At 40.5% G+C, this 71,622-nt stretch overlaps 4 protein-coding genes across 5 annotated transcripts in view; 3 read left to right on the top strand and 1 right to left on the bottom strand.

Moving 5' to 3' along the window:
- The window catches only part of rtn4rl2a (reticulon 4 receptor-like 2 a), a 4,002-nt gene extending 166 nt beyond the window's left edge, over nucleotides 1–3,836 (top strand). The window contains exons 2-4 of the mRNA XM_030735171.1: nucleotides 584–810; nucleotides 940–1,173; nucleotides 1,346–3,836. Of these exons, the coding sequence (XP_030591031.1) occupies nucleotides 584–810; nucleotides 940–1,173; nucleotides 1,346–2,206 (1,322 nt within the window). The 3' untranslated portion in view covers nucleotides 2,207–3,836. The remainder of the gene's footprint in view (nucleotides 1–583; nucleotides 811–939; nucleotides 1,174–1,345) is intronic.
- A 15,133-nt stretch (nucleotides 3,837–18,969) lies between these two features.
- On the top strand, nucleotides 18,970–21,559 carry LOC115787513 (N-acetylaspartate synthetase-like). The gene is made up of 3 exons (XM_030740271.1): nucleotides 18,970–19,189; nucleotides 19,442–19,606; nucleotides 20,353–21,559. Exons 1-3 carry the CDS (start codon nucleotides 19,036–19,038, stop codon nucleotides 20,745–20,747), a joined length of 714 nt encoding a protein of 237 aa, XP_030596131.1. The 5' UTR covers nucleotides 18,970–19,035; the 3' UTR covers nucleotides 20,748–21,559.
- A 2,833-nt stretch (nucleotides 21,560–24,392) lies between these two features.
- Nucleotides 24,393–29,329, top strand: LOC115785255 (C-type lectin domain family 4 member G-like). The gene is made up of 7 exons (XM_030736829.1): nucleotides 24,393–24,485; nucleotides 24,737–24,867; nucleotides 26,799–26,897; nucleotides 27,001–27,795; nucleotides 27,961–28,103; nucleotides 28,527–28,636; nucleotides 28,734–29,329. The coding sequence occupies exons 2-7, from the start codon at nucleotides 24,771–24,773 to the stop codon at nucleotides 28,870–28,872; spliced, it is 1,383 nt and encodes a 460-aa protein (XP_030592689.1). The 5' UTR covers nucleotides 24,393–24,485; nucleotides 24,737–24,770; the 3' UTR covers nucleotides 28,873–29,329.
- A 7,417-nt stretch (nucleotides 29,330–36,746) lies between these two features.
- On the bottom strand, nucleotides 36,747–71,324 carry cabp2a (calcium binding protein 2a). Of its 2 annotated transcripts, none has more exons than XM_030723116.1 (7): nucleotides 71,170–71,324; nucleotides 70,762–70,944; nucleotides 43,995–44,025; nucleotides 41,858–41,992; nucleotides 38,710–38,819; nucleotides 37,938–38,085; nucleotides 36,747–37,812 (listed from the first exon to the last, which is right to left on the bottom strand). In XM_030723116.1, exons 1-7 carry the CDS (start codon nucleotides 71,227–71,229, stop codon nucleotides 37,787–37,789), a joined length of 693 nt encoding a protein of 230 aa, XP_030578976.1. In that variant the 5' UTR covers nucleotides 71,230–71,324; the 3' UTR covers nucleotides 36,747–37,786. The 2 variants fall into 2 exon arrangements, with proteins under 2 accessions (XP_030578976.1, XP_030578923.1); XM_030723063.1 differs by lacking the exons at nucleotides 70,762–70,944; nucleotides 71,170–71,324 and adding exons at nucleotides 47,863–48,084; nucleotides 48,306–48,834.
- Nucleotides 71,325–71,622: the final 298 nt, after the last annotated feature.

The following is a 71,622-nucleotide window of genomic DNA, read 5'->3' as shown; positions in this document are numbered from 1 at the left end:
TTTTGGATTCCCTTGGATTAAACTGACAGTAAATGCTGCTTTGCTTTAGAAGTCGAACAGTTAAGTTTTTCTTACTCTAAGAACGCTGAAGTACTTTGAGTTATATGAAACAGAACATCCAAAACTGATACATGGATGGATGATACAAAACTGAAATGGAAGTCTGTTAGCCAACTACTTGCTTTGTGATTTATTCAAGCCAAATTGGATATACAGTGTATTAGGTGGAATGTATCAAGAGCTTTTTCACTGGCTCTGAGAAATAAGATTTGAGTAAACTCCTTTCTGATTGCTGTGCGTAATGGTCGGCAGAAGTGCAGTGCCAAGGCGTAAATTTAATTTACTGCGACACACAAAGCTGTAAGACTTTCATCTTGTTTCTGGATATATATAAATAACTTCAGTGAAAAGATAAGCGCACACAAGCCATAATTGCAGAAACAGTCACACATTTTTGCTATCTATAAGTGAACGTAGATATTTACCGCTGTGGGCTCCTGCTGTTGCATTGAATGTAATGGATGATGATAGGACCATGGACAGCTCCGGCTCACTTCCCTCCCTCTGCCCTCTCTCTTTCTAGGCGGTCTCTCCCTCTGGTTGGTGGTGTGGCTAGTCCTTGGCAAGCCAAGTCCGGCATCGGCGTGTCCGCACCTGTGCGTGTGCTATCCGACGCCCATGACGGTGAGCTGTCAGGCGCAGAACTTTACCGCCGTTCCTGTCGGAGTGCCATATGAGTCGCAGCGCGTGTTCCTCCAGAACAACAGGATAACGGAGCTTAGAGTTGGCTCTTTTGGCTTCGGTACTCAGGTAAGAAGGAGAGTAGAAAGCAACATCTACAGTGCAGAGTTTTTTGTAAATATTTTTTCCACATTTAAAGTCTAAGAATAATCAAACATATAATAAAAATTTTATATTATGAATGCTTTCCTCCTTCAGGTTCTGTGGCTGTTCTCTAACAACATCACGTGGATTGAGGCCGGAGCCTTCAGTGAGCTGAGGGACTTGGAGGAGTTGGACCTGGGGGATAACCCTAACCTTCACAGATTGGAAGGGGGAGCCTTCCGTGGCCTTGAGAAGCTCCAGAGCCTCCACATGCATCGCTGTCGGCTCACTGCTCTGCCACATGACATCTTCCACAAGCTTTACAGTCTGCAGTTCCTGTACCTACAGGTAGGGGCGCTGAAAAGCCACGCACATGCATACAGTTAACTGACACACAGAACACATGCATCCACCCACACAAGTTCCTTCACATGCAGCATCACATGTTACAAATATTACAGATCACACTCATAGTGTCTGATCTTCTGAAATTAAACCCCATTTTTTTTTCAATTTGCAGGAGAATAATCTTCACTTCCTGCAGGATGACATCTTTTCTGACCTTATCAACCTGAGTCAACTGTTCTTGCACGGCAACCGAATCCGCACCCTTTCAGAGAATGTGTTCCGTGGACTGGTCAATCTCGACCGTCTTCTCCTCCATGACAACCGCATCAGGCAGGTGAACCGCCGCGCTTTCCGTGACCTTGGCCGCCTGACAATGCTCTTCCTCTTCAATAACACTCTGGCTGAGCTGCCCAGCCAGACTCTGAGGGACACCCAGGGCATCGAGTTCCTCCGCCTCAATGCCAACCCCTGGTCTTGTGGCTGTGAGGCCCGTGCCCTGTGGGAGTGGTTCCGTGAGGCCCGTGTCTCTTCATCTGAAGTGATCTGCGCATCCCCTTCCACCCGTCGTGGCCAGGACCTCCGCTTCCTTCGTGAAATGGACTTTGCCCTCTGCCCTCTGCCTGACCCCGGCTCCATTGCTGGCTCCACCACCACCACCTTCAGCACCAAGACGCGCTGGTGGTTCCACAAGAACAAGCCCCAGTCATCCACAAAAGGTGTCTTTGAAAAAGCCTCAGAGACTGTCAAGGCTGGTTTGTATGGGAAGGGCCCATCTACAACCACCTCAGTAGTCAAGTACGAGCTGGGAGAGGATGAGCTGGCGCTGCCCAAACTAGAACCAGAAGAGTACTGGGAAAACTATGGCAGTGAGGACTCCGGTGTCACCCTGCGGTGCATTGAGCTTGAATGTCCACCTGAGTTTGACCTGCCTCCATCTTCTTCCTCTCCCAGAGCCTCTTCACCCTCTTTCCTTTCACTACTAGCCCTTTCTGTTTTCACCCTCTGCCTCAACTTCCACCTGCTATTCGGCTGAATCTGACTCTTAGTACCACACCCTTACCCTTCCAGCCTGTTTTAAAGGCTGTGAGGATCCCTGTTAGACTTTCTGCACCCCCTTTGCCCACTTTGCTGTAAGCAAATCCTCAAGGCACAGCAAGGGAGATGGGGGGGATGGTTAGATTTGGAATCTACCAACCACAGGGCTTAACACTTTTCAGGGCTGCTAAGAGTTCTTCAGCTAAGGTATATATTTATCTACAATGCTCTGCAGGTATGACTTTCTCTGTCTTACCTGTATGATGTCATGATTCCCTGCAATCAGGGCTATGAGGGCTGAGTCCATCACTGATACAAACACAATTTGATAGCAGTTGTGAATGATGTTGTCAATTCTGTCACCTCAACTTAGTTAAAACTACTAGTGCTTTTAGTGCATCCAGTTAACTGGTTGCTACAAATGCTACAATTACTGTTAGAATCAGTGCACAGTAATGAATATACTGTAACCACTTAAAGTGTCATGTAAATAGTTATGTGTTCTGTGAGTATTCAAACTGTTATCTATGGTTCATCACAATCATGTTCATCTCGATCCAGAAAAACTGTGAAGGCTTGTGTTTCTACAGGACAGAGCAGCATGCACAGCGAAGCTGAGGGTTTACACTGAGAGTGAGAGCAGAGAAAGGGAAACAAACTGAAGCTGAGAGGGAGAGAAAGGAGAGAGAGAGAGAGAGAGAGAGAGGAAACAGATGTCATAGAAGCAGAAAGGGAGACAAAATGGCAGGGTAGGAGGGGTGGAAATTTAGAAAGAAGAAGCTGAGGGTGAGGGGAGGGGAGTGTTCACCCAGCAATAAGAGAAGAAGCAGATAACAGTGAGACAGAACAGAGGACAGTGCTAGACATAGAAGCAGCAATTTGCAGGAGATAAGTAATAAATCTACTCATCAGTAGTTGCTCCATCCATCATAGTCATCATTCACCGTTTTCTGTAAATATAGTGTTGTTTTGCGACAACCACGGGAATGAATGCTTCCTGTCAGGAAGCCAGAGATTTTGGTTTTGGATGTCTTTCTGTGACATATTGATATAATGTGTGATGATTGTTGACTTGGATGCAGATGAAGATCTTGATAAAAAACAGATATATTGAATATTTCTTGGATCATTCTTTTCTTTGGGACTCTAGTTGCAGAATACATTTTAACTGAAGAAATTTTGAGGTGCACTATACTGTCATGAAACAATTGTGGGACAAAATTAGTAACAAAACAAAAATGCACTGCGAGTCATCTCAGTGCAGCTAAAGCAGTGGACTGAAAGGACTGATCACTTGGCCACATGGAAAGCTCTGACTTAACGGGCATCTGTGTGTGTGCATAAATGGGGATGAATGGATTCACAAGTAGGCAACACTGCAAAAGACAAATACGTCAGTAGGTTTCTCACTTTTCTGATTCATCAACAAGCGATGCCAAATGGACAGACAAGGCGCAAACTGGCCGATTTGTAAATACACCAAGAGAGCAATGAGAGAATCTGGAGAGACAGAAATCAGGAGATAATTTAAGACTCGCAGACTGACATGCACTGATGGAGATGATTTGAAGTGAGACAGAAAAAAGTGGAAATTAGTATTGCTGAGGCAGCAATGGAGAAATGCTCAGAGGGAGCAACGGAAGTGGGGGGGAGGGGGGGAGGAGGAGGAGGAGGAAGTTACCTAATATAGGAAAAGGCTAGCAGTCCTTCAAGAGTGTTTATTAATCCCTTCTTCTTAGAAACAAGTTACTGTACTGAGATTTAAAAAAAAAATGTAGTGTAGGTGTGCTCATGTATACCTGCTCTTTTTCCCAGCGGTCCTTTGAATATCACAGTTATCGTAAAGCTCTCCTGATCTCATAAGGGCAAAGACAGGATGGAAGGAGGTGATCTCTGGCTCTGATGGTGGTGAGCAGGGCAAAGCAAACATGTAGTAGGAGTAAAGAGTAGGAGGTAGTGAGAGATATCCATGCATAGACTCTTTCACACAGGTGCAATCAGAAAACCAAATGCCCTTGCAGGAGTTACAGAAACTAGTTTCTCTTTGAGATTAAGAACGATTTTTAAAAATATTCAGTGTCATCTTCCTTTAGTCTCTTACTGAGTCTCGTGGGGGAGGTCAAACTGAGCCCGGGTGCTCTTCAGTGGCCATGACAGTGAGGTCACTGTCAGATGACCAAAGTGCCAGTTATACCATTTTCTCCTCTGTTTTGTTTCCTGTCTGCATGTTGTGTGTTTTGTAGCTGAAAAAGAAATTATTCTATCTGAAAAATCTGCTCATTTGTTATTTATTTTTACTGTAAAAGAAAAAAGATGTTCTTGAAAGATGCACTATAAAAAAGAATAAATTCATACTTGTTTAAACTAGTTATTTTTTTAAAGTGTGGGTGTTTCATTCTATGTCTTGGCAACTATCCAGTCAAACAACCAAAACAATCAAACTACACACACACACACACACACACACACACACACACACACACACACACACACACACACACACACACACACACACACACACACATGCACATGCACACAAAATCACGTGGACACACAGACACAGTTGCCATTGTGTAAGTCCTCCAGGCAGTAGTCCAGCTTTCTTAATGGTGCAACTATCCAGAGAAAGAACAGGAAATGTGGGGGTGAAAACTGTGTGAGGAGTGTACAGTGATCCTATAAGGTTCGAGCTGCCTCATACGGAACACCTGCTCTTGCAGTATGCTTACATAATCAAAAAGAGACACTGACAATGATAGCAATCAAAATATAATGATCGTAAACATTGTTAAGCATCAGTTTTGTGGCCACAGGGTTATCTCTTCCAAAAAAAGTAAGGAACTAATTTTTCCATCGACAGCAGTATTAAAGGAAACATTGCATATTTTTGAAAACTTTATTGCAGTACCTGCACATTTGCACCTGTTCTTAAGTTTAAGAAAATTCTCTATCCTTAATAATCTGAAGTCTTATAGCCTCAGAGAAGCCTCACAGAAGATTTTTCAGTCTGAAAGAAAACTTTGACTTAAGTCAGGTGCAGCTACACCGAATCATTTTGGACCAACTCAGATGAAAGATAACCAACACCATAATTTGGTCCTGGAATAGACATCCAGTGAGAAGTTCAAAGCTGGCTGATGTGACAATCTCATGAAATGATGATCTCAGTGTGACTGCCTACAACATATGTCTATGAATCAACCAAAAGGACTGCATCGTGAAATGATGCAACACTGACATTTGTGGAAAAAACAAAAGCAAAAATCATCTGCAAAACAAAATGAAGATAATCCAGCTGACATGTCGCAGCAAAATACACGATTTCTCCTCCAGTGGTGCGCCGACGATTCAGAAGCTGTTTTCATTTTTACACGCATCAAATCATGTCACACCACATTTATTAGATCTGAGTAGCACAGTGTTGTTTGCAATAAATGTTTGCAAAGATTGCCAACATTCATTTATCGGTGGCGTACGTAAGAGGATCAAAGTAATTTATGGTCACCAGAGGATGAATCTTAATGATCCATTTTATAGTTGCTGGAGCAAAGTGAACAGACCACACTGTTTTTCGTAGGTGCTGCCATAACGTTTCAGTAGAAAGCAGTCACACTGAAAACATCACATGTATCATATATGCAGGCTGACTCCATAGTCAATGGGACATTGTAGAAAACAACACACACCTACACACTTCCTTCTTTTGGGGTTTGAGCTGTAAATTACTTGTTTGGTAAGTTTTCGCCACACATCTCTGCTAAATTGTAATAAGCAATTATTAAGAAGAAAATCTGCCCCACAAAACACAGCAAGTAAATTATTTAACTGCTTAATGGGCAGAGGGAGCCACATAGTTCAGCTATGGATGATTTAACAGGGACTGTATCCATATTTAATAAACAAGAATGGTTTAAATTGTTTCATTGTTTTCATGCAAATATGGGCTCAAATGCTTTATTTTCACTTTGTCCAACAGTATGTGTGTGGCAGACTTCCATCTGTGCAAACAGAAAGCTGTTGCATTCAAAAGTCAGACTCCTACTGCACACACATCACACTCTGTGGCATGGAGCTCACTCGGTAGAATCAGAGCTTGTCATGCCTATATAAGGATGAAACAAGCACATCAGACAGCTCATCCTTCACATTCCTATTGGTCTCCAAGCTTTTGTTTGGCAGAAAAATTCTATGACGCACGTCTTCGTAGAGTCCATTTAAACTGTGTGGGTTTGATTGGATGATGTCCATGTCACTCAACCATCAAATCAGACAAAATCAAAACCACTGTGAGTAGTGTGGGGAGGCGTGGCATGCATGTATCTGTAGAGACTATAGTATATTGAACAGATGAATATTAATGACTACAAATTTATTCAAGAGAGGAGAGGGAGCAGAACAGAAACAGGGAGGAAGCTCATTTCTCTGCACTTGTTCAAGTGCGTCACTACTTTGTCACCCTTATTTCCACCTGCTGGGCCCCAGCCCTCTCTTTTTTTCCTCTCTCACACACACACGCAAGCACGCACGCATGCACACACACACGCACGCAAACTCTTTTACACCTTCTCATGTGCATACGCAATTTGCATGTCGTTCAACTTTGAGTCGGGCAGCCGAATTTTCGCCACGTCTCAGATTCATGTGCAACAAATCTAAGATCTTTTTCACTTCTGTACATGAGGTCTTTGCGTTCTTGCTTTCACACATCTTTCTATAAAGCACACTTAACGTCAGGTCCTTTGCTCTTCTCACATTTCTGTTCTCACGTTTGCCTCGTGCAAAAGTCAGATTCTCTCCATGGTGCTTTCTAAATTTCTTTACATGCATATTTTTTGCTTTCTTTTGATTATTCAAATTATTCTTCTCATTATTTCTTTTGTCCCTTTCTACAGGTGGTAGATACTTATTGCATATCAAAGAGGTGACAACTAAAGTTATGTGGTGTATTAAGCTTAAAGCTTTTGATTTGTTTTGCAGAAATGAAGCCTGGTTATGTTTATAGCTTCATACATATAAAACTTATGCAAGAAAGTGAAGTTATGCATGGAAATTTGCAGGTTACCTGATAAATATAGACACATAAATGAACAGAATATAAAAGTAGTACAGAACATCTTTTATACTTTATACAAATGATAGTATATGATGCCTAATGCTACTCATTTAAATTAAATAATGCCATCCATTACAGACAGACATGCATAATTATCTCAGACAATATAGACGACGCCTTCTGTGCAGATAAAAGTTAGCACACACTCTTACTCATTCCGTGTGTGCACTCTGGAAAAAGTGAAAAGTCACTGACGCCAATATGAGGTTAAAAAACACAGCCTGCTGTTAACAGAAAGAGATAAAAATTAGGATTTGTGTAAGAGAGGGAGACAGAAAGCTAGCAACAGAAGAGGTGTGACGTTTGAGTCATGTACTTGGATCCCTTTGCAGTGAGAACATTTGGAAAGCTTAAGTGTGCAGGCACACACACACACACACACACACACACACACACACACACACACACACACACACACACACACACACACACACACACACACACACACACACACAAACACACACACACACGTGCGAATGCACCCCCGTTGGCAGCATTTGGCGTTGCGAGTACGCCTTAAGAGAGACCCACTGGGAGACAGACGTTTCTCATCACATCACACAAGCGGGATCCACGCACATGCATGCCCACACATGCACATACATACTACACACTCACACCTACAGACAGACTCACCCTGTTTTCTCAACCAGGTGGCCCCAAAATAATCTTTCCAAGGCATAAACATTTGCATTTCTGTGTGTATTTTTGTGTTTCTGAGGTGACAAATACGTCATGAACGCTGCTGTCTTCTTGATTCCTCCTGCAAAAACAGAATTTATACAAAATTCTATCCTTCAACAAAAATATTTATGTACACATTAAAAAGAGTCCAGACAGAGGGCTGAGGATATAACAAATTAGCAAAGAAGAAGCAGAAAAAAACACACAGCAAGCAGATGGACACACTGACATGCAGATGTCTCAGATGGTTCTAACATCATCTGTCAGGTTGTCATTTAAAGTGAGATGAAAGAGAGAGACAAGGAGGTGGAAAAGAGAGGGAGAGAGAAAACAATGGACTAAAAATAAAAATATGACAGGGGGAACAAATGACACAGAGCGATGAGGGGGATAGAGGTGAAGCAGAAGGGAGATATACAGTGCTCAAAATAAAAAGAAACACTTTGGAAACATATTGGATCTCAATGGGAATAAATCATGCTGGATATCTATACTGATGGATGGAATGGGTAATGTATGTAATGTGTTAGGGATGAAAGGATGCCACATCTTTTGATGGAAATGAAAATGATCAACCTAGAGAGGTTGAATTCAAAGACACATGAAAATCAAAGTGAAAATATTTTGTTGCAGCCTAGTCCATTTTGCCAGAACTTCATTGCAGCAGTTCAGAATGGTACTCATAGTTTGTATGGATCTCATGTGGTTGTATACATGCCTGATAATGATGGGGTTCCTAATGAGATGACGGATGGTGTCCTAGAGGATCTCCTCCCAGATCTGGACCAGGGCATCACTGAGGTCCTCGACAGTCTGAGGTGCAACCTGGCAGCGCCGGATGGACATAATGTTCCAGAGATGTTCTGTTGGATTTAAGTCAGGCAAGCGTGGGGGGCAGTTAATGGTACCAATTCCTTCATCCTCCAGGAACTGTCTGCATACTCTCACCACATGAGGCCGGGCATCGTCATGCACCAGGAGGAACCCAGGACCCACTGCACCAGCGTAGTGTTTGATGATGGGTTCAAGGATTTCATCCTGATACCTGATGGAGTCAGGGTGCTGTTGCCTAGGCTGTAGAGGTCTGCATGTCTCTCCATGGATAGGCCTCCACAGACCATCACTGACCCACCACCAAACCACTCATGATGAGTGACGTTGCAGGCAGCATAACGTTCTCCACGGCTTCTCATGACCCTTTCATGGCTGTTGCATGCACAGGGCGCTAGTGGTGGACCTGCCAGCTCTGGTATTCTATGGCAAATGCCAGTCGTGCCACAAGACCGACAAGAAGATGTTGGGCCCTCAGGCCAAAAAACAGACAAAAAAGATGAAGAGGTTTCATATTGTTGCCCCTCTAGTGCACCTGTTGTTATTTTCATTAACACCAAAGCAGCAGAAACTGACCCCCCCCCGACCAGATCAATATCCCAGAAGTTTTATTGACTTGATGCTGAACTCTGATTAAAAAGTATTCCTCGATTAATTTTTTTTTTGAGCAGTCTGTGTATACTATATCATGTGCTCTAATATTATCTTATCATTCTTACCTTTACCTTCAGTAGATCAGATCAGGGCTTCTTCAGTTTTAAACTCTTTCTTCACATTCATAGTCAAAAAAGTCAGAAATTGTCACAAGCAAATTAGAAGTCTGCACCCAACCTTTCAGAAGGTCTACACGACTCCAACAAAACATCAGCGGAATATGAAAGATGTGCATTTATAATAGTTTAGAGCTTCCAAGAATGTAATCAAAAAAAAAAAAAAACAGGATATGAGAAGGTAAAACAAACTAGAGGTGAAGGTAAATTAAAAACTATTACTTTAAAGGTTGCTGTCATTGCCTGTTTGTCTTTAGCTGTATTTTCCTGTGGTCTGTGTGCAGTTATGTGTTTGCTTTTTCTCCCAAACAGGCCAAATGATAATTTAGTTCACAGGAAGTACTTCCACAGGTTATTTATTAAAATTGTATAAAGATGCTGGTTTGGCTTCTTTCCTGAAGATTTCTTTAAAAATCCACTTGTATAGCACATATTGATGTAATATAGGCAAACTACAGAACTACTACTCCTACTACTACTACTCCTACTACTACTACTACTACTACTACTACTGATGTGTTAACAGTAAATTACCTCTATTTCCAAAGATACATCTAAAATGTCACTTCATACAATATAACTAAAATTCAATGCACATTAAAACTAACTAAAGATGAAATTTATAATTTATAGCAAAGTAACAGTTTAACTCGTAATTTTGAAATATTTAATATCAATAATTAATACAAAGATTAAGATGGTTAATCTGTCATTTAAGCAGACAGGGATGATTTTTATAGATTGAATGAATAAGTTTAATATCACATCATGACCTAAACTATATGTTTTCATGTTTTCCTGTCTTAGGTACAATAGACTAACTCTGTTGTATCTCAGGGTCAATCCTCAGCGTCTCCACTCTGCATGTTGAAGTTTCATTAGTCACAATGTCGAACCCCAAAATTAACCCAGATGATGTGTTAACAGAAAATGTAGCCTGCAGGGTAATGTGCTCTGAGTGGCTGAAAAGACAGGAAAGAGCTTTATTAATGCAGCCCATTTACCAGTCACTCAGCTCTTGATAAAACTTGACTGATGCATGAAAGTTAAATGACTATGCCCCATTTTTAAACCACAGAGGAGAGCACAGATATAAAGACTACAAAAGCCTCTAATGTGAGACTTAATTTTTGCAAAATGTAGCAGGGTACTGGGAAAAGGATGAGCAGGCTGCTCGCTTATCAAATGAGATAAGGGACAACTTCTCTTTAGAAACGGTTAATTGATTCAACATTTTTTCCCAAAGTGGGTTTGCAACTATGCAAGTATTTTATAGCCGTGGTTTGGCCCACAGGAAATTCTTGTGGCCAATGTTAATAAAAGCCAGAAGCTCAAAAAGCTCAGAGAATATTTACAGAAAGCAGGGGGTGGGCATGTCTGATCCCTCTATCTCACAGAATCATGATACAGCACCAATAAATTAGTCCTCCTACCCACAGTTGCCACTTCTGTGTCCTAATTTTCCACTGTGCTTTGCTGATTATAACTGTCACAGAATAACAGCATCACATGTTTTAACCAACCCTTGCAGTGTGTTTTTCTTCCAGTCCACGTTTTCTGGACTCACATGGAGCTTCACTCTTGTATCCTGGAGCAGCAAATAAAACTTTGTGTTCATTTCAACATCTTCCCACCTCTTTGTCTTTCTCTTGCCAACTCCTCCCTCCTCACACTGTCCTCCCTCCTCTTTTCTTCTCCTCTGTCATCCTCCAGTACGTTCTGTTCTGCTCTACCGGTGATGACTTGCTGTGTCACTGAGGTGTTGCCTCAGTCAGCAGTCATTTGTAGTCATCTTTCTTGCACTGAGTTTGTCTTGGATAATAGACACTTTAAACTTTAAACTAAAGTGGGTTGTAAATCTGTCTTTCAGCCTGAATATTAGCAAGTTAAAGTCATCCAAATAATCCCTGCAAATATAATGCTACTATGCAAATTTGTAGGTGCTTTGCAAAAGCTGCTTTAGTGCACTCTCTGAAATATATCCAGGGTATCTGCAATTTGAGAAAAGTCATGGAAGTATTGATTAATGTTCCTAAAATCAGCCCATAGTTTAAATAAACATATGTTTAAATGTGGCATGACATTAACATATCGCAATGTAACACTTTTATTCTGTAGTCTGTGTTGGTTAAAACTTGTGTTGTTCATCACTAATTGAAGAAAACTGGTAGGACAGGTGGATTTAGAATAACATGTACTGGACTGCTGACCAGTAATCCACATAAAACTTCAAACTCAGACTCTTGAGTTGGCTTTCCTCAGTGACCTCTTAGTGTGTGGATTTCTTCATCTTTCTACCAATTTCTCAGTATCCACCACTTAGAGGCCTCCCCACAGCATGATGCTGCCGTCACCATGTTTCACCATTGGGACTGTATTAGTAGGTGATGAGCAATGCCTGGTTTTTGCCAAACAGTTACGGTGCCTGGAGTTCTGCCCAAAGAGATAATTTTTGTCTCAATACATGAAATAATCATTTCCCTTATGTTCTTAGTCCTTTGGAACTGGAAATCACCAAGTTGGCTGTCATAAGCCTTGCGGTGATTTCTGTCTAACTACTTTACCATAAAAGCCTGATTCATGAGCGCAGCTCAGATGGTCATCCATCTGGCAGGTTCCTTCATCTCTGCAGAGGACTTGCAAAGATCCTTTAGACAGTCTTTTTCACATCTTTTACCAGAGTCCCATTCACTCATTTACACAGTTTTGCTCAAAAGGCTAATGAGTAGTAGAATGTTGTACTCATGAATGTACATTGATTGTTATGTAATTACGTCTTCCAACAACTTGATGCATTCTCATAAACTTAGAATTAATCCATTAAAAATACTGCACATAGGAGTGGAAGTTGGCTTGTGGAAGCTTCCATGTTGTCATCTTGAATACAGCGGCCAAGATGGCCGTTGCGTTCCGCCTAATCGGAATGGCGATGGCCATCTTGGCCACATACATACATACTGTAGTACGCCTTATAAGTGACTTAATTTAAAGATTACAAATAGCTCTTTCAAACCGTATTACCCAGCATACTGACAGCTGAGGTAAACAGAGGACAGACAGCCTACTGATGAATGGCGGGCAGACTTTTTGGAGGTGACACAAGTAAAAATGTAAAATACAGCAAAATATTTAATTGCCACATATCCATTTTTAGTCCTGATTTATTGCTAAGTGTTGATATTATTCAAATATGCTAAAATATAGTGCATACAAAAATGCATTTATACACAAATATTAGTAGAAACATGCCAGCCGGCTACAGGCCTGGTCTAAAGTTAAGGTTTGAGCTCTTGGGTGACAAAAACATGTTTGTCCTACAGTGGCCACCGTAGCTACTGTAGGATCATGCACTTGAATTGTGAAGGGTAAGAAAACAGAATTCAGTTGACTGCAATCAACTGAATGACATGTAGCGGTGAGATTTTACACACTGCACCTTTAAGTCTGGTCCTTGTAGGCCTTTTTCTGATTTTTAAATTGTTACATAATGAAGAATTGTGAAATATTATCATATGAAGTGACCATAAACAGATGAGAGGACTTAAGTTTATAAGTTTACATAGGTACAAAAGGTAAAAAATAAAATAGCTTGGAAACAGTAGGCAATCAGCTATTTTAATGTTCATATTTGGATTTAGCACATCAAAATCCATAAGAAATAGCACACACTTTATCTCCAAAGCAGACAGCTTCTGAAAAAAATTGTTCAGTGTGTTTAGACAATTTTTTTGCCACAGGAGGAATCAGTCAAGGTTAAGTAAAGTAAACAGGATGAATCTGCTGTGATGAAGTGAATATTTTAAATGATAGTTCACTTTTTCATTGAATGCAGACTGATAAAAAAAATGTGCTTTTTTAAATCTAATTAAAATCAAATCTACAGCTTAGTAATATCATAGTTTGTTAACCTTTAAAGGATCTTAACACTTTCTGAAGAAACTACCTACCCTTTGCTTAAGAGAGCTTGTTGGATGGTCAGTTGACTTTGAAAACCTCCTCACTGCACTTTGTGATTTGTGGATTTAAACAATATGGGATTTGAATGCAACTAACCACCCAAACCCACAGATCCAAAGCTTAACTAAATCTGTCAACCATCACTGGGCCAGACAGCAGAGCTCTGCTCGTGGATTCAAACATCACGAGGTTAAAGATGACGTTGTGCTGTTTTACTGTAACTCAGTAGGCTAAATTTAAAAGAATGAAATAATTTCACAGGATTATTTTCTCACTGCTCCTTAGACTGATCGACGGTGACTAATGTTCTTCAGGAATCAGGAAAAGCTGTAGCAAACACAACCTGACTGCAGGCATTGTGGGGGAACAAGGAAAAAGACGGACCAGGACAGAGGTCTCCAGGCTGTAGCCCACACAGCATAAACTGAACAGCCTGATTTAACTCAGGGCACCACTCACCAACAAACAGAACAAGGACAGTTGTTTCCCTGCAGTGCAAGTGAGAAACCCGCCGCTCTTCTGAAGAAGCAGTGTCTCTGGCTCCGATCCAGTTCTCTTTTCATTTCCAGTCAGACAAGAGAAATTACAATAAATGAACAAAGCTCTGAACGGCTGCAGAGTTCATCACCATCTAAATAGCCTTGGGATAGAGGGTCATGTTAAATTTTGTACTGTACACATTTGGACAATGTTTTTTTTTTTTTTTCAGCATTTCTGTAGTTGTAAGGATCCTAAACATGATTCATTCTCATTAGAATGGCCTGGACTTTTATAACACTGGACCCATTTTTGGGTTTTTACACACTTTTCTGATTACTGTTCTCTTTCTCAGGTGTGGAGTGCTTATTCTGATTTTTTTTTTTTTTTTTTGCACAATCACATTAGGGAGTATTTACATCCTCTGTAGGATGTTTTTATGGCAGTGCTCAGTTGGCGAGGTCCAATGTTTTTCCAGCATAAACAAAATGTGTGTCCTATAATGACTTTAGCTGTGGGTGTCTTTTGATTTCACTGAGTCACAAGCTAAATTATCTTAAAAATAAGCTATCATATATACCACCACAACACTAGAATAAATAAACAAGAAAAAAAAATCCAAATGTGTCTGAGGAATTACCAGATATGGATGATCAAAGTGTGGCAAATCAGTCAAAGGGTTATATGACATTATAGCTGACAAGAAACTCCCTCAGCTCTGAGAAATCTTCAGCCAGTCTGACCTAGAAATCAATACACAGATGATCAAAAGCAACAAATATTCTTCTGGCAAGCACCAAAAGATGATGCATGACTAACTGACAGGAAACTCTCTGAATTCCAGATAGCTTAGCACTTATGTCAGTTAAGGTTCAGGCTGAAATATTATGGTTGCAACTTGAAACAACCCATTAGGAGAGAGGCTGAAATGACCTCACCTTTTAATAGGGTATGTTCCTGTTTCCAAGTGTAGAAGCATTGGAAATGGGAGTAATCATATAGTCCGCGTTACCCTTTGTCTTCCCCTGATTAGCAGCAATGAGGGATACAGTGGAGAGGCCATCTCTTAATTTTTGAGCAGGCTGCAAGCAATTTTTTTCTTTAGCTGCAAACCTGGTGGTGTTAAACGCTTACACACAATAAGAATGCATCTAGAAAGCAATAGGCAATAGGCAACTGTAATTACAGTCAGATAAGATCTATTCATTCATGGACATATTCATGGGCAGCACGGTGTTGTGGTGGTTAGCACTGCTGCCTCACAGCTAGAAGGACATCTAGAAGGTCTGGGTTTGAATCCACATACACACGACACTGAACAGGATAAGCAGAAGTGAATGGATGGGTTGATGATCTATTCATGCCTTAATGATTGCACTGAGCCTGATAGGTTTCAATGCCATCATTAACTCCCCCCCCCCCCCCCCCCCCCCCCCCCCCGCCTTCTCTCTCTCTCTCTCACACACACACACACACACACACACACACACACACACACACAACTGGATGTGTTTTAGTTAGCACGAGTTCAACAGATTGCACGCCGTCAGCGTTTTTCCCGATAGGCAAGATTCATCTGCTGAGAAGAGGGATGTCGAAATGGTGTCTCTCAGACTGTGGTCACATACAGTAATGCCCCTTGGTCAGTTTCCTTTGAATTGTTTCACAATGTACACCAGTCATAAAAAACATGCCAGCACAGAAACTGTTACCTATAAGAGTCTGACAGGAGATTTTATGTCTAGTCTCTTTCGAATAAGCTATTAACTTGTGTTTTCAAGCACAGGAAGTTGTCTATGTCAACATCTAAGTGACAGCTAAATTTTATTTTGAAATTTGTATGACCTAATCTCCTAATCTTTAGCTATTAATCTGATCAGCGATCACATACTTTCTTGTCCAAAGCTGCAGCAACTGTGGAAAAGGAGGGCTGATCTGTAGCTTAGTTTGTAGATTTGTAATCATATCAGCTTGGATTTTGTGGCCATCTTTCTCAAGCCCTAAAACTCACAACAAAGTACTGGGTTAAAGGTTGTTTTCAGCAGGAATCGAATTTTCTTTTATATTTTAAAGCTTTCTGAGGAAAGATAACGGGACTGATGCCTGTAAACCCTATAAATCCTGCAAAGCCTGAACCATTAAAGAATCGCCAGAAACTGAAGTGTTTATTGAACCTTCTGACAAATGAAATTAAAAATCAATTTGCATATATGAGTTAATTTGTATAATTTTTGCAGCATTTTTGTGCCATTTGTTGCTCACAGTATCACTGCATGTGTCTGACGGTATACATCAGGTTTTTCAGGGGGAAGAAAAAAAAAAATCACACTGATGTAGAGGTATCAAAAGCTCATATCTAAAATATGATACATTTGACAATTCTTTTGTTTTTCGACCTCAGTATGAAGCCTTGAAATTCACCAGTTCACAACAATCATCTCAAGGCATATGTAGCTGTTTTGAAACTGGATGCGATAAGTGTGGCGTCATGCCTCTTTCCTCCGTTTTAATTTTCCCATCTAAAATTACAATGTAAGAACATTTCAGCTATGAAACAGTTACTGCACAAAATAACTTTGTTACAAATAAAAGAACCGTGTTTAAATACCAAATGAGAGTTAATGTGTTCTGCATCAGTGGTACAGAATGTTTTAAAAGAAGGTTAAATAGAGACAAAGAGCTTAGTACTTATTACATAGAACAAAGTGAGTACTTGTGAGTGGGAGGTAACATGTGCTCAGAGGTATGTATGCTTAAAAAGCAAAGAGGACAAAAATGTAGTTCAGTAACATAGAATCATAAATACAAATACAACACCCCCCCCTTCCGTACTGTTTATCAGTGATGTCCTTTCCTTGATGGTGAAGCAGAGGTTATATTTCTTCTTCACCTGTGTATGAAAGATGTATGAAAGATGTGGTGAGGCGGTTTTCCCCGAGCTGATAGCACTGCTGCTCATTTGCATTTGAAAGAGACAGAAAAGTGTCTGCAAACTTGTCTGAAAGTTGGTCTCTAGCTGTGATCCAAGTTCTTCCATTTGCTTGCCTCCCTGCTCTTGTTGTGGCCTTCCAATATAGCCTACAAGCCAGGATTCGCATCAGTATCATTTCATATGCATCACAACTGTAGAGCGTCATCACTGTTAAATATAGAATCCAGCTTATCCAACCCTCATGTCACATTTGGCATGTTTGGTCCTCTCCGATGTACAATGATTTTTTTTAATCTCAACAGATCTTTCTAGAATTTGTGGACTAGTGAGTCATTCCCCACCAGCTTCCTTGCTTCCTCTCAGCCTCTTGCCTTCTGCTGCCTCATTCTATTTTAACTCAATGGAAAATTTCTTAAAGTGATTACATTCCATTAGCTGCATCCTTTGTAGTGCTCATGAATAAGCAGTGTATTATGTGGCTCATATTTAAACCTTAAGCCAACATGGAAACAGTTGGTGATTGTGTATGCTCTTTATTGTGCTGAAATCATCTTAATCCTGCTGCTATCATTTGCTTGTGTCATTTGGAGGAATTTGCACTCCGGGTTTGAGATTTTAACTGTTATGCGCAGTGAAGCAACTGTGCACAAAATTCCTCACTTGCCAGAATCTTATGATAATTCAATTCAATTTTATTTATAAAGAGCCAAATCACAACAGTCACCTCAAGGTGCATTATATTATAAGATAAGGACCCTACATTCATTACAGAGAAAGTGGCATTTAGTGGCATTGTAATATCTCAAAACAGAAATGTGATTTAGAATAACTCTTAAAAATGTAATCATACCATCGGACTGATGCCATGTTACAATTAATCTTGATCTTACTGGTTTAGCCTCAACTATTGGTTACTTTTGGTCACTTCAAATCCGCGGGGTAAATCAGCACAAGATCTTTAATCCAAAAAACAAAACAAAACAAAGAGCTTTTGGCCTGTACAGCTCTGCTGTCAAATGTTTTACTTGCACAATATGTGATGTACTGAAATGGAAACTAATTGGGCTGTAGGTCAACCATCATTGAGTCGATACTCATTTTATTCTTTACAAATGTTCAAAGTTTGTTAAAAGAAAAGAAAAAAAAGAAAAAAGAAAATCTGTCTGCAACATTGTGTATACCTTTGCTCAGTCATACCAAGTTTCAGAAGAATTGGCCAACAAAATAAGGGAGGAGTAGCGACTGGAGTTTATCATCAATCTACAGTATAAAAGTCAAAAAATCAGAAATTCATCATCAGCATTTTGTACAGATTTACTCAGTGGATGGATACTTGTAGCAAAAAGATTTAGCCAATAAATAAGGAAGAAGCAGTCATTGAAGTTAAACACGAATGTACTGTTTATCTCCAAAATGTCAAAAAATTAATAAAAAAAAAAATAAATGAAAATAAAAAAATGTGTATCTGTTTGTAGAGCTTTGCTCATTGAATACTCATCCTAATTTCAAAAGAGTCAGACTAGGAATAAGGGAAGGGCAGAGATTACAGTTAAACATCATTGTACAGTTTATCTTGAAAATTCATTTAAAAACAAAAAGACCAAAAAGACGTGACCCAAAGAGCATTTGTGTTTCAGAAGATTTCAAACATAAATGACCGAGGAGCAGCGAATTTAGCAGAAAGGTGACAGATGGACGGTTTGGTATTGGATCAGCTGATTAATTACTGTATTGATCATCTTGGAAAGGATAATTTAGGTGTGGAAAGCTACAAGCCTTCATATGGATATTCGGGTGTTACTAAAAACAAAGCAGCACTCAGGGGCCTCTGAACACCAGTTTGAAATGAACTATCAGATTGTCAAAACTTGCAATGCTGTAATTTGTGCAGGTAGCCACTCCCACAGGTATTTCTGGGTGGGGTTTCTTGGACACAGTTGTGGTAGAGGTTGACTAAACCTACCGGTTACACAGGAAAATACCACAAGAGAAGAAACTGTTGCTGAAAGAAGAACTCGCTTGTTAGCCCACAGCCGCTTATCTTACACACTCAAAAAAGCAGAATGGACAGACTCTTAGTACGTAAATTTGAGCTAAAAGACAATCGAGTAGTGCAGCATATTTTTTATGATGGGCTGATGGAGATGGTGCCAGACACTGCCTTCAGAGGGTTAAGACATCACCCTGAGAGTCTCTTGCTTTATGCTGCTATGACAGGTAAGAGAAGCTCTCTAACTGGAGTTTATAAGTTTGGTGAGATGGTAACTTCAAATACACCAAGAAGTTGAGTGCCTGCAAAAAAGACCAACATGCTGTTTGTCTGCTACAAAAAACATTTCCTTCTTTCAGTTTTACTGCTTTTGTTTTTCATGTCCAAATGAATTTTACCTTGTGCCTTTTGTCTTTCTTTGTCTTGAACTTCATAATTTCCTTACATGTAAGCATCACAGTATATCTTTCCTCTTGCAGTTATGGCTCTTGTCATCACCAAGTCTTGGTGGGTGGTAGGACTCCTCCCAGCAATTGTGGTGTGTTTGCGGTACTTCTACAGCAGGCGTGTGATCCATGGTTACCTGAAGCAAGCCATGAGCACAGACATGGCGAACATTGAGGAATTTTACATGAAGTCACCAGGTACATATACAAAATAGCATTTACATAACAACTGAGTGAAAACCACAAACTGTCGCGTCCGGTTGCGTCAAAATACAGGAAAGGCAAGGAATTGCGTCAGCTCCTGTTTGCAGATCTTTAATGCATCGGTCCCATGGTCTTTCCTCAAAGCTTTGAAATAAAGAAGAAAATACAGTTTCTGTTGAAAAACCTTTCACCCCAGCATTTTGTTGTGCTTTGAATTTTCGGACTTCACAAAGGCACTACAAAGCTACAAAATCCAGGCTGATATGATTACAAACAGATAAGCCCTAATTTTCCACACTTGCTGCAGTTTTGGACAAAGTACTGTACGATGTGATCATCAATCAGATTAAAAGCTAAAGATTAGGTCATACAAATTTAGAAATATTACTGAGAAAATTTGTTACTTAGGTGTCCATATAGCCTTCTATGCTGGACAACACAAATTCATAGCTTATTCCACACACTGCAACAAAGAAGAGATCATGATTAGATACAAGATCTCCAGTCTCATTCTTCTGTTGCTTACCAGTTCCTTTCATCGGTGGTGCCATGTTTTTTTCTGACTGCTGTAAAATGCAAAACAATGACATCAACTTCTGACTGAGGAGCTTTTGCATGCCAGCCTTTTTATATTCTGGTTCTACACTGTGTTCAAACTCAGGCGATAATATGCCAAATATTTTTTGTTTCCAATATTTGAAGCAATGGCCTGTTTTCCTTTTGTTGTGTGCTTGCCTCAGGCTCGTGTTTTTGGGTGGCAGTGTTGGAAGGCGAAGTTGTGGGCATTGTAGCAGCAGTTGGCCAGCAGGAGGTGTCAGGAGGCGCTGTTGTCCTGCAGAGGATGTGTGTTGAGCAGAGACATCGGAAACGTGGGGTCGGTGTTGCACTGGGAAGGAAAGTTCTAGAGTTTGCCGCTCATCGTGGATATTCCTCTGTTATCCTTGGGACCACAGCGTATGCACTGGCAGCACACCACCTCTACCAGAGCCTGGGTTTCCGTTGTGTGGGGGTCACCAATGGGTATGCCACACCAGGTGGAGAACAGTCCTTACTTGAACAAGTTTTCTACAGAGTACGCCATCATCACTACAGCCTCGATGTGAAAAACAGTAAAATCCCCAGCAGACAGCATTGACTCCAGTGAGTGTGTAGATGGCAAAGTGAAAAGAATTTTTTTTGAGATATACCCTGACAAGAAAAGCCTGTTTGGAACCGTGTCCAGACCTGGATAATGCCTGAGATGCTCATGCAAAGGTCTTATCCTGTTCTAGAGGTGCGGCTAAAAGGTGTGGAATGGACTACTAAATCAGCAGAGCGAGTAACCTCTCTTAAATATCTTCTTCAGAGATTCTCGGGAGTGGATGTGAGGGGAAGGACCTAAATGCAGGTGAACTAGCCAGACAAAGTAACTGAAAGTGAGCCTTTCTTAGACAAATAGTCCAAAAGCACAAAGCAAATCCAAAGGAAATCCAAAAACTGTAAAACACAGACATGAGGGGCAAAACATGAAACACAACACATTAACTGGCAAATAGAGGAGGTCAGCACAGGCCTATATACACACACACAGAGCAATAATTGGGTAAGAGGACTGTGGTGAAGGCATAACGTAAGTAACAGCAGGTGAAACAATCTGGGAAGCAGACAAGATCAGAGGCCTGGGTCTTATTCCAGGACCAAGGTTCAACAGGTTCAACAAACTCTGAGGTGATCAAATCTGAGATCAGCAACTCTGAGTTTCCTGTTCCAGAACAGCTGAGTTCAATCAACCCTGAGTTAGCATGTGCCTGAGTAAGGAAAGAGAGCCACCATCAATGGAGCTGCGACACCAGGATTCAACATGGCAGCGGGTAAATAAAGAGCAGCGCCACCATTTTAATCCAGATGACTGAGGAATGTGAACACGTGTCAGAGCTCACTGTGATATTAATCTTATAAACAGGAGGGAGGAAAAGAGACAATTTAATCAGCTTGGTCCTCGCTGTCATCACCATAGACAGAATAAAAGTTTTGATATAAAAAATATAATTTCTTTTCTTTTATTTTATAAAAGAATAAAAAATATCATATATTGCATATTGTAGGGTCTTTACCTTACAATATAAAGTGCCCTGAGGTGACTGTTTGTTGTGATTTGGTGCTATATAAATAAAATTGAATTTTATATCTGTTTTCATCATTTACCCAACTTGAATTTTCATCAGATGAAGGAGAAATCTTAATTTTACATGTGATTGTAATTTTTAAAAATCTAATTATTCAGCTGCATCCTGATGGACGAAATGCAGGAGACTGAAAGTGAAGATAAAAATCTGCAGAAACAGATGAGACCCAGTTTACAGACCGACCTGTGATCTTAGTTATTAGCAGCAGACCCTCAGGTCAGTTTTATTTAATACTGATATTATTCATTTATTTAATACTGATCAGTGACACTGATCGCTTTGACAGTGAATTTATTATTATATTTTTTTATTGTTTTCAACAACAAATTACTGTCAAAGAGCAGCAGTGGCAACAGGACAGTCTTCAGCATACATTTACATGCATGAGCAGAGTCAGTGAAGACCAGTCAGTATAGATGGATGTTTACTGCGCTAGGATCTCCTTCCTCCTATTATCCACTGATGAGTCCATACAACTGTAACAGCAGTAAACGGATCCCAGACTCCAACTGCCTGTCAGTAATATTGCTAAAAGGATAAACAAACACGGTCCAAAAAACAAATAATAAAAAAAAGAAGAAAAGTAACACCCCAAAATGATGAATCAACAGAGTGAAGAAAAATAGAGAGCCAGAGAAGAGAAAATAAGTAAGTAAAATAATAAGCAAGTACATAAATAAATAAATAAAAGGGGGAAAAATTTCAGCTCCACCGCAGTCTCTTAGGACTGTGAATATATCAGGGTATGGTATGCCAACTTACACGTCCACAAACAGGTAGGTCAAGGGCCAACATTTGTCACAGTCAGTGATAGGACGAGGCTACCAAACTGAAGTAAGGCTACCTGTGACTTACACGAGCGGAACTGCTCATATGCTCCAGGAATGGCCCCCAAATCCTATCAAATCTGGGAACATTGTTACTGAGAGTGTAGCGTATTTTTTCAAGGCGTAAGCAGGAAACCATATTATTCAGCCAGCACTTAAAAGAGGGAGGTGAGGCAGATTCCCACTCTGTGAGAATGACATGTTTAACAGGATTAGCTGCAGCCTAGCATTAATAGAGCAATCTTTTATTCCTATATGTGATCACAGAGTGCAGCAGAGATTGAAACCCCCATATCTTTGGCCCGTGCATCTCTAATATGAAGAGATGATGTAGCTGCAGTGAAAACATTCACAAACTGTGGAACAAGATGTCTGGAAGTGGGAGGTTTAATAAGGAGATCATAGAAAATATGAACTAAGTTGGTTTGCAAAGCTCCAAACCTCCAGATAATAAGAAAAATGATTTGGGGTCAAATCAAATTTAGACTGCAGCTGTGGGAATGACAGAAACAGTTTATCAATAAAGAGGTCTATGAGAGAGCAGAGGCCTATACCCAACCAGAGCCCGAAGGCAGGATCCACGAGGCCTGATTTAAAGCAGGGGTTATGGCAGTTTTAAGACCCTCTTTACTTGTGTCAAAATCTTAAATGAGTTCCTGAGTATGAAATCAGCGGTGAGCTTCTTTGAAGGAGTATCCGGTTTGGAGAATGACAGTGAATTTATGAAATGAATCAGAGTGTCAGACAGGTGGGGAGGGGCCTGAGAGAAACTCTGAGTTTGTTGAAGAAAACCTGCCAGCCAGCAGGTTAGGGTCACAGAATCTGTTACCATGGTAACTAACTCAAGAGTTGATGTTAACTCTTTCAGGAACGGAAAACCGGAGTTTCCCTCATTTCAAGGTTAACAAACTCAGAGTTATTAGCTAAACCTCCCTCCTGGAACAGGGCCCTGGATTCACTCACCTCCATGGGTTGGATCAGTGTGTGCTATGATATGATATGATGGCTGTTTTTCACATTGTGACTGATTATAAACATCAACTGCTGGATGTATAACAGCATCTGCTTGGGAGAGATAATAAAAAAAAGTTATGGCCTTAAATCCCATCCCTGTCTGCAGCCGTGCTTTCCTCACATTATTTCTCAGCAGAAACTTCCATCCTGGTAGGACGTGGTGTTGGGTTCAACAATCTGAGCATTCAGATACTGAACAGTGGAGGCTTAAGAAGCTCAGTTCTGATTATGAATCATATATTTTTGTCATATTAGGAAGGAAGTCAGCACATTATTTAGCCTGCTTAATGAGTGCGCCGTTGTAAAGTTTTTTCTTTAAATTAAAAATAAATAAACCTGACTCTGCATAATATCCTCAAACAGAAACTTCAGTCTCAGCATTTTTTGGGTTTTGTGAAATTTGCTGTTCCTCATATCGTGGGGATCATGTTGCGAAATTTCTAGAACTCAAACTGCATGGACTGAAACTTTTCTTTGGCAACATGAACTTAAATGTGGTGGGTGTGTATTCTGATCAGAAACACAAACTGTGTTCACAGATTAGTTCATATGAAGTTTACTATATTTTTTGTGTTCTTTGTAATGCACTGTTAAAATTCATCTTAGAATAGAATAGAATGCCTTTATTGTCATTATACAGGATGTACAATGAGATTGGAGGGTAAAGATTAGCCTTTGACTTCTTTCCTTTCCCATCTCTAGCTGACTCACTCCGGAAGGAGGACTGCTCTTGCGCCACCTCCTAAAATACCCTCAAATTTTGCTTCGATAGGAAGTAGATTAGACTTTATGCTTTTCTGCTTGAAAACAGACATCATCCCATTTCCAGCTCTTCCATTGTTTTAATTGTTAGATCTGCAAGGGGAGGTAAGGGCTACTTTAAATACATTTTATGTTCTTTGAGGTTTAGGCATATATCTGTGATCAGTCATTTACCTTTTGATTTTATAGGCAATCAATTTAAAGGCAATCAACATTTAAACACAATCATGAGATGTAGTAGAAACTTGATATTCTTTATGTCGGTGTAAATAGCTGGAAGGGGAGAGAATTTGCTGCAACACAAATGGAATGCAAATGAAAAACTCTGTTTCACATACAGACATTTTTGATTTTAGTGTAAGGACTCCAGCTTATCAGGCAGTTGGAAGGATGAGTGTTAAGTACCATGCATCCAAAATGGGCATTGAGGAGAATAAAATTGCCTACCAGCAGTTTTTTGAAGATGGCAATCAACTTCGCTCTGCAGGTAATGAACCTTGATTTCAAATTTCCTTACTTTTATCAAAGGAAATCAGAACTGCATGACACTGCCCTGCTATCACCTTAGCAAGCAATTGCTTATTTGCACACAGCACAATAAAATAGGCTTCCACCCACCATTCAATAATGCAAAAACATTGTTTATGTTTGGTGCAGATGGAAAAAAAATTGATCTGTGTGGAGCAATGAGGAGATGGTAACCTTCCTCAAATTCCTGTGTGAAGCAAACAGCCACCCTATTTCTGTTATTTGTTTGTTGACCAGCATTAGCATTCAGTTGGAGGTGTGCTTCCAGTAACAACCAGCAGTGCCAGGCAGTAGCCTTATGTAAAACCAGCCACGTGTATACTACCTGCACACCATCAGAAAGCACACTTTAGAGACTAGGTCATTAAAACTGTGGTATTTTTTTGTCAGGTTTTAGTTCACAATGCACAGCAAACAGGAAAAAATTAGCCTTTATTAAGCTCAAGTGCCAGGTCCAAAACAAAGGCCAACACAGGAAAAAACACACGGGGCCAGGCAAAACTAGGAATGCACTGGGAATGACACACAACCATTATGACAAAGGATAAGGGGAAGAAAGGACTATAATGCCACGTTTCCACTAGTACCTACTCAGCACGGCCTGCCTCGACTCGACACGGTTTGTAGGGTTTTCCATTCCAGGTACTTTTAATACCCACTCAGGTGGGGTTCCAAGCGATCTGAAAATGTAACGTGGAAGAACAACATGCACTGACTGGCCAGGGAGTCATGAGCCATGACAGCGACTCCTTCACCAGAATCAAATGCGACATTTTTAAAACTCGACAGAGAGGGAGATGGATACATGCAAACCAACACCGTGGTCTAACGACGAGGTGCCGACGTCTCTGTGCTTGGTGACAGATGAGAAATGAGATTTCATCAGGAGGTCTCCGAGCTAATGGCCGCGTTTGAGTCACATACAAATTACCCCAAATGACTTGTGCCCGAGTTGCTATAATTGATTCCACCACATTGAGGGGTGGAGTCGTAAACAAAAGAAAACTGTGTCGTGCAGAGTAGGTAGTGGAAGCACGACATAAATACAGTAAGACCTAACTGGGGATAACAAGTGAAGAATAAGACACAGGTGAAAGCAATCAGGGAATCAGGAAGCAAAACTAACCAAAGTAAACGGGAAAATTAAACCTTAGAAACACTAAACAGGAAACCAGGGTCCCAAAACTACAAAGTGAGTTCAACATGCCCAGGGTGTCTTTCCCTTATATGGGTTCACCTACCATTGGTGATCAGGATAACTGGTCACACAATGCTGGTTACCAACTTGCTAAGTTAACCCAGGGTTTTCCCTGCATGTTCACGTGAAAGCACTAAATAATAATCATGAGCCCCAAATTCTAGGGCAACTCAGAAACTCTGGAACCAGGACTAAAACACTCTCATGCAACTCTTTATTAATTGTTCCAGGAACAGCTGGAAGCAAAATGCAACTAAATGTTTACTGGACTTAAATTTGTCCTGTTGTCAAAATCAGATCTTTAAATGACTACAAATAACTTCCTGTTGTGACCATATTGTGTTTAAAGACGGTTCTTACGTGGCAAAAAGCAAATAAATAAAATAGTAAAAAAGCAATTATTGAAAAATTCTAATTGTGTTATTGGTCAACTAGAACATTTGTTAGGGCAAAGTGAACATGTGATATTTATCACATTAATACTTTTGGTTGTATTAAGTGAATATGGCCAATGTTAGAGCCTCTATGATTTATGCTGCTTTATTCAACATACGTGAATTATGTGTTTCTCTAAATGGCAATTTTTTTAATTGTTTGCACAAAATGTTCTTTAATAGAATTTTGCAATACCACAGTTTCCTTAGCTTACTTCAGCAGTTTGAAGTTTCTGCTTCTCCTTTGCCTACTGTCAGTTTATGCAGTGAGAAACAGTCCTTTCAAGGTTGCCACAGTGTGCCTCGGGTTGCTGTGTGTTCTCCTTTTGGCTGGGGTCATAGGTCAAAGTGTCCACTGTGAGTCTACCTTTTAGTTCTCTTTGTCTAGTATTAACATTTCCTAATATCATGGGGAAATAAACTGATTGTTCTCTCCTCTGTTATGACTCCTCTTTTCCAGATCAAAATGTGGAGCGAGACTATCAGAACAGCTCAAAAGCCATGATCAGTGAGAAAGAGAATCTGAATCAGAACCTGAAAAACGTGCAAAAAGAGAGGCGGGATATTCAGTCGAGCTATAACCGGTTACAGGACAATTACAACTTTGTATCTCAAAGGAAGAACCAGATACAGACCAATTACAATTCACTGATGGAGGAAAAAAACCAGCTTAGACAAGACCAAATCCAGTTAAAGAACAGCAATGCTGCTTTAAACCAAGAGTTAGCACAGCTAAAAATTCTTAGAAGCCAGTTGCAGTCGAATAATGATATTCTGACTAAAGGCAAAGACTTGCTACAGAAACAATATGATTCACTCGTCAAAACCAGAACTGACTTACAGGCCAGTTATGACTCTGTGACCAAAGACAGGAACAACTTACAGAACAAATTCAACAATGCAACCAGATCAAAGGAGCAGCTGCAGATAAGGTACAATGACTTGATTAAGACAGTAGAACATTTGCAGGAAAGAAACAACTTCTCCACCAGCGAGAAGGACACGTTAGCAAAAGGTCACCAAAATCTGACTGCACAAATGGAGGTGCTGCAGACTTCCTTCAATGTGATTAAAAAAGCAGAAAATGATCTGCAGGCTACTTATCGCGCATTGGTTAAGGAAAAAAATGACCTCGAAAACAATTTCAAGAATGTAACATCAGAAAGAGACCTGCTGAAGGTGAATAATGAAAACCTGACTGCCGAGAGAGAAAAGCTGCTGGAGGAGATTAACAGACTGAATGCAACAATGCAAGGTAAGCAAAAAAGAAAACAGGCACACAAAGTGCACTGCAAAACAGTTTCTCACCTGGAGAAGTGCTGAGCTTGTATCAAAGACAGCTAGCAAGCATCTCTTTAAAAAAAAGTCACTTTTTTGTTCCAGTGTATCGTAATTGTTCAGCAAATACTGTTAATTATAGAGAAGAAATGCCCCACTGGCTGGAAGAAGTTTGAGTACAGCTGCTACTTCACGTCAGTGAGCAAGAAAACCTGGGAAAGGAGCAGAGCCGACTGCCAAAACAGAGGCGCAGACCTGGCAATAATCAAAAGCAGAGAGGAAATGGTTTGTTGACCTGTTCACATTTGTCGTACATCATTGGAAGGTGTTTTGTATTGTTAAAGCTGCACTAAACTTTTCATTTCACCAGTACATCTGCTTACTATGCATGATATCAGTTTTTTTTAGGAAGTTTGGAATAAACTATTCTCACAAAACTGACATAACCTTCAAAATGAATTTGCAAACAAACAAACAAACGCTTGTCTTTGGCATATAAATATCAAAGTCCAGTGGCTCTGTCTTTTGTCACCAGTATTGTCTAGCTTTCAAATCGTCTCCTGTGCATTGTGCAAGTCAGTATCTTTGTAGATGATTTTATCAATTGTTCATATACAAATATTGATTTGTACAGTTTTTTCTGCATCACCGCCTATCTTTTTTGTATGGCAAACCTTTGCTGTAACTTGAATGTCTCTTCTTTAATAGAGTTTCATCAATACCTTGTATAGCAGTGACAAAGAAGTCTGGATTGGATTGACTGATGAAAGAGCAGAGGGCCAGTGGAAATGGGTGGACGGGACTCCACTGACTACAACGTAGGAAACTAAACTTTAAAAAAAAAAAAAAAAGTCCCACTCATCCAAGCATATAGAAGTTTTTATTTTCACTTTGACATCTCTTTTCCTCTCGTAGGTTTTGGGGTAAAGGTCAGCCCAACAGCTATGACGGGAGGAACCAGGACTGCGTGGAGTTCTGGCACCGTGCAACAGGCAACGGTGACTGGAATGACGAGAACTGTAATATTGAACAAAACTGGATCTGTGAGATGTAGTTTTCCTGCACAAAAGACCTTTGAAAAGCAATACCCGATACTGTCTGATACTAAAATCATAGCAACTTTATTATGTGACCAGTTTCATTTCAGAGTCCAGCTGATGCTGGAGCGAATACACGCTGGTGTTTTGAAGAATCTGCCTAGTTACTATAATGTGGGCCCATGAATATTATTGAAACTATCATCTTAGTTTAGTAACAAATTTCTGACTGATGACACATTTGTTAACAGATTTTTTTTTAATAAGTGACAATTAATAAGCATTTATTAAAATGCCTTTACAAAGACTTGTACTCTTTTTATTATCACTTAATGATGCTGTACTTTACTTTGTACTGCACTGATTTTTTTTTATCTTGTTCTTTAGGTTTTAGATAATCACCCATGTAATCAAATGCAATGGAAATTAAATATCACAGCTTGCACCACTTTTGTAATAAATTATATTCAAAGACTTGTTTTCACCTTGCAGTTTTTCACCTACAAGTATTTGAGTGTTTTTACATCCAAGTCCCTGTTTTGCTTGTTATATTGTGTTTAAGCAAAAGGACCCACGTGACACCTGGGCCATGCTGTCCCTGTTTTCCTGTTCCACTGATATGGTGGAAAAAGCAAGCAAACAGTACAATTTTCAAAATTATAAGCATAAAGTCATGTTAATTATTAGTTTTGGGAATGAACAGGAGCTGAATAGTGTAGAAAAAAGGGAAGCAGTGGTGTTACAGTGCTGCTTCAGTTATTTCAGTGTTTAACAATGATAGGCCACTAGAGGGAGGTAGAGCCAACACTTCCTCCAAGCTGAGGCTGAACAGCTTTATGAAGCCTACAGTGAAACTATGGCTTGTTTACTTTTTTCAATCTAAAACTTTTATTAGAGTGAGCTTTTGAAACCATATTAGCCTGTTTTTTTAGTTCAAGTTTCTTCCATGTCATCAATCCTTTCTGGCACTAATAAATGCTAATACATGTCCTCCACAAAAATTTTGTTCTTCGAGTCCATGAGAGGATACTCTTGTACAGCACTAAGAAATAAAGCAGTGTTACAGGAGCATGAGACTGTCACATTTCTGCCTGATTCTCTTCTATCATTTGGCCTGCCAGTCCCACAGCAGGACATCCTACTCATTTCTCTTCATGCAAATTTGCAGGATTGTGCTCTCAGTGTTCTTTATATCGTAGATATTTCCCTCATCTTTATTCTTTAACTCCTTTTTAAACTGATTTAATCAAAGTTTTAACGTGCAAAGTGGTTTATATATAATGAATATTCTCCACAGTAACCATTAACTGATACATTTCATTTAAGATTCCACATTTATACTTTTTTACCATTATTGACATTTCACACAGACTTTTCTCTAGTGTGTGAATAGATTTCACTTTGCGTTACATGCAAGGTGGCTGTGGCTCAGGCGGTAGAGCAGGTCACCCACTAATCGGAAGGTTGGCGGTTTGATTCCTGGCTGCTCCAGGCTGCATGGCAAAGTATCCTTGGGAAAGATACTGAACCCCAAGCTGCTCTCTGGAGTGTGAATGCTAGACAATAAAAGCACTTAGCTTAGTTACACATGGAAGTGCTTGTATTAATGGGTGAATGTAAACGTGTTGTATCAGTACTTTGAGCTCTCAGAGTAGAAAAGTTCTATATAAGAACTAGTCCATTTAACATCAATTGCTATTACAACATATGAGGAACAAATAGTAAAACAGTGAAAGGTTTGTTCACTAATTTTACACGTAGGGATCAGTTAACTTTTTGTAACTCTTAAAGGAACATTTTAAAGTTTGAACAAACAAGGAAACGACGTTTCAATCTGCTGCTTTGATTTTTGTCGACTTTAAACCTTCCAGCTTTCCAGCTGGATTCACATACAATGCTCATAATTGTGAGGTATTCCAGATGCACAGATGACAACTACTCCCAGACTTTTGTTAGTTTATGTATATAGTGTCAAATCACAACAGTTTCCTCAAGGCAATTTATACTGCAAGGGAAAGAGCACCACACTTACACAGACGCACCAGCATAACCTGTTCTATTGCTGTGCCCAGTATCTTCTTAGTTGGCACTCATTCACTGTATTTTACATCCTGCATGTGGCTCCTCAACAGTCGAGTTCCATCAGCTCTGTGAATATATTTCTTTCAATTATTCTGGGGTTGACAGACAGGCTGTCTGTTTAACAGGGAAATTCTCACACTTTTAAACTGCACATCTACTTATGCCTGTCATGTACTGTAGAAATGTGGTCAGATACCCAGTGAAGTTATAATTTTCCACCCATCCATCCATCTTTTTCCGCTCATCCTTTTCAGGCTAACAACGTAAATTTATATAAAATCTTGACTTGGAAAGTATAACTCAAGGTCTGGGGCAGAAATATTGGAAAAAAGAAAAAAAGTATGATTCTTTAGGTGATTATTTTCCTAAAAAGACATCATCCATGTTGAATTGGGTGTCTGTTTGCCACTTTGAAGGACCCCTTTAGGCTTTGTCATTATGCACGGTAAAAGTGAGAGAGAGACACACACACACGTCTCTATATGTGTCTGTTTCATCCATCTGTCTGTCTATCTCTACTTCTCCACCCACTCATACAAGTAGGTGGTGAGTTCTCAGTTTGGCCATACTGCTGTGTGGGAGCAGCTCTGTGTAGACAGACACCAACCCTCTGAAAGCTCCAATGCAAAGTCTGCGCCTCACATTCATTTGCTGCACTTGTTTATGATAACATACACACAATATGATGTGTATTCTTTGCTACAGCCTTTGTACCATCTTCTTTATAAAGTATCTGTCATACAGCGTTTCCCATCCAGCAAACTGAGTCAAAGTAAAGGCATTAACCACCTTTGATAGGATAGATTTCCTGGACTTCTGCTCCTTCAGTAAAACTGTATTCAGGTGATACTGAGGTGGATTTGATCATAATATCAGAAGCTTGTCTAAATAAATAAATCTTGCAGACACCAGTCATAAATATAGCTGCCACTTAAGTTTCCAGAACACTGCTTACTAAGAAAAAAAATTGTTACACAAAGAAAAGCAGCTCTTTGTATCATGTGTCACATGTGGGGTCGAACCCAAATGCAGGAAACATGAGACAAAACTAAATTCTGAGGCAGCATTACTGCTGAAAACTTCTCACAGGATACAAAACTCAAAATCCTAATTTCAACCACAGCTGCACAAAAGACCAAAAACAAAAAGGCCCAGGCAGTGCAGTAAACACGGGAAACACACAACTAAGGGGAGGACACAAATGGGGACACAACAAAGAACAGAAAAAAAAAAAAAACTGAGGGCTTAAATACACACCACGAAATTAGGGAGAGTGGACACAGCAGGGAGCAACAGGTGAACCAAATGAAACTAATAACACAAAGGAAGCAAAACTAAACACAAAGCACAGGGAACACAGGACTGTCAAAATAAAACAGGAAGTGACCAACCATGACACACACGCAGACTTGACAGAGCACGGAGAAGCACAAACGCAAACATACAGCCACTCAGACAGGACCTAAGGGGAACATGAGACAGGTAAGGAAAACTAAACTCCGGATAAATAAGATCACAATAAGAACCAAAACATCCTGATAAAAAAAGTGAAGAAAAACTCAAGTCCAAAATGCAAAACACTGGGTCAAGCCCCAGGATCATGACACGTGGCTACACTAAAGGTTACTAAAAGGCTGTGCATCAATTTCTAAACACTTTCTGGAAAATGAATTAGGTTGCATATAAAGCATATTCAGACAGATCAAAAGTGACCACATGTCAGAAGATCAATACATCATACTTTGCTTACTGTGTGAAAAGCAGCTTCAGTCACAGTGCAGCTGTGTGGAGTGTAATGCTGTAATGTCTGCTGTCTTCAATGACCCCAGACCACCCGGTCTGAATGTTAACAGCCCAGTGGATAACTGTGTCCCATGCATATGAAAATGCATGTGACTCACCTTCAAGTGAGAAGTCATGATATAATTTAACGTCAGTTTTCCCCACTTTATTAAAAGGACACGGCAAGAGTGGCAAAAAAAAAAGGAGTGGCAAAGGGCACCCCAAGACTGCAAAAACCTAACACAACTGTTATCACACAAGCTTCTTATGATGTCATGCATGATGGGACAGCACAAGTTATCAGGGTTTGCAAAAAACAGGAGTCCATACAGTTGCAGTGTATGCTATCATTAAATAGGAGATGAAAGGGGACAACAATGACTTTCTGAAATTAATTTACAACTAAACTTTTCACTTTAACTGTTGAGAGCACATCATTCGTTTTACTTAAATGTTTCAAACAAATTGCATAACACAAGCATCTTCACTAGTGGTCTCAGATAAAGAAATGGATTAATGTTTAAATATGCATAAATTAATTAAATGAAAAATCCTTTAAATATTAGATTTAAAGAGAATTAAACTGCACATTTAATATTGGTAATGCAGTAAGAATTTTTTTGACAGTATTGGAAAAAAAAAACCTAAATGATTTTCATAGTGATTGTTGATTACTCATTTAGTCTCCACAGATATCTTAAGACAACTCTGTTGATAACTGGGGCATATATGCCTGCAAATATTGCTGAGTCAGATTTTACAATATAACATGCCAGGTCATGTTTGTAAATGAGACCTGGTACTCAAACATTTTACCTGGTAAAATAAAGTTTTTTTTTTTTTTAAAAAGCGACTGAGTTTATGACTGCACATTTATATGAGTATATGTTCAAGGAGTGGTACTCTGCACCTTCTAAACAACAGTTCCCTGTCATTATGCTATTTATAGTTAGTTTATACATTTTTTTTTTTGACAATGGCACAGCAATTTTTGTAATTTTACCTTTGGACACCACCTCAGTGGGTTTCAAAACAGTCAAGATGTGATCAGATGAATGGTTTAATAAAAGTATTGCATTAACTGTTCTGGAATTGCTGCCCTTTTGATGCACAATCCCCCTTTATAAGAGGCTCAAATGTGCATGAATGGCTAAATTCACTGAACCACTGCCTGCTGCCAAACTGAGAAGAGGCTTTTGAAAAGCAATTCTAATTCCTCTGTGAGACATCTGAAGCTGTTTACATCTACTGTGATGAATCAGAAGCTAATTACTATAAAAATTCCAAAGGAAAAACATCTGAAAACAAATATAATTCTGATAAGCAGCACGCAAGGGGAAAACTTACAGACTCAAAATATTGACTGAAACTAAGCTTAAAGATGTCTGCTGTTACTCAGATTAAAAAGAGTGATACAGAGATGCTAAGGGCACTCCAGGAATCAGTCTCTAAGATGCTAAAAAGACACCAAACTAAAGTGTCAGTGGCACATTTGGCTGACACAGCTGGCTGTTATCACATCCTAGCTGATGATGATAGTGATGAGTGCCAGAGTGCCTGGAAGAACGCGTGTAAAATTGCCGTACAGGTAGCTGACATCTCTGAATTCAAAGACAAACAACTGGCTTACCAGGGAAACATCTGGAAAGCTATTTCATGGGTGGAAACTGAGTAGCGGAGTTGGCAGCTATAATCCTGATGATCATTGCAAGTCTTTGAAACAGAAAGAGAGAGAACTAAGGAGGAGAGATGACAGCTGCAATGGAAAACTTCCATCATGGAGTGACACCCTCAGGCACAATGATACTATTTTCTCGAATGACTGGAAATGAAACTGGATAATCTGTCCAGGAATCACCTGTCAGCTCTCCGGATGGATACAAAGCTCGTAGGCAGAAATCTCCCCATGAAATAAAACAAATTGTAGAGACTGAAAAGCAAATTTCAGTTTGTTCTTTATAAGTAGACCATTTTTGTGGGAGTGCGGGCAGCTGTATAATAATGTGTTACCTGCCAGAATAGTCACGTGTGTGCTCAGATGCTGCTAGATGGTTTCCCCTCTTGAGCTTGTCGATGGAGATGCAGCAAACATCCCAGCTGATCAGTGATCAGCTGAATGAAAGATGTCAGGAAGGAGCTGCGCTGTGTCTGCATTATGCACATGGATACCGAGGGACTGAAGCCCCATCAAACGGTTCAAGATGATGGAAGCCGAGAACGTGACAAAGAAGTTGCGAGCCTTGCGGTGGCACTCAGTGATGCTGCAACTGTCAATATTTCCAAGCTCCAGAGAGAAAGACATCTTGGAAAGGATGCTTCATGCTTTCACAAGGCTGAAGGATGTTAGCAAGGAGGAGCCACTGTGTCATTTTGCACATACAAACATGTATGACATGTATGTTTGGAGCAGCTGAAGAGAGGTAAATGATCCGGAAAGATGCTAAAATGGAAAAGACTAACATCACTAAGATCTCTGATGTGATGAAGCTTGAGCCAAACACTCAGAGCTGGTACATTCCTCCAGTGTGGGAAGGGACTCCATCAGTGGCTCCTGTCAGTGCTGACCACAGTGCGACTGTGGATACAAAAGCACTAAGTTTCAGTCTGGATTTCGTAACCTGCACTCCACTGAAACTGCTCTCCTAAGAGTCTCTAACGATATTCTAATGAAAAGGGATGCAGGTGAATACTCTGTTCTTGTACTCCTGGACTTATCGGCAGCATTTGACACAGTAGATCACAACATTTTAATTGACAGGTTAAGGACATGGGTGGGCATCTCTGGATCAGCCTTAGATTGGTTCCGCTCTTACCTCTCAGACAGAAGCTTCTCAGTGGCTGCTGATAGTTTTACATCCTCATCTGCTGCTCTGTCCTGTGGTGTGCCCCAAGGCTCTGTGTTGGGTCCTATCTTGTTCACTTTGTATTTACTACCTCTCAGAGACATTTTGGGCGCATTTAAAGAGGTCTCATATCATTGTTACGCTGATGATATTCAGCTGTATATCTCCTTTTCTCCACAGAATGTTAAAAAACTATCTATTCTTCAGAACTGTGTTGAGGCTGTAAGGAACTGGATGGCTGCTAACTACCTTTCACTTAATACCGGGAAAACTGAAGTTCTTGTCTGTGCACCCGATAGCTTTGTTCCCACTGTGATAAACAATCTTGGTTTTTTATCATCAATGGTTCAGTCAAATGTTCGAAACCTAGGAGTTACATTTGACCAAGCTCTTAGCTTTGAGAAACATGTTAATAGCCTTGTGCGATCCTGCTTTTTTCATTTGCGAAATATTGCCCGCCTCAGTCGAATGGTGTCCAAGCCGGAATTGGAAATTATTGTTCATGCTTTTGTCTCCTCTCGGTTGGACTACTGTAATTCTTTATACATTGGTCTCAGCAAATCGTCTTTGAATCGCCTCCAGTTGGTCCAAAATGCTGCTGCCAGGCTACTTAAAGGATCCTCTAAGTGGTCTCATGTGACACCTATCTTGTCATCTCTGCACTGGCTTCCCATAAAGTTCAGATCCCAGTTTAAGATCTTGGTGATGACTTTCAGAGCTCTGCATGGTCAAATGCCTGAATACATTAGTGAGCTCTTACACCCATACATAACGCACAGACTGCTGAGGTCTTCTGACCAAAATCTGTTGGTGGTTCCTCGCTCTAGGCTAAAAACTAAGGGAGACTGTGCTTTCGAGGTTGCAGCTCCTAAATTGTGGAATGCACTACCATCACACCTGAGATCTGTGGACTCTATTGAATCATTTAAAGAACAGCTCAAGACTCATTTGTACAGGCTTGCTTTTAACTAGTGGTTTGTGTGTGTTTTATCGTGTATTATTGTTTTCTTTTAAATGCTGTAAAGCACTTTGTGATTTTATCTAGAAAAGTGCTATATAAATAAAATTTTACTTACTTACTTACTTACTTATAAATGACCTCGAAAAATGTGGGGAAGATGCAATTCATCGAGAAGGTAGAGCACTTCTTGAAGGACATGTAAAGAAAATACATGAAACTGATCATCAGGATATGGTCATGAGTTATCTGACCAAAAAAACTAATTTATTTTCACTTGTTTTTGTTATTTACAATGCATTTTCTGACCCATTAAACACTGTACAAATTAAACATTAAAGAGGTATACATGCGTACTGCAGATGCTTGCATACAATAAACATGTGCTATGAAACAGGTAGTCAGATAAACTTTACAAATAGGGAAAACGGTAAAAGGATATGAAACTGATGTTTACTGAGTACACACAAATCACCAGTTGGTGTTATCAAATAGGTATCAAAAAGATATTAAAAATTATGTTACTTTGTAAAATGAATATCTATGTCACTCATAACAAAGCATTCATGATTTCTATGTGTACTCAAATATTCAGAGAATGCTTTCAAGTTTAAGCTGAATATTTAGATGTGGAATTAAACTCCTGAAATTCTGAAAATAAACCTTTATATTCATATTTATATGGTGGCCCTGAGAGGTCAAACGCACTGCAACTTGTTTCTATTCCTGTTGTGTTGTATTCTGCTGTGTTTCATGTTCTTTTTCAGTTTGACCTCTCAGGGCCACCGTACATTTATTTTTCATTAACTTTCAGATTCAATTAAGATAACATACAAAACTGCATGTTTAAATTGTTGATTCACCCCATTATGAATACAACAAAGAAACAAAAAATAATACATATTATATTTGAAATTTCACAGTATCTAGTCAGTGCAGATTTGATCTTATTTTATCAGGCTTTTAAATGCTTTTTAAATGCAATTCTTCTGCAAATGCATATAAATATGTATTAACTTAAAAACACCACAGCTTTGGTCTCTCCTTGCTGAAACACCGCTCAAGATTTCTCATTACACACATAATAGATATCAAATTCATACACCAGTAACACATTTAAGGGATTATTTTATGGTCCAGAGGTTTTAGGTAACTGAAAAAATATCGCAAACACCGAGAAGTCTTTGTGCATCAGAACAGAACAGTAACAGTCCACAGTCTTGTCAGTGTTGTATTTAGTGCAGCAGAGTGAGGTTTACTGAAGGTTCAACGAGACATCATTCTCACAAACTCTGTGGAGAGAGAGGATTTATTTTCATTGATGGTTAGGAAAACGGAGCTACCACCTTTAAAAGTTCCACAGTCTCCTCTTTCTCTTTTCCCCTTAACTTTCTTATCTAAATGATAAATCCCTCACCTTCAAAGTCCACCTGTCCGTCCCCATTGAGGTCTACGTCTCGTAGGATCTCATCAATCTCACGGTGGTTGAGCTGCTCCCCCATTAGCTTCTTCATAGCTTCCCTCAGCTCTCCAAGGCTAATCTGACCATCGCCATCAGAGTCAAACTAGAAAGCAGAATGGAGGGATTATTAGAGGAAAATATTAATACTCAGGTTAGCCCAGAGACATGACTGCAACCAGCTCTGAGGTCAATGAGGTCTGGGCTGAGATCATTTTCTTTTTATAGATAGTAAAAATTGGCATAAATCAACATATTATGTCCTAGATGGCAACACATAAAAACACACACACACCTCTCCCGTCTGTTTTCATTATTTTATATACACAACCCTCATCTTCCATATTTCTACATAAACAGCTGCTCCTGCAAAGAGGGAGGCTGGACAAAATAAAGTGCTTTATAGTTTTCAAAATTTCTGGTTTGAATTGTATTGCAAATTTAAGATTCAATTCAATTCAATTCAATTTTATTTATATAGCGCCAAATCACAACAAACAGTCGCCTCAAGGCGCTTTGTATTGTGGGTGAAGACCCTATATTATTCTGTAGACTTCTATTCCCTTTAGAAGTGTAGTCTTTTCTACTGGTCATTGGCCCACAGGTGCTGCAAATGAAACATCATACATTAAGATAAAAAAGAAAATTCTGGACATCATAAATTTTCAAACCCTGATTGCAGCTCTGCCCAGAGGAGGGTTTTCTGTGTGGCTAACATAAGATTGCACACCTCTTTGAAAGCGTCCCTTAACTCTTTGACTCCAATCATGTCTGCAGTCTCAGCGAGCATTTTGGGGCCCATCAGTTCAACGAAATCTTCAAAATCCACTCTGCCGCCACCTAGAAGAAAAAGAAATATGCATGCACAAGTATATAGTCTGTTAGAAGCAGAGAAATTAATAACAAGATGGATCATTTGTTGACCCACATCAACATTATAAAAAAAAAAAAACCCAACCCCCACCCCCAAAAACATGTTATAGCTGGCAACTGTCACCTGAAGGGAGCATCAAAAATTTGCTTTTTTTAATTAGTTTTTTGTTAGTTTTGTGTTGGCCCTTTAGCTTAGGACCTATCAGACAGAAGTCAGATGTTATAACATGATTCTGTTTGAAGTGATGTGAAAAAGTCCAATGAAAACTGTCCACTGCAGCCATGAGCTGTGCTGTCCATCCATGCTTTTTTCTTCCTGTTTACGAAGAACTCTGGCATTCCTGGCATTTCCTGTGCAAACCAAGTTTTTTAACCAATCAGCACTCCACAAACACATATCATCATTGCTCCAGGGCTTTGTGCTGGAATGTTGGAGTACTGCATGCAAGTGCATCTCAACAGTCTCTGATTTCATTGAAGTGCAACAATCCCTCTCTGTGTGTAGCCAAAGCTATGCAAAGAAGATAACATTGCAGGACCATAAATTATGCTCTTTTTTTTCCTAATCTTCAATCCTTAGAAACTTTCTTTTAGGCAAGTACCCACTGTTGCCTTTTAATGCATAGGTTAGCCAATGTGCATCAGTGTTTTGTGACGCAAAATACAGAATAAACCAGCATTCATTTAGATTCAATTCAGTTTTATTTATATAGTCCCAATTCACAACAACAGTCACCTCAAGGTGCTTTATACTGTAAGGTATACCCTACAATATTAGCAAGAAACCCCAACAAACACTTGGTGACAGTGGGAAGGAAATTCTCCCTTTTAATAGGAAGAAACCTCCACCTAAACCAGGATGGAGATGAGGGAGGGGCAGCCATCTTCTGCAACTTGGGGGTGAGGGGAAAGAGAAGAGAGCAGAGATGCCTGCAGTCTAAGAGCGAAGTGCTCTGTTAGAATAATAAGGTACTGTGAGGTCTTTAAGATTTGATGGAGCCTGATTATTCAAGATTTTGTATATGAGCAGAAGGAATTTAAATTCAGTTCTGAATAACAGGGAGCCAATGAAGACAAGTTAATATAGGAGAAATATACTCTCACTGAGGCGGTCTGGATAAACTGAATGCTTTTCAGGGAGCTTTTAGAGTGGCATGATAATAATGAACTACAATACTCTAACTTAAGGGATATTGCAAAAGTAAATTGGTTTAATGTGCACACTGAAGGAGATCCTGATCAAAAAATGACTCCAAGATTCCTCACAGTGTTACTGGAGGCCAGATTAATGCCATCCAGAGTATCTGATTAGACACCATCTTTCTAAGACTTTCAGGGCTAAGCACAGTAATCTCAGTTTTGTCTGAATTTAGAAGTAGGAAATTAGAAGTAATCTAGGCCTTTATGTGTTCAAGACATGCCCGTAGTTTAACTAGTTTATTTGTGTCATCTGGCTTCAAGAAAAAATAAAGCTGGCTATCATCTGCATAGCAATGAAATATGTATGCAGTGTTTTTGAATAATACTGCCTAAGGGAAGCATGTATCATATAAATAGAATTGGTCCTAGCATGCAACCTTGTGGAACTCCAAATTAACCTTAATGTGAAGAAGTCTCCCCATTTACATATACAAATTGCAGTGTATTAGATGGATATGATTCAAACCACTGCAATGCAGTACCTTTAATACTTATGGCATGCCCTAGTCTATAATAAAATGTTATGGTCAACAATATCAAAAGCAGCACTGAGGTCTAGCATGACAAACACAGAGATGGGTCCACTGTCAGAGGCCATAAGTAGATCACTTGTAACCTTCACAAGTGCTGTTTCTGTACTGTGATGAATTCTGAAACCTGACCAAAACTCTTCAAATAAACCGTTCCTCAGCAGATGATCAGTTTGCGCTTTCAATAATTTTTTGAGATAATTTCATTCAACTCAATTCAATTTCATTTATATAGCGCCAAATCACAACAAAGAGTGCCTCAAGGCTCAAGATAAAAGGAAGTTTGGAGATTGCCCTATCATTAGCTAAGACAGCTGAGTCAAGTGATGGCTTTTTGAGTGTTGGTTCAATTACTGCCACCTTAAAAGTCTCTGGTATTTAGCCTGTTGATAAATCTAGATTAATCATATTTAAAATTGAAGCATTAAGTAATGGTGAAACTTCCTTGAGCAGTTTTGTGTCACAGAAAACTGTGATGTTTAAGAGGAAGTAATTATTGAAGTTAACTCAAAGACTGATTGGAGAGAGCGTCTAAGTAAACATAAGCAGTTATTAAACCTGCTGTAAATAATGAAATATCTGTGGGACAGCTGTGAATAATTTTTTGCTCTAATACTTAAAATTTTACTTGTGAAGGAATTCATAAAGTAATTACTAGTTAAAGTTAAATGAATACTCGGCTCTACAGAGCTCTGACTCTTTGTCAGCCTAGCTGCAGTGCTGAAAAGAAACCTGGGGTTGTTCTTATTTTCTTCAGTCAGTGATGAATAGTAAGATGTCCTAGCTTTACAGAGGGCTTTTTTTTATAGAGTAAAAAGCTATTTTTCCAGGCTAAATGAAGATCTTCTAAATTAGTGAGAAAACTGTGCCTATAGCAGGTCTTAGCTTGATTAATAAGCTGGAGTGGAAGATTGCTGCCACTCCTCCTCCTCAGCTTGTGCTTTGAGGATTCTGACAGTTAGTATGACTCAGAGGTGTTAATTTGTTTAAACCAAAGCAGTCATCCTGCTGTAATGAGGTCTCTGTAAGACAGAATGAATCAATATGTTGACCAATTAATAAATCATTTATTAATAGGGACAAAGTGGGATGGATGCTGTCTCTTCTAATAGGATCAGCTTTTCCCCAGAAAGTTTCTATGAAGCCCACATCGTTTTCGGAATACCGCTCCGATAGCCAGCATATGGCTAATTCTGGTGCTGCTTCACTGGGTTTCTGAGTGAGAGATTTTAGGGAATTGTAGGCATGTCTTATCTGTCTGTGTGCAGTACTCACAGATTTGCTGGCTGAGTTCGATGAGTTCCATCTCTGTTGGCATGTATCCCATAGTCCTCATGCACTCGCCCAGGTCTTTACAGCTGATGAAGCCGTCCTTATCTTTGTCAAATTCTCTGAAGGCCTCACGCAGCTCTGCAAGAAATAAACACATCGATACAGTTTATGTGTGAAAGAAATATTTGCTTTTGGGCAAATGTATAGACACCGAGTATATGTTTTATGTGATTATGGCAGGTTTTTTAATGAGCAGATGAGACATAGTGCTTTAATCAGTTTCAGTCTCAGTTGCCCTGGATCAATGAGTGTGGATGGAAATGAGGAATGGGTTTTCTGTCCGAAAGTTGTTTTTTTTACACTGCCAAAAATTTTGGCAGTGGCACAAATTTTGTGTTTCATACACTTTGCTGCATCAGTTTTTATTTAGATTCTTTTTTTACACGTTCCATTGGTGTAATGAAGAACAATGATAAGCGTCTAATAGGTTTCAAAGAGTTTTCTTTGCAAAAAAAAAAAATCAAAATTCATGCAAAGAGTGAGTATTTTGTTTACTTTATTTTTATATAGGGACAAGTATGAGTATGATAACTTGGGAGAAAAAAATGGCATTTAGACCCATGAGCTGTATTGTATCCTATTTCATTTGCAAATTCTTATTTTGGCACCACTATCTTATGGCACACCAATGATTTGAACATTTTTTTTAAGTTTCACTTGTTATTTGGATGGAGCCTTTACTTAGATGAAAAAAATCTAAGCAATATAACAGAGCGCATATAAAAGCAGTCTTTAGTAATTCTTTCTTGCTTTCCTTTTGTGTCCTATTTGTTAACTTTTGAGATGATTACAACATTGAGTACTTTGTATTCTGCTGTCTGTGTTGTTTGTGAATAGCGTGCCAACATGGATGACTCGCTTATTGCAGTCTAAATCCAAACTCATCCAAATAAAATTAACCTGAACCTGAACAGATGGTGACACAGATTCTCCCCTCACAATTAAATCAGTGCAGCGAGCACAAACTGAAATCAATTTAGAAAATAAGACAGATGAATGGCTCACTTGTGTTTTACACATTTGCTACAAACTGTTTGGGATATTTACATATGGAGACATTTAGGTCACGTGCTTCATGCTAATTTTTAAAAAATATATTGTAGCTGCCCCATCACCCTGAATTTCATAAGCAGAAGAAAAAGGATGGATGGATATTTTAGCTGTAACAAACCTTGTCCATCTCAGCAAAGCATGGAGCTGTTTTGATGATGGTGATGATGATGATACTTTATTGATCCCACAATGAGGAAATTACAGTTAACAGAACACAAACAAGTGGGGCAAATACTGTAGGGCTGACTCAAACTCCCTCCTCAGCTAACAGTTCTGATAAGATGTAGAGTTCCTCAGCAGCTAGGTCAGGGAGATCAGTCCAACACAGGTCAGAAGAAGACGGGACAGCGGGGGTGCAGAGCATCTGTTTACAAACATCCCGAAGACAATTTGATAAGCGGCAGTCCAAGGCCAGATTTCTGATTCTATGACTTGTTTTGGGTACAGACTTTACTGATTAATTTGTTGACAGCCTTCAATCTTTCTGGCACTTATGTTATTATTTTGAATTTTTTCAGTACATTTTCTTTTTTTTTTTAGTGTGCATACTGAAAATACTGATGAAAACAGATTTATTTTGTTCACAGAATTTATTTCCAAAAAGAAGGAAATTAACATGGAAGCATTACTGAGTGTTGGGTGGTTAATTTTAAGTTTTTTTTTTGTTTTTTTTTACAAAATATATTGAAATTCCACATTAAGACAATAAAGAAGCCATAGAATTTACTCTATATTTAAATTAGAAATTGCATTCTCATGCACTGTTAAAATGTGAGCCAGACCTGAGGAATAGAAGTGATGGGTGAGCTGAACTTAAACTTTGACGGATTATCCTTGCCTTTGTATAATATAAATAATCCTTCACTTTGATCTTACCCATTTTGAGTTAAACAAAAAAAGAAAACAAAAAGGTTGCTTTTCAATAATGTTCACAGTCAAACAGAAGGTTTGAACGGAAGGCCGTTCAGAAAGAGGGGGGGGAATGGAGTGAGTGAGGATTTGGATTAAGAATCTGATTTCTCCGTACCTTCCATCTCTTCTGGTCGTAGATCTCTGTCCTGCGGTGGTGTGGATAGAAAACAGGGCATATGTAAAGAAAAATGAATAGTCAGGCAGGTTATGCTTTCAATCTTGTTTCTATTTATGTCACAAAAAAAATACTGGAAACATTTTAGCTTCTCGTGCTTTTATTCCTCCACTTCTCTCAGTCCTGTGAGACTTTTTTGTTCCGTGTTCATCTGCTCAAGCAGAGATTCTATTAGAGGATTATTTGGTTTTTGATCTGACTGACCCTAATAGCCTTTTTAGCTGCTACACAGCAGCACTTGAATCCAGTCTCATTCTACCCCTCCTGGTGGAGAAAGCCTGCTGTGCATATGCTCCACAACAAGCTTTTGAAATGTATTATTGAGTAAATGACAGGTTCATAATGACAGAACACCTACGTGCTGCTTGCTTACAAACATGCAACAACGTTGCTGATGTTAAAATTCATAATGAGCCAAAGAAAAATGAATCTCATCATATTCAGTGTTGGTGAAAAAAACTGAATTTCCACTTTAAAAAATAAAAATGCAAAATATTCAAAATTAAATAAAAGAAACGAGAATGAGTTACGGCCTAAATCAGTTTAAATGTTAACACAACAGTGCACACACTCACACACACAAAACACCATTTACGCTTGAATTGGCTAAAGGAATGAAAGGTGACACTGGGATAAATTTGTACACGATGTGTTCTTTGAGATTGTGACATCAGCAGCAGGAATAATACAGGCCTGGATTAGAGGATGCAGGGGAGCGAACAGTGGCAGGGAGATTACAGCAGTAAATTGTATCACAAATCATGAAGGCTTATCGGTTTTTCATTTCTCTATCTGCCAGTGATTTTTCTGTTTTTCATCTGCATCTGCAGTCCAGCTGGCTTTTGATTAAACGAACATTAACACACCTGCATAGCCTGAACAAAACAGATGCACCACTTTTGTTTGTTTCACCTTTTGCTAAAATTTGTGGCACATTTATCCGTAGAGAAAGGCAATACACTATATTCTCCTTTTTTTTTGTGTAGTTCATTCCGAAATGACAGCAACTACTGTGCAATAAGCTGTTTGAGAAAGGGGTGCAGTACTTTTATCATGCAACACAAACTGGACACCAAGGACACCAAAATAGAAAAGGATGAAAATTCCAGGAGAATGAGGCTCAAGTCTTATCTGGGGCCATTTTTAAGTTTTGCTGTCACTCCCTCTTTCTTTTTCTTTAGGCACAAAAAGAATTGGCTGGGGTTTAGATTGTGCTTTGGGTTGAAACACCCTTTTACACGATTAAACATATTTTATAGAACTCCATTCTATCAGTGTCAGCCCCACCCCATCTATAGTTGATAACAGCAGTTCACTATTTATGCACTATGTGAGCGAATTCACTTGGTGACTGAAAAATAAGTATAATGGTGGATTTCTGTACACGCACAGATGTCCTTTAAACTTAAAGATAGCATTGCTAATATTTTTGAAGCCAGACATGACGAGCAAAGGATCGATCTGATTATGGGACCAGAGACACTGCACACACTTATGGCAGCGATTTGTCAACCACAGGATAGCCCTGCCCTGAAGCATACTCTGCTTAATTGTCTCTTTTACTTTAAATGGGGCCTTAATTTGTCAAATGAATATCATTTAACAATTGCAACAGTGCAATTGAGACCATAAACTCAGGAAAGTGTTGAAGAGGTCACATAGTTCAGTGGAGTCAGCCTGTGCTGCTGGCCATTAGAAAGCATGGAGGTTTAAGACAAAATCACATTAGCTTCACTTTGTTGACTTGTTCATCTTTTATGTAGAGTCTTTGTTCAAAATGGCATTATGTAGATTAAGTTCGAATTATTGCTCATGATTATGTTCTTAAGCTAAAACACCTGTTTGCCCAAATCTTTACCACTGTCATCACTTTAGTTTAGAAAATTAGCATGCTAACAGTTACTATTTTGTACAAAACACAAAGTACAGCTGAAGTTCACTGGAAGGTCATTTTGCATGCATTAATACAAGATTATAAAAATGTAAAAAAAAGTTGCTTGTTTAGCTGCTGAATGCTCCACTACATCCACTTGATGGTTGTCTGCCGTGGTTGGAAATGTGGCATATGAAATGAGTGAGGCTGAATCAAGACATAGTCCAAACTCCTGAGAAAACTATCTGGCTTTTTGGCTGCTACATATTCCACTATATTCATAAAGCAGTTGCTCTTTGGTGCAGCGAAAGTAGTGTACAGACGGTTTATCAGTTATTGCCTCTGGAAACAGCTGCCCACTGCAGCTGGTGAAAGTTGCGCGCTGTAGAAGCAAAGCAATCAGCGTAAGGGTACTAAAACCCTTTATAAATCTTGAAAGAACTGTAGAGACAAGTGTGTCTGGAACTGCAAGGGTCCCCTTTCACATCTCACATAGAGATCTGCTCAGTTGTTATCATAGACCTCTTGCTGTGGATGTGTCACACATGCAAATTTAAACTGTCTGTCAGTTGGAAAAGGAGACTGACTCTAGAAGGCTGTAGTTAAAAAATATTGATAGACTACTTTAAATCACATACTCAAAAGACAGCAAGGTGGCTCAGGGGTTGAGCAGGTGACCACATGCACACGCCACGTCGCTGTGCGGGCGGCACCGGTCCCGGCCTGTGTCTTTCCCTGCATCTTTCCCCCATTTCCTGTCTCCCTCTACTGCCGATAAAAAGCCGCTGTGGCCAAAAATGCAAAAATAAAATAAAGACAGAAAGACCATCCATCCAGTTCAGCTGTCATAGGGCAGGAAAAGGAATATGCCTTGGACAGGTCACCAATCTACTACAGGGCTACCACAGAGAGACAGCTAGCCATTCACACCTACGACCAATACAGCAAAATAATACAGTTTTACATAAATGCATTTCAAATACATTCACATGGCTCACTGCTATTATACGTTTCTCCCCTATTTTCACCTTGAGGGCACCCAATGTCAGTAAAGAACCTCTACTCATATGCTACTGTGCTAATAGCTCTATTAGCCATGCATCTGGGAAATAAATGCCATCGGTCTGTGTCATTTCCACTTTACCTACATATTACATCTGTAATAAGAGGTGTGCATAAGACTCCAGAACTATTAGGGAGTTGAACTTGTGATTTACACTGAAATCTGGCCAAACTGTTGGGTCAGTTAGTCTCCCTTCTAATATTGGTATTTATCCTCCTTTTATAGTTAGTTTTGTGTTTTTCAATAGTTTTCTGATTTTATTTGAATTGTTTGCTGATTTCTTTTTTGTTTCCTTTGTTGTTTTTGCCCATTTAAGTTTAGTTGTTGTTGTTTTTGTGATTATTATTATTACTAATACGATGAGATGACAGAGTGCTTTTTGTCACGGGTCATCAGCCTCAATAAACGTAAGCGCCAAACTGAAAGACCAAAACAAGTCATTTCCTGGATGTTTTTCATTTGCAATGTGTGTAAAAAGGTGATTTAAAAAAAAAATCTTATTTCAGCTAATTAAAATAATTTTCATGTCTTGTTTTAGTTGACAACAAATTGACTTAAAGCCTTATGCATAAGTGGCTCTTAGAAAGTTCTAATACAGGAATACTTTCTTTCTTTCTTAGTTGAACATTGTTGAATACAGGATTGATGATGCAGTCACAGGCTGATGTTGTGATTGGTGGAGATGAAAAGGGCTGAGAAGCTGTGATGATATCATCCTGAGCTCAAAGATGACCTCAGCTTCACCTTCACCTTCCCTTGGATGGCACTTTGGAATTGGATGGATGAAGGGATTTATGGGAGATTTTGGCTATGACAGTTCTGGCAGTTCTGTGTATTTGCGTATTGTGTGTGTAGTGTGGATAAATACATACAAGCTGGCTTTGGGCGAAGCCCTGTCTGAGGAAGATACACGCAGGCCCGACTATGTTGTGCAGCATGTTGCAGTTCTTAACGAGCGCGCACAGGGGTTCATCAAACTCGCGCTCGTTCCCTCCTTCCTCCTCATCCTCTGTGTCCATCTCCCCTGCACCACCCAGTCCCCCCAGCATGGCGGCAGCCAATGGGGCACCACTTTGTTCTATGGGTGACATTACCTTAGAGGAGAGGAACCAATCGGATTATGAAACACAGAAAGCTATTACCTAAATTTTGGCTAATTCGCTCATTTTTGTTCTGTCACAGACATTTTTAATAGACTTATTTATTCTGTTTATTGCAAATAAAAACAACTCTTATTCCCAGTAGATAGTTGTCTGCAGCTCATAAGTAATGTAATCTTTTTTTTAGTAATCTAAGAGCAATAAAATTTCCTTACCTTCTTCTTTTTACTGTTCTTTTTAGAAGCCTGATTGATGTTTCCCATCACCCTGCCCTCTTCTTCCTGTCTTCCCCCCCTCCCTTCCCTCCTTGTTGGTCCTCAGACTTCTCCAAAGTTTCTCCTCCTCTTTTCCTCTTTCTCCCCCTTCTCTGTTCAAATGTCACATGAAAGACCAAAATCCATAATAGATCCAATGCATCCCAGGAGGCAACGCCCTTTAACGCCCAGGAAGGAGGAAGGCAAATGTTTCCACTTGCACCTCTACTATAAAGAGCGACTCCTTTCAGAGCATGTGCTCCAATCCCAGATCACATTGGTCCAGTGAGACGTAAGGTATCTATATGATGCCACATTAAATCCTAAACTCCTCTGGGTTGTTGGAGGCTGCCATGATGAGATTTGAAATGTTGACTGTGATATTATGGAATTGCGGCAGGGTGATGGAGATTGACAGGTTGGGGTGGGAGAGTTGGGTCATATCTGGGCTGAAACAACCTGCTGCTGCCAGACTCTGGCTCTGATTGCGTGACTCGACCATTTTCTCTCTCCCTTTCTATCCCTCTCTGCCTCTCTCTCACACACAAACACGGGCACATGCTCTATTTTCCCGCTGATCTGTAACCCCCTCTTGCTACAAGTGATCCCTTGAATTTGGACCAACTTAATCTAATCCATCCCACCCACCTACCCACCGCTCTCATACAAACATCGTGCTTATGGTTTCCAAATGACGAGTCTGACAGAGCTCTGCGTGTGTGTGTCTCTAAGTCTGAAAGAGAGAGAGAGAGAGAGAGAGAGAGAGAGAGGGTGGGGTAGGGTGGGGTGGGGTGGGGTGTAGAATTATGGCTGGAGAGTTGGCTGCCTAGTTAATCCCTGGCAGTTCAGATTAGAAGGAAAGAACTATGCTGACAGACTACGGGAGCATGAGGCTTCAAGTAGAAGAAATAGAAGAGGAATATTTATTGAAGTCATTATGGCACAAAAATATAAATAAATAAAAATGGAGACACACCATGGCAGACACCAGTGGAAAGAAAGGGATATAACAGAGTGTCACTTCAGCAAAGTGCACGCCCAAATGTTTTAGAGAGCAAAATTAAAGGGGCGTGTAATAAAACTAGTATGTGGATGTAATTCAATGATGTGAGCTGCTCACTTAGATACTACTACTACTACTAATAGCTTTATGAAATTATCACACTGATAATCCTGATCAGATCTATGCTGCTAGTGGGGAGGGTTGAGGGTAAAACAGTAGGACAGTCCTCACTAGAGAAGCAGATTCAGTCTTATTGGGCTGATAAAGCTGTCTCTGTGTGTAACTCCTCCACCATCTGTTTGTACTCTGGGGTAAATGCTGAGCTTTGAAAGATTGCGTTCAACCAGCTTTTACATTATAAATGCTACATACGACAAACTTTCAGCCTCGAATCTGCTCAGTGGTGTTTGTGCACTTGCTGTGTCTGGTTATGTTCGTGTGCCTGATCTCAGCCACATAGTCTGATTAAGTAGAAGTTATATAAATAAAGTTCTCCAAAGCCACGAGATGGCAGCAGAGAAGGGGCCGGTGATATTAATTTTGAGGCAGTCTCACTCCAGATTTGTGGCATAAGTAGGTTTTAAAGGTATTTCTTTTGTATCAGGAATGTTTCAAGAAACTCTCTCATTATATCAACATGATTTTTTTTCCCCACAAGTTTTGAGTTGTTTCCTTTACAGTTCCTACGACCTGTTTAATCCTTTAAATCAAAACTTCTTCCTCTCTTTTCCTTTCCACCTTAAAATAAAATAAAATAAAATAAAATAAAAATGCAGGTGCTTGTTTTCTTACTAATCCATTGTCTTAACGTTGTCCAGTCCAGTTCTGGGTGTTAAAGCTGGGTCAAGTGTTTGTGGGAACAGGTGTTATTACCTGTGAATGCATCTGCGCTTCTTTGTTAAAATCTAATTTGGGGTGTGGATGACTTTATACATCACACATACAGCACGGTATGTATTATAAGGCATGTGTTGTTGGGCGTTTTATGGTAACAGTCATGAGGTGCTGTATGTGTGCCAGAGATTTAAGCAGTTTGACTAAGTCTGATTGCCTGCAGCCCTAATCCTCTGTGGTCAGTTTAGGAGAACAGACACATTTTTGTGTCTGTCTACATCCCCCCATATCCTTTCATTAGACCACCCATTTTCTTCCATCTGTTTCCTGAATTTAACCTATTTATCTTTTTTCTGCAAGACCCACATTTTTGGTGCTGCTAATCTCTTTCTTGTGGCTTCACAAATTCCTGCACAATTACTTACCATAAACTAGTTTGTAAAACATGTCTTACATAACACAATTCAAGCAATTTGTAGTTTGCCTGGAATGTAATATTTTTTCTTCAGCAGCACCCTGCAGTTCCTCTTTATCGACAGCAGAGGGCAGCAAAGCTTAGGTTGTTGAAAATCATAAGATTAACACACGCTCAGTAGTAATACTTATGCACTACCACTAGATGTCAGCTTCATCCCTAGCCATGGAAGACACCAGTCCATCATATTAGCAGAAGAAAACATTTTAGTGCAATATGATGCGCGTGGAGATGTTACACGGGAAAGAGTCAAGATTCTCCTTCTGACACTGAAGTCAGACCTTTCTATGAACTTTGAGATGCAGAGATGTATATTTTCCAATGAAAATCTTCTAGGTAGAGAGGACACAGAATCATGAAATTGCAAACTAAGGACTGAATGCACAGTGTCTCAGTTAAATAACTGTATGCACCAATCATTGATCTGGCTGTATTCCAAGCAGATTAGCATCAGTGCTGTAATGGCCTTTTCCTGATATTGTTAATGCACTCTCAGTACATTCATCTGTGGTGCCAAGTCCAACTCCAGTGTTCAGTACTCAAAGATAATAGGCTGCACTAGTGAAACCCAGGTTACAAATGTTACAATAACACAGCAGAAAATAGAGTAATAAATACCATCAAATAGAAAATTAAGTTTAAGTGAGTTTAATTCACTTTTTAAAAATTCATAAAAGGGGTTTAAAACCTTTTGACTGCAAGTTCTGAGTGAGAAAAAACAGATTAGTGGGAACGCTTCAAGGTGCCTTTCCTGAGTTTAAAAGAAGGGTGTGATATTCTGGACTACGTTACTGAGAGATGTTATGTCCTAATGTTATTTGCTTGCTTTGAACCAAAATTTAATTTTTAGGTGTTCTACAGGAACGCTAACTTAAAGGGTTAATACACCAAAAGCTGATTTTGATAACATTTGCTCAGAAACACTATTAAAGTGGCTTCATTAATAACTTTTCATTCAAGCTTTTCTGGTTCTGCTCTTTTCACTGCACCAGAACACTGGCCTCGTAGCTGGCCTCGTAGCTTCTGTTTTATAAATGCTACACTAGCGCAAAACAACAGGGAAATAAAACATCCTAATATTTTGATCTTGTGGCCTTTATCAGAGCATGAAACAAAATGATGTCATATAATTTATGTACAACAAGCTGGCCGATGATTGGTTTAAAAAAAAAAAATCCACTTCCTGATCTTAAATGAGGAAGGAGGATGCAAGCAAAACTGGCATCCATACTGAGGAAGGACTCCCACCCCATGCCTGGGACCGTGGCAGCACTGGGCAGCACTGAGCGACTGCTTCATCTGAAGTGTGTAAGAGAGCGCTATCGTAGGTCCTTCCTTCCTGCTGCTGTCAGACTACAGCCAGCACACTGGTTACCATTCTACTCATTAACCTAAACTAAACTAGTGCAATAATGCTCATTTGCTGTTAACAAGAAATGCAATAATCATTCATTTTTGACTAAATGTATACACATGTATAGAGATTTTTGTTGCACAATATTTTAGTATTTTTACATCAGATTTTATATATTATTTATTCTTGTTTTTATACCGAGTGTTCTGCTGTCCCTTTGCTGTTTGCAGCACCGAAAATGTCCCACAATGTGGGACAAATAAAGGATTATCTCATCTTAAATCCATCTTCTTAGCAATACAACAATTATAATTGTAAAACAGAATAGTGTGATTGCAGCTGAGGTTACACGTTTTTTTTTTGGTAAATATTCTGTGTGTTTTTTTTCTCCTTGTCGAATGTTTTTACAGCTTAGTTAAAAAACAATGTAGAAATTACAATCATATCTGCAGTCATGGTGAGGAGGGATTATGATCATGGATTCAAGCTATTATCGGACTAAGATGCTTTTCCATGTGGAGGACAAAGAGTTCTATAAATAATTCACGTCAAAATGTTTCAGATATAAATTCAAGTAGTTCCATTTTAAACTTTACAGTGGAATGTGACATTAAGTTTTTTGGATCTAGCCAGTTCTAAATACCAAGATGGAAACATCCATTATTCAATTTACAGGAAGCTCGGGGAACATTTCCTCAGTAGCCGCCCACTTGAAGGAAAACATCCCTGAGAGGCAGTTTGAATTCAAAAGCAGGGCAAAGGAGATGGGAGTGCCACCCCTCCATAATCAGCAGAGACTACAAACATCCTTTAACAGCTTCAAGATCTGAACTGCTCAAGCCTAAAACACCAGCTGGAAAAAAACCCAAAAAACAGAACAGCTTTCACCGCTGAATTTAACCACTGTCTAGGGAAACATAATTTGGAAGCTTTTGATAATTCACACTAGTCAGAGAGGGGTATTTCACGGGTTATGACGTGACATGATAGGCATATAGTACCTCTGGTAGTACTATTTGGGGGGGCTGGATGAAAAGCTCTGGCGTGCCGGATGTGGCCTATGGGCCACCAGTTGGCGTTCCCTGACCTGCTGGTAAGAAGTTCCCTATCAAACAATTGATGAACTGCAATACAACATCAGTAATCTACATGCTTAAGTGCTCCTGTGGTTAAGCTGTCATTAGTCAGAGAGAGCGCTCAAGCAATGAATTTCAGAACCTAAAACAGACATTCGCACTGGGATCAACCATGAAGCCAAACATGGCTCTCCTGCCACTCTGTTCACTGGACTCTTCCAGCCACGGGGGGGGCGATCTGTCAAAGTGGCAGTCTCAGAGAGAGATGTGTTGAATCTCAACACTGAATACACTGACACCTGCTGGACTGAAGAATGATTTTAGCTTAAAATGTTTTCTGTGTACAAGTTTAAATGATGGATAATAAAACAGAAAACTCAATCTCAGTTGCAATCAGACTAATCCGTTTTCCTGATTTGCAATTGTTGCATGAGATCAGGAAGTAGATGAGCATGTGACTTTTGTTTTGAAACCAATCATCTGCCAGATTGTTGTATATAAATGATATGACCTCCATCCTATTTCATGTTCTGATGAAGGCCACAAGGCTGAAATGTTAGCATATTTGCTGGCGTGGCAAAATAAACTGGTGAAACTGAGATTTGTCGACTATTTCTCAACGCTTTTCACATTTGCTGTCTTACACATCTCACAATTATGCCCAAAATACTTTGGATTCACTGGATCACTGGCTTCAAGTGGCATTAAGCAGGGATCTTGTAGAAATGGAAAGGTGCACACAAAAAGAAAGTAAAGATGTGCACCTCTAGAAAAGGATGTGCACACAGAATACAGAACAGTTATTGTTTTATCCTCCTACAAAAAATGAAGCGCTCACACCCTGCCTCTACCAACAGCTTGGTGTGAGCACAGAGCTTTTCAGCCATAAAACCCAAAACAAAGCAGCTGGGTGAGAATTCATGCGCCATCCCTCGACAACTGCAAGCACACCAGATGCCTGAAAGACAAGGATAGAAGACGGGCCAACTGAAAATCCAGTGCTGGGGCTGTAAACAACATGATGGACAGATTCCAAAAGCCAGGATTTTGCATGTCATGCTATGCTAACAGCTTTGGGGCAGTTCAGGTCAAACATTTTGCCTGAGATGGGGCATGTCTACAGTATGTGTGTTTGCATGCCCACTTTTGCACAATGACATGCAAACACAAATTTATGTCAAAGCAAGTTCAAATGAGGTTAAACAGGGTGATTTACAGAGTCAACTATGCAGACACTCAACTCGAACACAACAAAAGGCTAAAAGAAAATAAATAAAATCAGTGTCAACCCACAGTCTGCATCTCTTTCACATTTCTCACTGCATTAAAGACTTGGAGTATGTGTAGTATGCTAACATGATGTCAGCGCTTTGAATGGAAACATGAAGAGTTTACACCTTCACTGGATCATATTTGTATTTTCTATCCATACACATCCAACAACGCCCTTTGACCTTAAACGTGAGATAATCTCTCTGATATAAGTTGTGGCTCAAGTTAAGCTTGGAGATAAGACTGAGCTGTAACACAAACACGGCACACAAATTAAAGCTGAAATCATCTAGTGGATCCCCACATGTATCAGTGACACCACCACAACAGAGGATTGACACAATGACTAAATGAGAGGAACTTACTCTCCATTCTGAGTATTAGTGTTTTCCATTTCACTAAATTTCAGAGCATAATTGTAGAGAAAAATACTGCTATGTAACAAGAAATCCAGATCGTATTCTCTGTGTATGAAATAATACTTATGAAGAGACTTTTTCTTAAATAAGTAGATCAAATTACTATAAATGAGGTAGAAACCTGTAAATGTGGCTGCAAAAATGTCAGCTTTTATGTGTCCTTCAACTTACCTCTAACAGAGAGAGCAAACTCAATAACTAACTATGTGAAAAAATGGAGGTTAGCAGCTTAACTGCCAGATATGTAAATGTGGAGAGTGAAAAGGAAGATTACAGTACAGTTTCATGAAATGTTTCCACTGCTTCAAAGAAAAAAAAAAAAAAGTCAACAAAAATCAAATAACTGGTCTAAATTTGCAACAATCAGCCTTCTGATATGATCAAATTATGTAGTTAATGGAAAAGGGTGCTGCTTGTGCTGCTTTGTTTGAATTTTTTTGCTACATTTGGGTTAACAGTTTTCGTACAAGACAGCTTGGTAAAACTCCACACTCCCCTTAATTACTCCAGCCACAGAGTTGTTGGCCACGGTTTCCGGGATCTATATGTTTCCACCTGTCTGTGATCGCATTCATTGGTGACTGACTCCAGCTTGGCTAATCAAATTCTTCTGTGGCTTTGAAGAGGGGAATATGCTGGATCAATCTTACCAGGACTGGCTAATTCTGGATCACCCAGCTGATCTCAGATCTTTTAGGGGATGTGTGAGGAACTGGTCTCATTGAATTGAATTGAATTGAAATTGAATTGGATGATATTAATGTAGCTTTAAGTATGAGCGTTCATCAAAATCTAAGGTTGATGGATTTTTCTAGAAGAAAAGACTCTTTAACAAACTGACCACTACTTCAAGAAATGCTGATCAGACCTGAACTCAGAGCAAGAGTCCAGCAGCATTGTGCTGACAGGAGGTAATACAAAGCACTGGTGCAGTTAGTGAAGGATTCCCATTTAACCTGACATCATTTTACAGGCTGCGACCACATATGGCTGTCTGGATTGTCCCACATTCCCTGCTCTCATTCTCTGCCCACTTACCCACTCCCAAAAGGAGGATAATGCCTTTTGCACCTGTCCAGATATTATTTCTACATTTTCATGTGACCTAAAAGTTTGATGTGGTTTTGCTCTGAGGTCTTGGAGAGCCTCTAAATTAAAGGTTCTCTTTCAAAAACAGGATGATGGGATAGAGAGTCATGGTAAAGTCTGAATACATTTGTTTTGTTTTTTTTTTCTGTGAGGAACAACTGTTGCTGCTTTGAGTGCCCCAGTGGAACTGGACCAGCAGCTAACCCACTTTTAAATCAGGCTGCTAAAGCTGCTCTGGATATTACAGCAATGTCCTCACTGCTTTGTTTGAAAGTTTGACAAATCTAGAATTTTTACTGTTATATGAACATGATGACAAATTTTCTTTAATAAAGCAAATATATTTATTTCAGAGATGAGACAATGCAAGATTAATATTCAAGTCAAGTCAAGTCAAGGCAAATTTATTTCTAAAGCACTTTTTTAAAAACAACAACAGTTGACCAAAGTGCTGTACAAAAGCAACGCAGTACGTGAAACATAACACAAGCATCAATTAAAATGAAAACATAAAATAATTAAAATAACATATCAGGACTCAGTAAAAGCCGTGGAATAAAACCGAGTTTTAAAAATATCAACTGTTGGGGAGGTCTTGATGTGAAGAGGCAATGTATTCCATAATTTCGGGGCAACAACTGCGAAAGCCCCGATCTCCTCTGTGTTTCAGTCTTGACCTCGGGACTGAAAGGACTGAAAGTGCCAAATAATACACGAGCTGCTGCATTTTGGACCAATTGTAATCGATGAAGGAGCAACTGTCTGACGCCTGAATAGAGGCTATTACAATAATCGAGGCAGGATGAGATGAAGGCGTGGATCGCTCTCTCAAAGTCCCCAAAGGCGAGAAAAAACGTGTGGTGTGGTGTACATTAGACCCTACTCAATATCAGGCTTTTTAGGCATGCTGGATACAGATGTATTTTAATACGCTGTTTATTATGTGTTCATGCAAACCAGACTCAGAAACTGGTTTGGCTTCGTTAGCCACGCACAGTGACAGGAAAGTGGAAGTTAGTGGAAGAAATATTAGGATTTAGTAAAATAAAATCTGAAAATAAAAGCAGATTTTCTCTCTGTGAGTTTCCTGAGATAGATGTGTGTGACATCTGGATTTTGAAACAAGCTGTTGATTAATCAAAATGAAGTGCTGCCTCATACAAATAAAGTTCTCAATAATATTAGCATCTTATAAGCTGCAAATGTGTCAAATTAGAATAGGTTTTGCTAGTGTTCTGTAATTAAAAAATACACCATTTAAAAACAAAAGTAAATCAATAAGCCTTGAATATGTGCACAAAGTCTGTATTCAGATTGTGTAATTCAGACATTAATCATATTTCTGTGACATTACACTAAAGTTCCAAGCCTTTACACCCATTGGTGCAAATGTGGACAAGTGACACTTCTGCTGTTGTATTTTAAATGGAATTTAAATGGAGCCATTTCACATAATTCAAAACCACTTGTCATTATGATTTAGTTAGAACTGTGCATTTCTGTGACTATTAATAAAAGGGAGAGGCCTCACAGACAAAAGAGAAGAGAAAACAAAGCAGCTGACACTGGGAAACAAAGATGATAACTGCTGCTAATTCAGCAGCCTAAAGTGCCTACCACATTTTCTTGCATCCAAAAAAAAAAAAAAAAAAAGATGAATTAAATTTCTGAGTAAGCTGATTCATAAACCAGAAAGAAACCAAATAAGATTATTGTGATTTATAAAGCATAGATTGATATGGGCAGTATGAGTCTTCACCTTTATGATGCTTTCACATCCTCAGTATAAATCAGACAGAATCACTTTGCCAGCACTGATATTGGACAATAAAGTTTAGCTCTTTCCTTCTTCTCTCACTCATTTAAGCTCTAATCTTCATTACGCTGCAATCAATCTCTTCTTTCGTTATGACATTTGACTATCCATCACGCCATCATCCCAGACCCCCGCGTCCCTCACAGTAATTCATTATTCAGTCCATCTGTTGCTGAGTGTATGGATGACTCGTCTGAACAATGAGAACTGGAGATTAAACTAAGAAAAACATGGGGAAAGATACGACATGTGAAAACACAGCCTAGTTTTCTTTTCAGACAGCTTTAAAGAACATTTATGACTTACTCTAAGCTAAGGAGACCTGATCTGACCACTGGCAAAAGCTGTGTTACAATTAATAAAGCCATTTCTGCCACTCAACATTCCCAATAACTAATAAACGAAAAAGGTTTTTAGTTAAGGAAGAAATACACAAATTACATTAATACACCTCATTTCTACCTGAGAACCGATGGTTGCCTTATGTAGCGCCTCTCTAGTGCGTACAGCTATAACGAGAGGTGGCTAACCTGAGTTCTTTTAAGTATTCACAGAACCTGGGGTTTCTCTACGAAATTTAAATAAATGTCCCTTTAAACCCTGCATTGACTAATACACTTATAATATCAGAACAGTCAATAAACACACCAATTAATTGAAAAATATATAGAACATTTACTTAGCAAAATAGAAGGAATTATTTACATATTCTGTTCAGTTTCTTTTGAACCAATAAATGCATTCAACATTCAATAAAAACGTCAAACTTAAATATCTCCTATGGGCCCCAATAATTAACCTACAGCCGGCAAGAAAACAAAATAATATGATACTCCAGTCCAATCGTTGCAGGCCTGAACGCTGCTCGGGAACGCTGTAGCCTTAAACAAATGGCCGTTTCACCTCAAGGGCAAAATAAAAAGCGGTACCTTTTGCTGATGGAGTCAACCACTCACACAGTCAAGGACGCAGGAGAAGAAGATGAGAAGAGGTGATTCGCCTGGAAGACGAGGGGAAACACGCAGCAGACGATGCAGGCACAGCCCTCACACACAGCGCTGACCAGCTCCGTCGGCTCTCTGTCCTCGTCGTCCGCTCACAGCTTCACGCAGGCTCTGCTAATTGAGTTCGCGGGTTGCTAGCTTCTTAGCATGGCACAGGCGAAAGCATTAGCCACTGTATTAGCAGCTCACTCGGCTAACGTCAGTCCTCGGTTGAGTTTTCCACTCAAACTCACCAACTTCACCACCATTCAGGTTTTGGAAAAGAGTCCTTGTCGAGCACTTTCACTGAACGATGATAAAAGCTGGCTTAACAGTCCGCAGTGTACACCTGCATCTCTTTCGCTCGTCTCTCTCTCTCACTTTTCTCTTGCTCTCTCCACCACGTATCCCTCACGTTTTCCTCTCACCTCATTTCCTGTCCATTCACCGGAGATGTGATCACTTCCCTCACAAAAGGTTACAGAAATAAAATATACAACTTTTGTCTTTTTCTTTCTTAAACAATTTTAAACGTCAAACCTCATTTGCTGTTTAACGAATTTTTAACAAATACCATTTACGAACTATGAACTTATTTATTTCCGCATACATTACATGAACAGATTTTAACAGGGTTACACCCTCCCCCTTTTGAAATGTCTGTGTGTCCTCACCAGACACCAAACTAAGGAGTCCTAAGGGCACAACACCTAGTACCTCTAGGGTGGTCCTATTTTAATAACAATTCCCCTGTGGACTATGGTCAAGGGCTTGTCACTGGATCTACCAGGTTCATCATAGGTGAGTCTAATGGTAGGCTTAATAGTTCTTTTTGGTCTGGGTTCAGCTCTGGTTCTCAGTCTCTCTTCCCGGACCTCAACTACAGATTCTTCTCCAGACTCCAATTCATTCTCACTGACATGTTCTGGAACTTTTCCTCTTTCACACCCCTTACCCCTTTCATCCTCTAGTTCAGGATCAGAGTTGTGACCATCATTGTTTATATCCGAGTCTTGTCCATCAACAGGTTCAACTCTCGTGTCATTATCATACTCTGAGTCAGCGTCGTGCTCTGGATCAGATTCATCATCTATGTCAACTGACCTGGCAGTATTCAACACTCTACGGGCAAGGTCTTTTGGCATAGCCCGGTGAGTGACAAAATACTCCACATCAGAAGACGAGTCAGAGAACTCCTGTAACTCTGGAGTCTCTGGACTTTGGTCTCTTTGGTTTTTCTTTTGAGTGAATGCTCTGGTCCTGGGCCTGGCAGGTGGATCCTCAATCTGTTTGGTGAGTGGCATTCTCACAAACTGTCCAATAGGTAGAAGGTGGTCCCTATGGATAGTCTTTGTCCCTGGCTTTCCATCCTCCCGTTTGATCTTGAACACAGGTAGGTTGGGCAGCTTTCCCGTGACAACATAAGGTTCAGTACTCCACTTGCTTCCCAGCTTATGCTTTCCTCTCAGACCCAAGTTTCGGAGTAGAACTCTGTCACCAATCTCGAGGGACTGAAAGGTAACTCGCTGGTCATACAACCGTTTGTTTCTCTGGTGCCTTTTGTCTGAAGCCTCCGAGGCTAACTTGTAGGCTTGTTTCAGATCTTCTTTCAGCTTAGTGACATATCGGGTGTGGCATGCATCCTCTAGGCCATCTGGGGATGTTTTAAAACACAGATCAACAGGAAGTCTTGCCTCCCTACCAAACATTAGATGGTAGGGTGAGTACCCTGTAGCGTCACACTTTGTGCAATTGTACGCATGGACCAAGTAAGGAACATGCTGGCTCCAGCTATGTTTCTTCTCACGACCCAGCGTGCTAAGCATAGAGATCAGCGTTCTATTAAACCTTTCTGGCTGCGGGTCTCCTTGCGGGTGATAGGGAGTAGTCCGTGACTTGCGTATCCCCATCAGATGCAGTAGTTCCTGGATCAGTCTGCTCTCAAAATCCCTCCCTTGATCAGAATGGATCCTTGATGGCAGCCCATAATGAACAAAATATTTCTCCATCAGGGTCTTAGCCACTACTTGGGCCTTCTGGCTTTTAGTTGGGAAAGCCTGAGCATACCTTGTAAAATGATCTGTGACTACCAAGACATTAGCTATGCCCTTGGAGTCAGGCTCCATGGAAAGGAAGTCCATGCACACTAGATCCATTGGCCCATGGCTGACAATCTGGTGCAATGGAGCAGCTTTCTGTGGAGGGGTCTTATGAGCAACACACTCTCCACAGTTCCTGATATACTCTTCCACCTCCATTGACATCTTTGGCCAAAAGAATCGGCTACGGAGAAGGTCAATAGTTCTCTCCTGCCCAAGGTGTCCCAGATCATCATGCATGGCTCGCATGACCATCGGTCGAAACTCCCTTGGAAGGACAAGCTGAGTGACCATTTCTCCAGATGGTTTCTTACTGTAACGGTACAACAATCCATCTTTCATGGAAAGCTTTCCTATTTCTCTTTTCAATCTCAATAACTCTAGATTCTTTGACACTTCATCAGGCCACTGTCCATGCTTGACAGCTTGGATGGCTGGTCCAATGGCTTCATCTCCTTCTTGAGCTTTCTTGAGACTCTGCTTTGACATGAGCTCAAGCGATTTCAAGTTCATATGCATTGGATATGCATACAGGTCAGGAACACACTGTGCAGATGCCCCTAGCTGCGCGACATATACAGGTGTCAAATGAGCAGCTTCTGGTACACAGACTTGCTGACAAATAGTCTTGACACCAGACTGCGGTATAGTCACCCAACCGTTGTCATCCACATCTGGGGTGTTCCGTGACAACAGGTCGGCGTCGATGTTGTGTCGACCTGGACGATACTGGATGTCAAACTCATACGTCGACAGGGCAGCTAGCCAGCGATGCCCTACCGCGTTAAGCCTAGCTGTTGACAGCACGTACGTAAGCGGGTTGTTATCGGTACGTACTGTGAATCTTGCCCCATACAAGTAGTCGTGGAACTTGTCGACTACTGCCCACTTGAGAGACAAGAATTCCAGTTGGTGTATGGGATAATTTCTCTCAGCTGTGCTCAGCTTTCTGCTTGCAAAAGCAACTGGCCGCAGGCCTTCAGGGTACTCTTGGTAAAGTACTGCACCAAGACCCTTCAAGCTTGCGTCAACATGCAGAGTGTATGGCTTTTGTGGGTTGGCAAATGCCAAGACAGGTGCATGGGTCAGGCAATGGATAATCTGGTGGAACGCATCTGTGCATGCTTTGTCCCATCTGTCTCCAAAGGGCTCTGACTCTTTCAAGTAGACTTTGTTGACATCAGGGGCTTGCTTCTTTCCCTTTTGGGTAGGAGCATAACCCTTGGTGAGCTCGGTCAACGGTCGAACGATTGCAGAATAGTTCTGGATGAATCTTCTGTAATAGCCGCAAAACCCTAAGAACGATTGCAGTGTCTTTAGGTTTGTTGGCATAGGCCAGGTGGTAACAGCCTCTATCTTGTCTGGATCTGGGGCAACACCGTCAGCAGACACTACGTGCCCCAGGTACTTGACTCTGGGCAGACAGATCTGACACTTGTCGACTGAAAGTTTGAGTCCTACCTCCCCAAGACGATCTATGACCTTGAGCAGTCTCTCTTCGTGCTCTTCAAGAGTCTTTCCGAAAACAATCAGATCGTCAAGGTACACTAGCACTTGCAAGAGGTTCATGTCTCCGACTGCCTTCTCCATTAACCTCTGAAAGGTTGCCGGAGCTCCTGTGATGCCTTGCGGCATCCTCTCAAACTGGAAAAAGCCTAACGGACAAATGAATGCCGTCTTCTCTTTGTCTTCTTCAGACATGGCAATCTGGTAGTAGCCTGAACGCAGATCAAGCACAGAGAACCACTGACTCCCTGTCAAGGCATTCAGTGCGTCCTCAATGCATGGGGTGGTGTACTGATCTGGTACTGTTCGGCTATTCAATAGTCGGTAATCTATGCACATCCTGACAGTGCCATTTTTCTTCCGAACAACAACTATCGGGGATGCATAGGGACTTCTTGACTCTTTTATGATCCCTGCCTGTAGCAGCTCTTGTAAGTGTCGTCTCACATCTTCAATGTCGGCTGGCGCCAATCGACGTGATCGTTGACGGAAAGGCCTGGAATCCGACAGTCGAATTCTGTGCTCCACCCCTTTTGCTAACCCCACATCCCACTCATTCATTGAGAAGACATGAGACTTCTGGGTTAGCTTCTGACGCAGCCGGTTCTTCCATTTTTCGGAGATGGGAGAGTCTCCAAAGTTTATTTTGCTCACATCAAAGTTGGAGGGAGCTGTCTCTTTCGGTGGAATGGTAGAAACTGAATCAATGTGAAACACACTGCCAATCACTGTTCCCACAGGTATAGAAATCTCTCTTGTAGACTCATTCCTGACTAGGACTTTGAACCTATTAGCATCTAATGCCCCACTGGGCATTACCATGGGAAGGATGAACACGTCAGCAGGTAGAGTGACTGCCGGTGAGGAATCCATCAGGAGGATTTCCTGCTGAACAGGCTTCTTCAGTTCCACTTTGCACACAACTGGTGCATCACCGTGTGGTGGTACAGTCAAAGGGCCTGGACCCATCCATCGGACACGACCAGCCTCGTCGTCATCCTGGACAGGAACAGTAACGCCTTTGAGTACAGGTTGGCCTTCACTGACACAAACACGAAGGCCCAGGGCCCGTGTGACATCAACACCATTGTCCTTGCATTGGTTCACCAAGCGTCTGACATGGCTAGCATTAGTACCTACAATGACAGAGGTATTGTCATCAGCTCTTGGACTAGGGCATATGAGGGCAAGGACAGTTACTGTCTGAACAGTTCCTAGCACCTCAGCTGGATACTCAAGGTCGACTACCACGTATCCAGTGTATGGGTAGCTAACACCTGACTCACTTAGGCCCCACAAGGATAGACCAGATACTGGCTGAATGGGGATATCAGACAAGTATTTCTGGTACCAGTGTTCAAAAATGATTGTCACCTGGGAGCCACTATCCAATAAAGCAGTACAGGGCTGCCCATTAACTTTCAGTGGGACCAGGCTAGGCGGCCCCACCAGCCCATCTGGAATGCTCACATTTTCTGGCATGTCTGCAGTACTATTCTCGACTGAACAGTTCATTGTGCTAGCAGGGGCATCACCAGATGATTTGTTGGTCTTAGACAACTTCAGGGCTTGAATTAATCTCTTGATAACTTTAGCCTGATTTTCCGGATTTTGACATTTCCCTGCGAAATGTCCATTCTCTCCACACCGATAACAAAAATGTTCCTCTGAGACTTTGAGTGATCTCTGTGGAGAGCTAGCAGCTAGCTTTGATGTCTTTACGGATGAAACAGCTGCTTGTGGTTCAGCCACATTCTTTGTGAACTTCTGCTGCAAGTGCTTTAACTGCTTTTTCAATGCAGTTATCTCATTGTCAGGACTGCACTCACTGGCTACAGCATTACGAGGAGTCTGATCAGTGCTAGCTAGTGTGTCTCGAACTGGCTTAGACACAGCAGCAGCAACTAAGGACCTGAGCTCCTTCATCTCAGACTTCAAATTCTGAAATTCAGTCTGCTTGTCAACAACTTCCTGCTTTACCTATGCACTTTGCACAACAGGATGAAGCTTTTTTCTTGAGGCCTCATATTCTTCCTCTGTACGAATCTCTTTTAACAATTGGAGAAAAGAGGGTGGCTTATCTTTTCTCTCCCTAAGCCGAAGATTAATCAGCATCAGATCAGAAGCGGTAGCACCACGCAACAACTGATCTAGCCTTACTCTGTCAGCACAACCAGGAGGAAGGCCACCTCTCTGCACGACCCGGTTTAACGACTGTTCTAGACGTCTAAGGAAGTCAGAGAGCCTCTCAGTTGGTTGTTGCTGCAACAAACGAAAAGCAAAATACAACTCCTCACCTGTTTCTGCTATTCCAAAAGCATGTTCAAGTGCCTCCAAGCAGGTTTCAGGGCTAACGTCAGGATTGCCAGCGCGTGCTGCTTGGACAATCTCAAGCGCCGGGCCCCTAAGACTCTCCATCAGTCGCCGTCTTTTCTCTTTGAGGGAGCAATCACACTCTTCCACCATGAGCCGTGCTTGGCTCAACCAGTGGTCAAACTGCTCCTCTCCAGCCGGGGTGGGCAACAACCCCGAAAAGGTTCGTAAGCGGCGATAGCTTCCATGCTCACTCGAAGACTTGCTCTTGTCAAGTATCTCACTCACAGCTCGCAAAATAGCTTCTGTTGACTTAGCAACAGTATCTCCCTCTGGGAATAATGTGCACTGTTCATCTACAGGCTTATCTTTAGCCTGCTGTGGTCCAGATGACCCCTGAGCTTGTGCACTAGCTCGAAGACCTTCATCAACTGTGACCACAGACCACGGCCCTCCCCCATCAATGGGGAACACCTCAAAGGGAACCATGTCTCTCTTTACGGCCTCCTTGCATTCACACAAGACAAGAAATCTGTTTTGCCGTAAACTTAGTGTTCGGCCTCTGACACGAACACGTCCCAGACTCTTCACTGTTTGCATAGTCTCCTCAATAACTGCTGCAGTTACATCTTCTTGCATGAGCACCAAGACTGCATGAGCCTCATCTACTGACTCCCCTTGGCACCAACCCTTTAACTCTAATACCAACTCGTCTCGAGTTCCCATGTTAAAGAGAAAAACTTTTCACCATTTACGGTTTCAACAGAATACTTTTCACAAGATAATGCACAAAAAACAAGAAACCCACACAATAATCCTGATCCCAGCGGTGCCTCCAATTTATGTAGCGCCTCTCTAGTGCGTACAGCTATAACGAGAGGTGGCTAACCTGAGTTCTTTTAAGTATTCACAGAACCTGGGGTTTCTCTACGAAATTTAAATAAATGTCCCTTTAAACCCTGCATTGACTAATACACTTATAATATCAGAACAGTCAATAAACACACCAATTAATTGAAAAATATATAGAACATTTACTTAGCAAAATAGAAGGAATTATTTACATATTCTGTTCAGTTTCTTTTGAACCAATAAATGCATTCAACATTCAATAAAAACGTCAAACTTAAATATCTCCTATGGGCCCCAATAATTAACCTACAGCCGGCAAGAAAACAAAATAATATGATACTCCAGTCCAATCGTTGCAGGCCTGAACGCTGCTCGGGAACGCTGTAGCCTTAAACAAATGGCCGTTTCACCTCAAGGGCAAAATAAAAAGCGGTACCTTTTGCTGATGGAGTCAACCACTCACACAGTCAAGGACGCAGGAGAAGAAGATGAGAAGAGGTGATTCGCCTGGAAGACGAGGGGAAACACGCAGCAGACGATGCAGGCACAGCCCTCACACACAGCGCTGACCAGCTCCGTCGGCTCTCTGTCCTCGTCGTCCGCTCACAGCTTCACGCAGGCTCTGCTAATTGAGTTCGCGGGTTGCTAGCTTCTTAGCATGGCACAGGCGAAAGCATTAGCCACTGTATTAGCAGCTCACTCGGCTAACGTCAGTCCTCGGTTGAGTTTTCCACTCAAACTCACCAACTTCACCACCATTCAGGTTTTGGAAAAGAGTCCTTGTCGAGCACTTTCACTGAACGATGATAAAAGCTGGCTTAACAGTCCGCAGTGTACACCTGCATCTCTTTCGCTCGTCTCTCTCTCTCACTTTTCTCTTGCTCTCTCCACCACGTATCCCTCACGTTTTCCTCTCACCTCATTTCCTGTCCATTCACCGGAGATGTGATCACTTCCCTCACAAAAGGTTACAGAAATAAAATATACAACTTTTGTCTTTTTCTTTCTTAACCCCTTAACTGGCAAGGGCCCGGTGACGGGCCGTTTGTAGTCCCTTTTATATGGCAGGCTAGACCCTCCCATTTTTATTGACACGTCATTCGGCCAATCATGTAACTGGCTGCACCAAATCACCTGACAAAGCTACGTGACGCCCTCTGAGTATTATTGGCTCTGGGAAACCCATTTCTTAACATGATTGGCCGAATGAGGTGTCAGTCAAAATGGGCGGGTCTAGCCTGCCATATAAATGCAGTTCATTCGGCCCGCGGACCAGACGCAGCCGATTAATAGGCTATGAAATGGGTTGTTCAGAGCCAATAATAACCAGAAGGCGTTATGTAGTTTTTGTCAGGTGATTTTTTTGCTGCCAGTTAAGGGGTTAAACAATTTTAAACGTCAAACCTCATTTGCTGTTTAACGAATTTTTAACAAATACCATTTACGAACTATGAACTTATTTATTTCCGCATACATTACATGAACAGATTTTAACAGGGTTACACTTACATTAGTCATGATTAGGGAGGCTAAAACAATCCTGTGTTGCTTTTACATTTCCTCCCACATATGACTAAAAAGACATTTTTAAAACTGTTGTCAGGACACCTCCAAAACAAGGTCAGCTTTAATCTTTCCATTATGAATTTTTAATCCATTGAGGTTTAGTAAAACCTACCCAGGAAAGTGAGTTATGATTATTATTTGACATTATCACAAAGTGTATGGGCCAACTGGCCCCATATGCAGTGGTTTTGGTGCCTAAACCGTAAAAAATCTAATTAAAATTGAATAGTCAGGGCTAGTCAGTCAAAGTGTCTTTGCTTCAGTAAACAAGCTTTAACAGGAAATGGATGGAACTGGAAGTCATGACAGACAAAAACTGTGAATTTTTTACTATTGCAAAATGCTGATGTGCAACAATGACATCTGGATCAAACCAGTGAGAACGGGAAAAAAAAGCCCACACGGCTATAAATAACTTAAGTGTCAGGCTGATACACACAGACATTTTAAACTTTTGAAACACGCATGTGACTGACCACTAACTAGGTTACCACTAATAAATACTGACTACACAGACAATCTTTTTAGGTATAGCGGCCTTATATTTTATGTTTCATCTGTTTCACACTGTGTAAAAATGTTCCAGCAGCTGTGTGCAATATCTCCTAATGTCTAGGAAATACAGGTCAAAGTGTGAAATCAGTGTGAAGCCCTGTCTATTGATTTTGCTGTCTGTATGCTTCAGATTAACCATTCTCTGAATACGTCTCTCACTTAGACTTCCCCCCATCTGCTTTTGATTCAAAGGCTTTCACAGCTATTTTTCCCAAGTGTACTCTCTTCCATCAAGCAGCTGCAGAAGAAGAAGAAAAGCATACATGAATCTCATGGCTCATTTTCTAGCGTGGATATGTAACATGTATGGTGGGCGAGTGTTTTGAAATGACAGCATTCTGTCATTCAGACGTAGGTCGTTTTTAGCTTAGAGTTCCTCGTGGCTTCATTCAGACGTAGTGACATCAGGGATGGAGATGACCAGGGTATGTGTGTGTGTGATATTTGCCATCTTTGCATGAGACTTGTGTCGTTTAAGCATCAATCAATCAACCAATCAATCAATCAATCAATCGATTGATTGATTTTGATTGATTGATTGATCTTTGCATAAGACTTGTGTCGTTTAAGCATCGTCAGCAATGACTGCAGTGAAGGGTTATCACAATCTCCAGGACATCAAAGACCATCTCCCCCCCACTTTCGACACCCATCAGTTTGCATATCGTGCAAACAGATCCACAGAGGTCGCCATCGCTGTAGCTCTCCACTCTGTGCTGAGCCACTTGGAGCAGCAGCAGAGCTACACTCGCATGCTCTTCGTGGATTACAGCTCAGCGTTCAACACAATCATCCCGGATATTCTCACCACCAAACTGCACACCCTGGGCCTCCCCCCTCTCACATGTTCCTGGATAAAGAACTTCTTAACCAACCGGCCCCAGACTGTGAGACTTGGCCCCCATCTCTCTTCCACCCGCACACTGAGCACTGGCTCCCCACAGGGCTGTGTGCTGAGCCCCCTCCTGTACACCCATGACTGCAGTCCGGCCCACAATAACAACCTCATCGTCAAATCTGCTGATGACACCACAGTGGTCGGAGTCATCTCAAGGGGAGATGAGGCAGCCTACAGAGAGGAGGTCATGAAGTTGACAGCCTGGTGTTCAGAGAACAACCTGCACTGAACACCATGAAAACCAAAGAGATCATCATCGACTTCAGGAAGCACAGGACTGACCCAGCCCCCCTCCACATCAACGGCGAGCGTGTGGAGAGGATCCACACCTTCAGGTTTCTTGGTGTCCTCATCTCTGCTGATCTTTCTTGGTCAGATAACATCACAGCTGTTATCAAGAAGGCTCAGCAGCGACTTCACTTCCTGAGAGTCCTCAGGAAGAACAACTTGGACTCAAACCTGCTGCTGACCTTCTCATCCATTGAGAGCCTGCTGACGTACTGTATCACACAGTATCACAGTATGGTACGGCAGCTGCACTGAGGCAGACAGGGTGAGGCTTCAGAGGGTAGTCAAGACAGCACAGAGAATTGTTGGCTGCCCTCTCCCCTCCCTGATGGACATCTACACCTCCCACTGCATCAGCAGAGCCAGAAACAGCTCACACCCTGGCTTTGACCTGTTTGACCTGCTGCCCTTTGGCAGGAGCTACAGGAGCATCAAAGCCAGAACAAACAGACTTAAGAACAGTTTCTTCACCAGAGCAATCACCACCCTGAACTCACACACTCACCCACTGTAACTGTGCAACACCCACATCTCTGTGCAATGTTACATTATTCACACTGAACAATATCTACCACACCTATATTGTGTAATATCAATATTCATTCACTATGTGCAATACTCACCATCTTCATTATTATATGTATACACTTATTTTTTTAAAAACATATATATTTTTATACATTTTATTTTCTATATATATTTTTATACATTTTATTTTCTGTATATTTTTAGAAGTTCTAATTTATATTTTATATTTTAGAAAGTTTGACTTGCATGGCACTGAACAGGAGTGGGCCTCCAATCTCATTGTACATCCTGTAAAATGAAAATAAAGGCATTCTATTCTATTCTAATTGGTAACAGTTATTTTATCCATTGTCATCACTAAACAGCAGGGTCTGTTTGTGTGTGTGTGCCAATATTATTACAGTTAACTTGAATAAACTAAAAATTGAAGCCAAGTGTTAAAAGCACTGAATTCACTGAAAACAGATTGTACACTTGGAAAACTAACTAAAAAAAAAAAAAAAATCTGTTTTAAATGTGCTCAGTTTTAGTCTTTTGGTCAAAGTAGAATGAGATGTTTAATGAGACTGGGAGGTCAGCATGATGGTGAATCAAGCGTTCAGCTGTTCTGAGGCCACTTTCAGCCCAGCAGGTAGCTCTGCATTATTCCCCGGGCAGATTTTTAATGTTGGACTCCCTTCTTAGCTAAACTGCCAAAGGATTAATGTCTTCTCCAAGTGGTTTACTGATCTAAACTTCATTAATCCTGCTCTGGAAATACCAACTATGTTATAAAGAATACAAAAACCAAGACTGAAACTAAACAAATAAAAAACCTGAACCAAAGCAAACAAGCCAACTCTGGGAAATAAGAGACAATAAACTGAACTGAAAATAAATTAAGGAAATTTTCTGCCATGATTTGGGTCATGTGAGATCAATACAAACTGTGAGTAATCATTCATTGTTGATGGAAGCGGTCTCTTCCAGGTTGATAGTACCCATTCATCAGGACACAAGTGGTCACAGGTGACAGAAGGGTTTGATGGGTAAGAGATGATGTGAACCATATGCTAAAGCCCTCACAGTCATCAAAGCTCAACCAAGTTAAACTTAGACATCAAAATACCCTCTTCCAGAAAGAATCAGTGCCAGCGCACACTGAAGTTTTTCTACCTGCACAAGCCCTTACAAATACATGTTGGTTCTTCCTGTAATGTGTCACTAGTCAAAATACACTCAAAAGTTGTACACACAGTTATCTTTTACTTCACACTGCAAATTAAATATGAGAATTAACAAACACCTCTCAGTACTGCACAACAGATGAGAATCTAAACAGTTAAAGAAATACGTGTCTATTGTTTTTTAGCACTATATTTATGAGCCAGTATTCAAAAAGGGTGCCACCCTACATACATATACCATAATTTTCCCATGCCCCATAAGACCTGTTAAAAATGACAGTCTAAAGCCACTCGGTTACTCACGGTTCTCAGTTCAGTCACCTACCTGTCCGAAGACAGAGTCAACAATAGGGCGTAGCTTCCTCTTGTTACCTTCTTGCAGCCAGATGTCATCTGGGTCTCCCACTGGGGAGGACAGACTCAAGGTCTTGGCCTTGGGCTTTGGTGGCCTTTTCATGCTAGCTGAACTCCATCGCCTGAATGAGTCTATTTTCTTCTTGATGGAACCCTGGAGAACAGAGTGTGAACACACGATAAGTATTTAATACTGTTGGTATAAATATAGACTTGGTCTAAATTTGTTGTGTTTAGGTGCATAAAACTCCATTTAGTTTGGAATACTGTAAACAAATAATTTAAGTTGTGCCAGTCAGACCGCAGAAGTTAAACCATGTGGAATGTATAAGAGCATCATTGGCAGGATTTTGCAAATTTTGCATCTGCATGCACTGACCTTCTTCATCAACTTCCCCTCTGGCATCTCCACAGATGATACACTTTTCACTTCAGTCATCTTTACAGCCCTGCTTGCATTCACAGAGATGTCCTCTTTCTCTCTGTGCCACGCTCCTCCTCTTTATCTGTTCGCAGAGCATCTGACACCGGTTGATAATCTGAGGCATATCTCCTGTTGCCATCGCTCCTCCTTCTCTCATCCCACTCGCTCGGTCTCTCTATCTTTATCGCTCCTCCTGGACAGTATCTACATCCCTCACCCTCTTTTCAATCTGCCTGTTTGTATTATCCTTTGGTCTCAGGTTTCCCCCTGTAAATATTTCTACCACGCGTACGCCAGTTTCTCCAGGAGAACCCATTAAGGTAGAAATTATTTTAATCGTAAGTCTTCTCAACATGTTAAAAATATATTTTTAAATGTCTCTTTTCCTGTCCACATGAAAAATACTGA

The sequence above is a fragment of the Archocentrus centrarchus genome, chromosome 1, assembly GCF_007364275.1.
Source record: "Archocentrus centrarchus isolate MPI-CPG fArcCen1 chromosome 1, fArcCen1, whole genome shotgun sequence".
In the NCBI taxonomy this organism is placed as follows: Eukaryota; Metazoa; Chordata; class Actinopteri; order Cichliformes; family Cichlidae; genus Archocentrus; species Archocentrus centrarchus.
Note: the sequence above shows the minus strand (reverse complement) of the source record. Positions and strands in the feature narration are given on the sequence as shown.

Excerpts from the sequence above, each read along its gene's own strand:
- LOC115787513 (XM_030740271.1), top strand. The coding sequence starts at position 19,036 with ATGGACAGACTCTTAGTACGTAAATTTGAGCTAAAAGACAATCGAGTA. Across the intron at positions 19,190-19,441 it reads GCTTTATGCTGCTATGACAG|TTATGGCTCTTGTCATCACC; the intron begins GTAAGAGAAGCT and ends TTCCTCTTGCAG. Across the intron at positions 19,607-20,352 it reads ATTTTACATGAAGTCACCAG|GCTCGTGTTTTTGGGTGGCA; the intron begins GTACATATACAA and ends TGCTTGCCTCAG.
- LOC115785255 (XM_030736829.1), top strand. The coding sequence starts at position 24,771 with ATGAGTGTTAAGTACCATGCATCCAAAATGGGCATTGAGGAGAATAAA. Across the intron at positions 24,868-26,798 it reads CAATCAACTTCGCTCTGCAG|TTTATGCAGTGAGAAACAGT; the intron begins GTAATGAACCTT and ends GCCTACTGTCAG. Across the intron at positions 26,898-27,000 it reads CATAGGTCAAAGTGTCCACT|ATCAAAATGTGGAGCGAGAC; the intron begins GTGAGTCTACCT and ends CCTCTTTTCCAG.
- cabp2a (XM_030723063.1), bottom strand. The coding sequence starts at position 48,353 with ATGGGAAACATCAATCAGGCTTCTAAAAAGAACAGTAAAAAGAAGAAG. Across the intron at positions 44,026-47,862 it reads GCTTCGCCCAAAGCCAGCTT|GACAGAGATCTACGACCAGA; the intron begins GTATGTATTTAT and ends ACACCACCGCAG. Across the intron at positions 37,813-37,937 it reads CGGACAGGTGGACTTTGAAG|AGTTTGTGAGAATGATGTCT; the intron begins GTGAGGGATTTA and ends CTCTCTCCACAG.